This window comes from Takifugu flavidus, chromosome 21, assembly GCF_003711565.1.
Source record: "Takifugu flavidus isolate HTHZ2018 chromosome 21, ASM371156v2, whole genome shotgun sequence".
In the NCBI taxonomy this organism is placed as follows: Eukaryota; Metazoa; Chordata; class Actinopteri; order Tetraodontiformes; family Tetraodontidae; genus Takifugu; species Takifugu flavidus.
This window is the reverse complement of record NC_079540.1, coordinates 9,696,738-9,764,014: the sequence shown is the minus strand read 5'-3', so window position 1 is coordinate 9,764,014 and position 67,277 is coordinate 9,696,738. Positions and strand designations below refer to the sequence as shown.

At 44.2% G+C, this 67,277-nt stretch overlaps 7 protein-coding genes and 4 long non-coding RNA genes across 17 annotated transcripts in view; 6 read left to right on the top strand and 5 right to left on the bottom strand.

Annotated features, from left to right (window-relative positions):
• The first annotated feature begins 1,251 nt into the window (after positions 1–1,251).
• On the top strand, positions 1,252–11,105 carry prdm1b (PR domain containing 1b, with ZNF domain). Of its 3 annotated transcripts, XM_057021143.1 has the most exons (7): positions 1,252–1,416; positions 1,776–2,088; positions 5,206–5,325; positions 6,428–6,668; positions 7,966–8,870; positions 8,960–9,088; positions 9,359–11,105. In XM_057021143.1, the coding sequence occupies exons 2-7, from the start codon at positions 1,918–1,920 to the stop codon at positions 9,923–9,925; spliced, it is 2,133 nt and encodes a 710-aa protein (XP_056877123.1). In that variant the 5' UTR covers positions 1,252–1,416; positions 1,776–1,917; the 3' UTR covers positions 9,926–11,105. The 3 variants fall into 3 exon arrangements, with proteins under 3 accessions (XP_056877123.1, XP_056877122.1, XP_056877121.1); XM_057021142.1 differs by lacking the exons at positions 1,252–1,416; positions 1,776–2,088; positions 5,206–5,325 and adding an exon at positions 6,176–6,341 and having other exon boundaries at positions 9,359–9,740; positions 9,825–11,105; XM_057021141.1 differs by lacking the exons at positions 1,252–1,416; positions 1,776–2,088; positions 5,206–5,325 and adding an exon at positions 6,184–6,341.
• A 3,224-nt stretch (positions 11,106–14,329) lies between these two features.
• Positions 14,330–15,218, bottom strand: LOC130518215 (uncharacterized). The gene is made up of 2 exons (XR_008947963.1): positions 15,097–15,218; positions 14,330–14,656 (listed from the first exon to the last, which is right to left on the bottom strand). It is a non-coding gene; the product is annotated as an uncharacterized LOC130518215 (long non-coding RNA).
• Positions 15,027–42,937, top strand: crybg2 (crystallin beta-gamma domain containing 2). 2 transcript variants are annotated; one of them, XM_057020644.1, is made up of 20 exons: positions 31,920–32,183; positions 32,349–33,071; positions 35,973–36,020; positions 36,670–36,788; positions 37,529–37,730; positions 38,036–38,175; positions 38,249–38,375; positions 38,454–38,489; positions 38,569–38,708; positions 38,820–38,946; positions 39,288–39,445; positions 39,513–39,639; positions 39,715–39,741; positions 40,222–40,334; positions 40,434–40,563; positions 40,644–40,783; positions 40,863–40,986; positions 41,555–41,713; positions 41,794–41,953; positions 42,034–42,937. In XM_057020644.1, the coding sequence occupies exons 1-20, from the start codon at positions 32,175–32,177 to the stop codon at positions 42,120–42,122; spliced, it is 2,898 nt and encodes a 965-aa protein (XP_056876624.1). In that variant the 5' UTR covers positions 31,920–32,174; the 3' UTR covers positions 42,123–42,937. The 2 variants fall into 2 exon arrangements, with proteins under 2 accessions (XP_056876623.1, XP_056876624.1); XM_057020643.1 differs by lacking the exons at positions 35,973–36,020; positions 36,670–36,788; positions 37,529–37,730; ... (13 more) ...; positions 41,794–41,953; positions 42,034–42,937 and adding exons at positions 15,027–15,393; positions 21,634–21,736; positions 24,462–24,623; positions 24,788–27,045 and having other exon boundaries at positions 31,224–32,183; positions 32,349–32,631.
• A 1,816-nt stretch (positions 42,938–44,753) lies between these two features.
• On the top strand, positions 44,754–50,139 carry anxa14 (annexin A14). 2 transcript variants are annotated; one of them, XM_057020952.1, is made up of 13 exons: positions 44,754–44,912; positions 45,025–45,080; positions 46,434–46,530; positions 46,611–46,699; positions 47,648–47,761; positions 47,837–47,927; positions 47,998–48,077; positions 48,191–48,229; positions 48,737–48,827; positions 48,896–48,991; positions 49,088–49,143; positions 49,418–49,525; positions 49,669–50,139. In XM_057020952.1, the coding sequence occupies exons 2-13, from the start codon at positions 45,054–45,056 to the stop codon at positions 49,726–49,728; spliced, it is 948 nt and encodes a 315-aa protein (XP_056876932.1). In that variant the 5' UTR covers positions 44,754–44,912; positions 45,025–45,053; the 3' UTR covers positions 49,729–50,139. The 2 variants fall into 2 exon arrangements, with proteins under 2 accessions (XP_056876932.1, XP_056876934.1); XM_057020954.1 differs by lacking the exons at positions 44,754–44,912; positions 45,025–45,080 and adding exons at positions 45,914–46,000; positions 46,053–46,272.
• Positions 50,140–50,506: 367 nt separating this feature from the next.
• Positions 50,507–52,037, bottom strand: LOC130518712 (uncharacterized). The gene is made up of 4 exons (XM_057021530.1): positions 51,915–52,037; positions 51,273–51,371; positions 50,724–51,125; positions 50,507–50,674 (listed from the first exon to the last, which is right to left on the bottom strand). The coding sequence occupies exons 1-4, from the start codon at positions 51,954–51,956 to the stop codon at positions 50,507–50,509; spliced, it is 711 nt and encodes a 236-aa protein (XP_056877510.1). The 5' UTR covers positions 51,957–52,037.
• A 43-nt stretch (positions 52,038–52,080) lies between these two features.
• On the top strand, positions 52,081–53,496 carry LOC130518395 (uncharacterized). Its single transcript, XR_008948014.1, has 3 exons — positions 52,081–52,555; positions 52,813–52,920; positions 53,064–53,496. It is a non-coding gene; the product is annotated as an uncharacterized LOC130518395 (long non-coding RNA).
• LOC130518394 (uncharacterized) lies at positions 53,165–55,034 on the bottom strand. Its single transcript, XM_057020955.1, has 3 exons — positions 54,979–55,034; positions 54,662–54,797; positions 53,165–54,118 (listed from the first exon to the last, which is right to left on the bottom strand). Exons 1-3 carry the CDS (start codon positions 55,017–55,019, stop codon positions 53,810–53,812), a joined length of 486 nt encoding a protein of 161 aa, XP_056876935.1. The 5' UTR covers positions 55,020–55,034; the 3' UTR covers positions 53,165–53,809.
• A 106-nt stretch (positions 55,035–55,140) lies between these two features.
• On the top strand, positions 55,141–57,008 carry LOC130518396 (uncharacterized). Its single transcript, XR_008948015.1, has 3 exons — positions 55,141–56,765; positions 56,806–56,864; positions 56,904–57,008. It is a non-coding gene; the product is annotated as an uncharacterized LOC130518396 (long non-coding RNA).
• Positions 57,009–58,876: 1,868 nt separating this feature from the next.
• Positions 58,877–60,448, bottom strand: LOC130518242 (uncharacterized). Its single transcript, XR_008947968.1, has 2 exons — positions 60,206–60,448; positions 58,877–59,356 (listed from the first exon to the last, which is right to left on the bottom strand). It is a non-coding gene; the product is annotated as an uncharacterized LOC130518242 (long non-coding RNA).
• Positions 60,449–62,374: 1,926 nt separating this feature from the next.
• On the top strand, positions 62,375–65,797 carry zgc:114119 (Mediator of RNA polymerase II transcription subunit 30-like). Its single transcript, XM_057020472.1, has 5 exons — positions 62,375–62,536; positions 62,998–63,224; positions 63,353–63,511; positions 63,719–63,808; positions 64,965–65,797. The coding sequence occupies exons 2-5, from the start codon at positions 63,000–63,002 to the stop codon at positions 65,058–65,060; spliced, it is 570 nt and encodes a 189-aa protein (XP_056876452.1). The 5' UTR covers positions 62,375–62,536; positions 62,998–62,999; the 3' UTR covers positions 65,061–65,797.
• A 516-nt stretch (positions 65,798–66,313) lies between these two features.
• The window catches only part of ext1c (exostoses (multiple) 1c), a 53,947-nt gene continuing 52,983 nt past the window's right edge, over positions 66,314–67,277 (bottom strand). For all 3 annotated transcript variants that reach the window (XM_057020464.1, XM_057020463.1, XM_057020465.1), the window contains 2 exons: positions 67,033–67,204; positions 66,314–66,944 (listed from right to left, as the gene is read on the bottom strand). In XM_057020464.1, the coding sequence (XP_056876444.1) occupies positions 66,759–66,944; positions 67,033–67,204 (358 nt within the window). In that variant the 3' untranslated portion in view covers positions 66,314–66,758. The remainder of the gene's footprint in view (positions 66,945–67,032; positions 67,205–67,277) is intronic.

The window sequence follows — 67,277 nt, the reverse complement described above, 5'->3', positions numbered from 1 at the left end:
CCAGAAAACATCTACCCCAGATTTTGTGCTTGTGAAATACGTTACAGAAAATTCTATGTCTGTGAGAAGCGAATGCAGATCTATTTCCCATGTGAAAACAAACATCCTTTCTTTTTTCCCCTCCATATGCTATTAGAAAAGCTCTCTCCTGAGCAGGTGATCTTTTACACCGCCGGCCATGTGAGGTGACCCAGAGCCCGATATAGACACTGCGTGCGTGTCTGAAAGCACAGTAAAGGGGATGTTAAGCAGATAGGTGTCTTAGTCTTTTTCCTGCACGCCCGGATGACCTGCCCTACATCTGTACCCGTGAGTCAACATAGATCAAACTCTGACTTTGTAGCAAGATGAGCAAGAAACGGCTCCTGTGCGGGAAAATGCTTTTTCAGCTTGGCTGTCTGTAAAGCAGCCAAATATAAAGATGTTTACTTCAATCTTACATTATGATCGATGGTGGTTTTGCAGGAACTTTGGTTTCCCCCCGCAGTCCCAAAACATTTTCATTACTCTGAGTGTAAATACCCAGAGTCAGAGCGACTGAGGACAGGATGCGTGTGTCCTGTGATGGACTGGTGGCCAGTAAAGCCCCCAGCAACCCTCGCTGGAAATAGGTGTCAGTTAACTGTGCCATGAATATATAATCACATATCAACCTAATCTTATTCCTCGTCTTATTCTTATTGTTGTTGTTGTTGATAATATTCTGGCTTATGTAGGTCAACAGCTACAGCAAAATGGCAGAATGGCAATAAGGTGCCAGCACTTCATTTCATTTGGTGAAGATACGTGTTGGGATACAAAGAAAGAATCATCTGTTTTGTTTGTTTTAAGCGCGTGTGTGTGTGTGTGTGTGCACGTGTGTGTTGGGGTCTGAGGGTCTTACTTAAGGATGCGCTACAGTGGGATGTAGGTCAAGACGATACAGTGGCAGCAGATTGCTCATTAAGTGCCAAACCAAGCAAAAGTCTGCGAGTGTGTTTTTCAGTGGCATCAGGCAAACCATCTGCTCTCCTTTTATTCATTCATTAACATGTCGTCTTTGTGTGTGCACGGACGCGTGTGTGTTAATGCGAGTGTGTGTTTATGTGTGTTCCTCACAACAGCCACTTGCAGGCCAAGTGCACAACGTCATTGATGTTGTTGTCCGAGGCCAACAGTTGTGTGTCAGATGGCCATGTCACATGACCACAGGTGGCTCGCCATTGGCCAGGACGGAAAGCTAAAAAAGCCTGCCTCAATCCCCGCTCCTGAGTTTCTGTGGAATGGTGACAAGAGTGGAACCTGGAGAACTAAAGCCAAAGGATCTAACTGAGAGGAGTTCTTCAATGTCTCGAGAGAAAACTGGTAGAAAGTGAGAAGATCCAGGCGATGGCCTAACCAAAGCAATGAGAACCCTACAGCTGGATGAATGTCAGAGTGAGTCGTGCTTTCGTTCTTTTATTTAACCAGTTTTCTTGCAATGGTTCTTGTAGATTAATACATTCGATTGTTTGGAAAGACAGGCTGATCTGACCTACTGACCTGATGACTAGCTAGTTAAGCTGACCTCTAGAGATGTTGGCAAATATATCCCTTTGATTTAACACTGAGTGGATTCTTGAAAACAAAAGTAAATGCAGATTTAATGCAAACACTAGATCAGATTTTTCAGTTCTAAATGTTGAATTTAAAACTGTTCTATGTTTTCAGTTGTATTATTTATTTATCTTTCACTTCTGACTGCCAGTTAAACTAACAACTAAAACCTCTTCTTCTCATCTTATTTGCCTGTTTAGATCTTGAGCTTTAACCAGTGCACCTGAGATAAGAGCCTGACCCCTCTAAACCAAAGTCTTCCTGTACCAAAGCACCCTAAACCAAACAGAGCCCTTCAGAAGATTTGAAGATCCAACACTCCACCTTTGCTAAAGTCTCATCATGAAGCTGGAGAACACACATGGAGACATGAGCTGCTGGAAGGAGGTGGAATTTGCCCTCAACTGCACCTACATTGTGCCAGACCAGGTGTCAGACCCCAGCTTCAGCCTCCCCAAAGCTATGACCTCCATCCCGCGGAACCTCACCTTCGAATACGGCGCAGACAATGAGGTGAGGGCCAGATCAATAATCTCTTTAACACCTCAGTGGTGTGTTTCAGTGTTGCTGTGGGGTTCCAATTCTATTCACCTGTATCCATTGTACAGTTTCTAGAGACCGACCTGAAAAATATGAAGACAGTGTTACATAACAATCTGTTAGGCCATCTGCATCAGAAACAAAAGATATGCTGACTAATGTGTTCTTCACACACAGTAGAGCCCCTCAGCGTGTGTGTGTGGTGGGGGGGTGTGCAAACAAAGCCAGCGGCAGCTTGAGTCCTCTGGTCACTTTAACTTCCATTACGGTACATTATTACACAAGGTCACACTTGTTTTTCCAGCCATGGTCCAGCTTCTGGGACCTTATCTTGGCTGATCCATACAAACACACAGCTACTTCCTGTTGTGAATATCAGGCATGTGGAAAATCAGGTCCAGCATTTTCATGTTTCCCTTTTCCCAGCTGATTCTGTTCCCATTTAGCTCCTTCCCAACTCCAGGAGAGTCAGCAAGCTGATGGGCCCACTGTGCTCACAACACGTGCTCGCGTGCATTTCTTGTCTCGTTTAAAAGTTGACACTCTTAAGTTGCGTGGTTCTTCCGTCTCGTGTTTTCACACCCGCATCTCTGTACATCACTGCTGCTGGTGTCTGATATGTGCAAACTGAGGTGATACAATCTCATCGACTTGCAGACTGAAACTAGAATTGTAACTTTTCCCTAGAAATGATCGCAAGGCATAAAAACATGCACTTGTTAGGTGTCACCCTGAATGCTATAACAGCTCAGAAGGTTACTAGGAAACGAAGGCAGTTGTCTCCTCCGATGAGGACGAAACTGGCTTGTTTATTTGGAATAATGATAATTATTATTGTACTAATTCTCTATGTTGCCTCATTTTTTATTCTGGAGCGTGCCAGGAAATAAAAAGAAGGGGGGGGGGGGTCAAATGGCAGATGGGGCGTAGGCAACGGATACCAGTTAACTGAGAGTGAAGTAACGGAGGGGATGAATGGGGAGGGAGAGGTTGGAGTGTGAGTGGGGAGGGGGGGGGAATTAGGTTAAAACCAGATGATTAACTTTCGTTGGGTACAGGCAGCCGGCCAGGCATCAGGCCTCAACCTGCCAGTCACACAAGCTATTTCCAGAGGGTTAAGAAAGGGCGATGTTTGGGGGTGGGGTGTGGGGGGGTGTGGGTTGAGAAAGCCCACCCTTGTTTCTTCCGTTCGACCCCCCGCCCGCCGACTCCCTCGATCACTATAAACCTGGTCGAAGTGAGCGGTTAAGGAGCAGCAGCGGCTGAGGGATTCGTTAGTCACGCAACAGCAGCGAAGCACAATGTTGCTGTCACACTGGCTCATCACGGCCAGGAATCACCTCCCTTCTTTCCCTGGAAGCCTGACACTCACACGCCAGCCGCCCTCGACGACCTGTTATTCCTCTAATGAACTATTCCTGTCTAAAAATAAACCTAAACTCTTCACTGTGGCATTTATTTGCTTTTGGGTGTTGTTAAGGTCTGACCTTAACCAGGAAGCCTCAGTTTTGAGGGTCCGTTTGAATTAGAAATTCTCAATGGCTGGAAGAAAGTCTGTTTCTGTATAGGGGGTGGGGGTACTTAAGGATTGAACACAAAGCTCCTCAAGACATAGATGCCATTTGCCTGCTGGCGTATGTGTGTTTGTATCTGTTTTGGGAGTTGGCCCCATGTCTGCACAGTTCCTATGAACAAATGGGTCAAAAACCTGCTCTTCGAACCACAAAGGTCACCAACATGTTGGCAAAAGATCTGCCTTAAATTTATTGCTGTGAATTTCCTTAATATTGCCTCATAGATTTTTGAGGGTTGACTCATGAACATATAGAACACAATATATTTTTTGACAAGTATCCTGTGCAATTGAGGACACATGTCTGAACATGATTTTGTGGACAAACATGAGTCAGTCTCTACATACGTGCTGTTTTGAAATCAGGGAATTCAGGGAATTTACTCAAAACTAGAACCAATGGTCGATGCACCTTCTGAGAACTGTCAAATGTAAGAAATCAAAGTAGATCAGAGTTTGAGATTCGTGAAATTGCATGAGAAAACAAGGAACAGGCAACGTTCGCCTCTTCCTCATCTCGCTCTAGCGCTTTCTCTCACTCCCTGTTTATCAAAGAGGCAGGTCAAAGATCAGTGGAGTAGTAGGACAGAGAAAGTGTAATTCTCTTCATTGGCTTAACTCTTTACAGTTGAAAGTGTGTCACCTTGTAGGTTTTAACCTGGATCTCAGTTTGACTGGGTCAACCTGAAGCCATCTCAACTGCAACTCAGGTCAAGAATCTTAAAATAAACATGGAAAAACACAAGCAGTGAACGGTGTTCGACAGGCACATCTGAAAAGACAATATTCACATTGAAACTTGAATATTACAGCCTACACGGTACACATTGCCCTATTTTTGTACCTAACATCTAAACAGGGTCTTGACCCTCAAACAGCCCTTTAATGTTGAGAGGACAAGCCGAAAATATTCTTGCTCCCCAAAAAATGTCCTTACTTTGTCAGTAGAATAAGTAGTTTTTCACTCAGTGTGCAGCACGTACGAGAAGACTTACCGGTACATGTTTATGGTCACACACACTTACACACAGGAACAAGGAAAAAAGAGGAAGTCGTGAACCAAAAATTGATGTAACATCTTTGAATGTCTCTCATTCTAAAAAAAAGTGTGTGGTGTTGCATTTCTGGCCTCCTCTGGTTTAGTACTCAGCTCAGTGTTGTTGCTACTGCAAAGGGAACCCTTGTTACAGTTGACACGTATAAACACACTTGCTGTTAATCAACATTAGCCTTCACAGGCTATTGCCCCGGCCTCGTCTGGAGAACAGGGAACCCTATGTTACTGGGTTCTAACATCCTTCCAGTGGGTTCGAGTTTAATGTGTTGTCACAACCGCTGTGGTGAATACTGAATCATGTTTTCTCTGAAGTAAAGTTAGTCATCTCGACATCTCAGTGCTTCATGTTACCCCATCTCCTGAATAGCGGAAACTACCTGATGTGCACCATTTCTTTACATTGCAGGGCGCCTATCCCGATGCAAGTGAACTATAATGATTTATGTCTTTTTGTTTCCAGGTGACAGGTGTGTTCAGCAAAGAATACATCCCACTGGGGACTCGTTTTGGTCCCCTGCAAGGAGAACTATACACCAAAGATAATGTCCCGAAACAGGCCAACAGGAAATATTTCTGGAGGGTAAGAGAATACACATTAACATGGAGGATCGGGCTCAGTGCGATGGGGGAACATCTCAAATATCCATTAAGGAAAGCGAAAAAAAAAAAATCAGCCTCAGTAAATTCGAGGCAACTGACTCAGCATCTTCCTGTCTTAGTCTTGAAAAACCAATTGGTTTCCCCGATGCAGAAGTTTCTCCTCAAGTCCATGTTGTTACGTCAAAAACAAGCTTTCTCACAGACGGCTGTGCCGCACAGGAGTTTTGGTCAAAAGTTTTGAGGAAGTTTTTTTTTCAGCTGGTGCGTAAGCTGTTTTACCAGCACTGAGTCCTGGACCAAAGAATACCATTTACAAAATAAAGATAATCTCTATAGTTGTTTGTAATTCTATTATCCATAATTCTCAAATGTCTTTTTGTCTTGCTCATCCAGACACACATTAGCTTAGGTCACTCAGGAAATTTAGTTCCTGAGCTAAATTCCCATAAAGGCTTTTTTTAATTGTCATCCTGCGTGTTTTCCTTCTGGCACTGCTTCCTGTAAGTGTGTGTGTCATGAATAGGGTTCTTCCTGCTGTGGCGCAATAGTGAAAGTCTGACACAGGTGCATGACAAAGGAAAACCTGTTGCCAAATACAAGTCTGCGTGCGTCTACGCTCGCCTCCACACAGGCATCTCAGTTAGGAAGCTGACTACAAGCTCATTTCAACTTGCTTTTTACACACTGACATCAACAGTGTGCAGCCAGACACACAGCTTAAATGGCACCTGCTGATGCAGCTGTACTTAAAACTGGATCATGAGAAGCAAATGTAAACCTAAGGAAGAAAAAGCAGAAGAGAAATACATGAGAAGGAAAGAGAAAGAGGGAGAGTGACTGAGACCACGCCTCCGCAGCTGCACGATATAATGATGCACTCTCGTAAACACTCACATGAGCAAAACACAGGACGCAGAGCAGAGCTGAACACTTCAGATCTAAACAGATTGCTGATACCTGGAGAGGCTAAAGGACATTTAACTGTAGATGGCAGAGGTGATTATCCAGACTTGCTTTAGTGCTGTGGTTGTTTCAGGTCTCTTTGACACACTTTAATCACCAGTCTCTCTCCTCTCTTTCAGATTTACAGTGGTGGTGAACTTCAGAATTTCATAGATGGCTACAACGTCCACAAGAGCAACTGGATGCGTTACGTAAACCCCGCCCGCTCTGTGGCCGAACAGAACCTAGTGGCATGTCAGAACAACGGGGAAATCTACTTTTACACAATCAGGCCAGTGGAGCCGAACCAGGAGCTGCTGGTGTGGTACAGCCAGGAGTTCGCCCAGAGGCTCTGCAGCCAGCAGAGCGACGCCAAACCAAGTGAGTGAATCTTAGGAAGCATAGAAACCAACAACTGAAGCTCCTGTTAAAAGGTGCCAGATACTCTGTTTACTCTCTGATCATCTCTCCTGTAAAGGAAAATCTAAAGACTCCATGGAACAAAAAGGTGTAAACAAAAGCACTGGCAGCGTTAACTGGCTTACACGTTTCAGAGATAAAAACTGTTTTACAGAGATGAAATGCGTCACGATTACAATGGTGGTCTAAAAGAGGAGCGTACAGCTTCTATTGTAGTTCAAAGACAAATTCTTAGGGAAAAATTCTTCTTCAAAGAACAAAACTGAATTCCTTTGTGAGCGCTTATCTTATCTTCTACTGAAGATCAAAACTCTTGTAGCTTCTCTGCAATCACAGACAACAATTCACATCCCAGGGGCATCAAATGGAGTAGCCGGATATGTCGGATATTTAGCATAGCAGAGTAGGACGATGGCCGGTCAAAGTACCTTTATGACTCAGTTGGTTTCAGCTGTTGAAATGCAAGTCATTCATGCATCACACTGAATGGTGTTCTGTTGCCACAAAGTCTAGTGACTCAGGCCAACTGGATACACCAGATGTGTAGCTATCAGACCTGGTGACTAACCTCACAAAGGCGTCATGATTGCTTTTATCTACTCCGGGGTTTTGAATGCTTTTACTTTCCTTTGGGTCCAAGTCCAAGTTTGCTCCCTATGATTTTTATGCCATCAGACCATCAGATGTTCAGCAGCGATGTTTTTTGGATTTGTTGTATACAAATGACACTGAAGATCAGATTGTGATACCAATGAAACACTTTTCTGTGAGATTTATTTATTGATTTTGGTCATATAAGATGAAAGTTCTGACCTTAAGCAACGTAGACGGTGACAGAGTGACTGGGCACACTTGTTAAAACAGTTGTTACATTTGGCTTTCTAAAAAAAAAGAAAGTAAAAAAAAGGGGAAGAAGTGTCCAATATGTTCTTGTGGTCTAAAGAAAGCTATACCAAGAAATGGTTGCACAAATGAAACTCTGACTCTGTACCTCTCCTCGTCCATGACATGATTTATGGACTCCCACGCACTTTACTACCGACCTGTTCTCCTGCACTAATTTTACTACTCTTGCTGCTAAACGGAAGCAGGAGCGTGCGGTCTAAGAGTCACACTGAACCTGAAATTACTATCATTTACCATAATGAGTGAAGCATCTATACTTGAATTGAGGGAGTAGAGTTGTGATTTGAAAGAAATTAGGTTGATGAGCTCTGGGACTGAACTTACTTGACTCATTTTGTTTTCCTGCACACAGAATACACACATGCTGAAGAAGACTGTGAAACAGAGAACAGCAAGCAGCAACTACCTCAGCAAACATGGCTAAAAAACAGAACAAAGGAAGAGGTGAAAGATGAGAAGGACGACGAGGAGAAGATCGACGTGGAGATGCTGGAGCGAGACACTCCGCCAGACACCCCGGATGAGCAGGTCATGGACTTCAGCAAAAAGGTGGAGAAGGAGAGCAGTAGAGATCCAGAGGAACGCGGGAGTGTTCCACAGAACGAGCACAGGGAGCACACTCTGAGTTTGACTCACCCGTTCTTCTTGGACCATCATCCTGCACTTCCTTCTCCACACAGAAATCTCCCTCTTCACCTCCATGGTCTCTATGGCCACAAGGAAGGACTTGTTTCAACCTACCCTCTTTACCCCCAGCCTCGACCCATCCACCCAACTTACCAGCTCCTTCCTCCCTACAGCCCTCACTATCCCCGCCTCCTTCTACCCTCATACTCCCCTCCATTTCCCGGAATGGCTCCCTCAAGAGGATCCCTCCGATACAGCGGCTATCTAGGCACAGACGGACTCCCGTACCCGCCGATCGGCCAGCACAATCTACTCCCAGTGTCCCTCCCTTACCCTCCTTCTCAGGGCAGTCTGAAAGAACTCACACCGAATGTGTCTCCTCCTCGAGGAGCTCCAGCCACTCCTGAACTGTCTCCACTCCCAAAACCCAGCAACCACTCTCCTGAGCCATCTCCTTCTGCTTGTGAAGAAGCCATGAATCTGAGCCTGGCCACAGCCAAATCCCCCACAGCAGCGCGCAGTAGCCCCGGACACAAATCCTTGCCTTACCCGCTGAAGAAGCAGAATGGAAAGATTAAGTATGAATGTAACATCTGCTCAAAGACGTTTGGACAGCTGTCAAACCTCAAGGTAACAAGTTCAGCCCGAACAATCAGAATTTGATGGGAATCCTTTGCCATCCGGTGACAGAGATCACAGCTCAACTGTTGTGATTACAGGTCCATCTCCGAGTGCACAGTGGTGAGAGACCGTTCCAGTGTAACCTCTGCAAAAAAAGCTTCACGCAGCTGGCCCACCTCCAGAAACATCACCTGGTCCACACAGGAGAGAAACCTCATGAATGTCAGGTAGGCAGTTATAAATCTCCTCGCTCTTTTAATTGTGGTTTACTTGTGCCACACAGCAAAGTGACGCTGTTGTTTACGAGTGCTGATCTTTGGGTGTGAGTGGAAAGAGAATAGAAGTTGTTACATAAAAAAAGAAGTGTTTCCTGTTCTTTTGTCTCGTGGCCAACCCTCCTGCTGACATCGGTGCAATGATGTCAGAATTGTAGCACGTATGCATGATCCATATAGCTTTTCATCCGTGTCGCTCATGGAGCCCTTGTTTCATTTCAGGTGTGTCACAAACGCTTCAGCAGCACCAGCAATTTGAAGACACACCTGCGTCTACATTCTGGAGAAAAACCTTACCAGTGCAAGATATGCAACACCAAGTTCACCCAGTACATCCACCTGAAGCTTCACCGCCGCCTCCACAGCAACCAGGACCGTCCCCACCGCTGCCAGCTCTGCGCCCAGACCTTTTTCCATCACTTCTCCCTACGCATCCACCAGCACAGCTGCTGCCTGGCTGCTTTTAAGGCCCCTGTCAACGTGCACATGAAGGAGATGGTGGAGCGCTTTGACACGAGCCAGGAGGCTGACATGCTGGAGGAAACAGCGACGGCCCCCCAGATCGAGGAAGCCATAGAGCGCTGGTTGGCTCGCAGTCTGGAAGGTGAGAAAAAGGAGGACCACACGGAGGCAACCATACTACTAAAAGCTCTGACAGCAGCCGTTCACACCCCATCCCTGTCTGCAGCCCAGGCAGCATCTCACCACAGCCCTGGACCGGTCTACCAGGAGAGGGCCAGCGTTGTTCACCTTCACAAGCCACCGACAGTGAAGACAGAAGGCCAGTGACCAACAACACATCGCCAAATAAACTCCTGAGGGGGGAAACAGGGAGTTAGAGTAATTCAGTGGGCAGAGCACCAAAAGAAGAGCATCCCAAAGACTGATGTATTCAGGAATTGTGCTTCCTCCAATAAGTCAGCAAAAACAGGGAGGCGGCTGCTAAGCTGTGAAATGTTCAGAATCGTTTACTCAGGTAGAGAAGTGTTACCTTTTCTGCTTTAATTTATTACTTTTTGAAGTTTTTTTTATTTGTTTGTATTTATTTAGGTGAAAAATAGTTATTTTTGTTTGCTTTTTCTTCACGTGTGTTGACAAGGAGATTTGAAATTCTATGGACGAGTCCTCACATGAATAACTTTGTTTTCTGTGTTTGACGTATACGAGCACCGTGATCACACCTCTGGACTCCCAAACTGTTGACCAATACTTTATTTATTTAAAATCTATTAAAAAGCAAAAGGTGTCTTGCCATTGCATGTTAGTCTGTAATGGACAAAATTCCAAAATACGTGGAATGTGTCGCACTGATTTGGATCTCATGCTCGACTGAGTTCATTTTAATTCTTAAGTTTGCTTAAACATTGAACAGAGCAAAAATGTTCAGCAAAAGCGTGATTGACCACATTCCACAAATCATCAAATGAACACTATGCAAACCTCCCCAAATGTCACCAGAACAATCTACAGATTCACATTCATGATTCCCGTCTAAACATTCCTGTGAAATATTCATATATTGATCTGAGTAGTTAAATGGCAAAGTTTAAAGCTGAGATTCTAAACGGATCACTGTCTAAGTCTTAACAGAATACAATATATACATTTTAATTTACACAAGGGTTTACTTAAGAGTAGAATTTTATTCAAATGTAAATACAATAGTACCTCAACTTCAGCGTTAGACAGCAAAACCAAACACATGTGTTTCTATATGTTTCATGTAGCACTGGAATATCATTACAAATTATAAATGTGATGTTATTATAATGTAAAACCAAAGGAATGAAAATCCTAGATTTTTTTTACTTCAGCCATGTTCTTTCAGGATTTTGTAGTGTTTTTTCCTCTTTTGTACAGTGTTTGTCAATGTAGTTTATTTTTTGATGCAGCTTCCAAGATGTTTATAAGTGAGAGACTATTTTGATGATACTTTTATATGTAGTAAATTAAAGATATTGTTTCTATAGCTATGATGTACAGTGCTTTATTTCATGCTTGAATATTAATAGACAGAAAACTATTATTAGTATTTGTAGTAGTCAGTAGTGTCATTGTTGTTGTTGTTTTGTCTTAGGAACTATGTGTCAGGGGGTAACTGGGCACTGGACCCAGACCTGAGGACCTGTTGGCTGGTTGTTGAGTTTATACCAGAACATCAGGTTGGTGGAGCAGAACGCTGCTCACACAAACCTCTGTCTGTGTTTATCGTTGATTTAAATCTAATGATGGAATATATTTAAATAACTAGTTAAAATTGCCTCATATATCAGCCTGGAACCAATTGCAGTCATCCCTGGCATCTCCCCTTCTCTTACTGGTAATAAACTCCCACACAACATCCTCTTCCTCCTCCTCCTCCTCTGGATGGTTTCCTAGAAAACAGAGGAAATGAAACAACCCTTTATGTTGTCGTTTGTGTACGTCATTTTTAGTATAAGGCATGAAGAGGATCATTCCGAACACACAAAACACACCAGGCCAGAGTGACAGAACAGGATATTCTTCATGTTTGAAAGGAACCACAAGAAGGTAAACATAAAAGCCGAGTTTCTCTAGGAAATAAAGGCGTGGAGCATTTCTGACCGCAGGCTGCAGACGTGCCAAACACAAAACCTCAAAAATGGGATTTCTGCTTCCATCGCTGTTGTTCCGGGGCTGCAACAGGTACTTTCATTCAACAAAAATTAGAGCAAACTTACTGTAAGCATGGTTTGCTCTTTACCGTAATGCCATCTCTCTTTTAACCACCTTTCTTTTTGCTGAGCAATGACTTTCGTTGTCATCCTCCCCCAGACAGTTGCGGTGCGGGGGACTACCCCGCTGACAACGTCTGCACACCCCCGACCAGAATAAAAACAAGTCAGACGTTTAACGCGTGATGTCAAAAGTGCTGCGGTGACAGGAAATCCTGTCAGGTTGGTAGCTCCGCTCCCAGCAACACTTTAACCTCATCGTCGATTCAACCAAAAGCACCAAAGAAACAAGAGTAGAGTCATGACCTCCAGAGACAGAAACATTTGGCTGGTTCACCAACCTGTAGCATAACTACACCATCAAACATTATGTATCATACATAATCATAATCAGATTTATGGGCCGATGTAATTATGATTCAGCCTATTTATGGACAGAACAAGAGATGACAGAACAAATCACTTAATCCAACTTAATCTGGTCAATCTACTTTGGCAACTAACGTATGAAGTCTCATTTAATGGTGCTAATATTCTCCTGTTCCCTGAGGTATTGACTGTATTTCACTATTAGTATGCATAAAAATGCTGTGAGTGATCGTTTAAATCCCTCCTGCTCAGTCTTTGGCTGTAAGAATGACTTATTAACTTCATCTTAGTTTGATTTTATGCAAACAGAAACATCGAACTAATAGACCTGCAACAATGTATCTTTATTTTATAGCAGATAGCAGTAAAAAATAATTAGATGTTTTCTCTGTAAAAATACATGAAGGGTGGTTAGAGAATCTCTTCCTGGAATCATTGAGCATGAAGTCATTGATTCCTGCTCCCATGATGCATTTCAAATTGCTTTTTAACCCAATAGCACTCATTTGGTCTTGACCCTTGACCTCTGTCATGTTCTGATTCCTGGACACTGGTTTACTCATTTGATAAGCTAGTAAAGAGTCACTGGAGCTCAGAAAAGATTGTTATTTTCAGACTCCCGCGCCATGACAATCACTGACCACAATCTAGTGAAGAACAAAAGGATTGAGTTCATTTTATTTCCATCACAGCTTCTCCCGATTCTGAAAAAGACACGTTTCCTCCAACCAATATATATATTTAACTAACCGGCACACTACCACCTTTATACTTACTGTAACCTTATGAGGCACACCCTCACGTGCTGCTGGAGGTTGACCTCCTTTGTCAAAGAGTTCGGTTTTGAATCACCCTGTTGTATTACACGATGTCAAAACCCAACCTTTGGAGTCATTTAGCAAAATGTCAAAAGGAGAAGCTGCTATCTCTTGGACCTTGTTGTTTTAACAGGGACCTTTAGTGCAGGAGTGGACAGAAATTCCAGTGATAATAGATGAAAATCTAGATTTAAATCCACCACCCAAGAATCCTGTTTACAACAAATGACTCCAGTTTTCATCTTTTTCTGTGGAGAAGCTGAATAAAGTATCACGGCAAGTGGCTACATGGATACAAGGAGCCCTGGTTCTGCTGCACAGAACAAATAAAAAAAAACCAAAACATCAGCGTGTTAGAAAAAAAGAGCAGTTTCTTGACGTATGACGATACTTTCCTATCAAATCCTGATGCTGTTGCTGTGACTCAGCCTGCCAGAAAACCAGCACCGGTGACAACAGCCCGCCGTTTGATACGCTGTTTTTTTTTTCAACAACATGAAGTCGATTTGAAACTTGCAACGCTGCTGCGGACGTATTTGGTTCTGCGCCGTCAAAAGTCCCGCAGCAACGAAAGAGAAGCCTTTTGATATGTATTAGATGTGTGTGTGTGTGTGCCAACATTCCACTGCAGTGGTGTCGGTGGCGTTAATAGGCCACGGGATGGTTGTGATGCGTCAGTCTATATTTACCGCAGCTCATTTGTGTGATAGTTCATCACCAGCCTTCAGCACACGTGCTCATCTCCGCCCGCCACTCCAGACTGATCAACATGTTTGACTTTCGATGGCAGTAAAGTTTTAGTCAGCAGCCAGAGGTATAAACATGGGTGTGGGGATGTGACTAATGCAGTAATAATCTCAATGGGACTAAAGGTTTGACATAAAGATATCGACGGCTCCGTATCGACCTTTATGGGATATTAACTCTTTTTATTCTGTGGACAGACAATTTTAGGTGTCTCAGTAGGTGCTTGGGTTGAAGTCAGGGCTCCAGGACAGACCCAGGGGTGTAAAGGTCAAGGGTCAAAACAAAGGACCTGAATACTTGAACTTCTGTGTTCACTTGGTCACTCTGCGGTATTGAGTGCAAGTTAATGAAAGAATATTTTCTCCTTCGCCTCAGGTCTCGGTGCCCAGCCATGTCTCAGCTTGCCTCAGCTTGTTTATGTGTGTGTGTTGTGTGTGTGTAAGTGTGTTGTATGCGTGTGTGTGTATGTGTTTTTCTTGATTCTCTTGTTCTCTTTGCTGTTTTTATCCTTTGTGAGGCACTTTGTGCTACCTAGCGTATGAAAAGTGCCATATAAATAAAGATTGAATTGAATATTTTATTTTCTTCTCACTTTAACGTAACTATTCTCGCCCGTTGTAACTTGTTTCCATCCCTCCTGATGGAGCCTCGAAGGCTGGAGCTCATCCCACCCTCAGCTCGTTCATTCCAACTGGAACCTGACGTCACCTGGTCCCCGTGGCCATTTTGAAGGGGTTGAACATGCCGACTGCGCCATCTAGAGGCAGATCAGGCGACGTGCACGGAGAGGTGTGTCGGGGCTGCGCCACGGCTACGGGATCGTGCAGGATGTTCCTCAGATGACGATGACACGCAGAGCACAGCACTTCTAGCTTTAGTAGGCCAGGAACCTTTACAGTTAAAAACATGATGGCAAAGTAAATTAACTTGTGAGACAAAGAGACAGTTTAGAGAAACCTTTTGCACAAAGCTGTAGAATAAAATGGAAATTTTCAGCTTTATTAAATTACAGTAGATTGTAATATACATTTTACCACAAACAAGACAAGTTTAAAGTGGTCAAAAAACTATTTGTCTAGTGTGTTTTTTTTGTTTTGTTTTTGGGGTTTTTTTTGTTTTGTTTTTTTACCAAAAACTACAACGTGACTCTGTGAAGGCTTGAACGACATAACTGTTGACACATGTCCAATTAATAACAAGCTAAAACAACCAAAAGCAACGAGCGTGCAGACGCTCATTAAGCAGAGTCGGGCTGTCTGTGTGGAGGGGGCGTGTCCTCACACCTGAGCTCCACATCCTGCACCACGGGAGCCGCGGGAGCAGATATCACCTGTCTGCAAGAGCCGTCCGTGCGAGTTCGCTCTTCCTCTGCAACTCTTCCTCCATCAGCTGCAGATAGCCGACACGAGTCTTCCTCCCCCCATCCGACAGAGATGGCGAAGAAGAGCTCCAGAAAGTCTCTAAAAGGTTTGTTCTCCAAAAGTGAAGCCAGCCTTGACGGCGCGGCCGAGAGGGATGCGGAGACTGAGGTAGAGAAGAAGAAGTTTAAGCTGTTTAGGATCAAGAGCAAGTCGAAAGGCGGCTCTGGCCCGGAGAAGGCTGCCAGTGAGGACCAGCTGGCGCGCAGGTAGGTGCAGCACTCACGGGGCTCCCCTGCTTGCGTGATTTACGGAGGTAGATTCTCTCTGCAAATTCTGGCCTGTGGCGTGTGTGTTGCGTGCATGTGGCCTACAGCTGCTCCGTGTCCCACATCAGTCACTTTTCACTTTAAAACGCTAATTAATTGTTGTGGGTGGTTTAACGACAAGGGGCAGGTACGAGTGTAACCTTTAAGCTCAGGGTTCATCAATGAAAAGCTTTAGTGTTGCTGAGCTTTGTTACATCAAAGAAAAATAAGAAAACGTAATCTCAGTGTTTATAGTGTTGGGAAGAAAAGGCATCCAAGACGCGTCCGATGGGGTGTACCAGTTGGATCCTGCAGTTTGCTGTTTTTTAAGATTCTAAGAGTAAAGTAAGAAACTTGAAGCTGCTAAATGTTCCATGCTGCACTTTTATCTCAATGCTCGGGTGACGCTCATGTGTTCTATCTGCATGATGAGTAGGTTCTGTTGCCCCTGCTTGATTCATGCAACCATGAGATTAAATGTTATGTAGAACTGTGACTTTGTGTTGGACAGTACAACACTGAACCGTCGTTACCTGAGGAACCAACAAAAAGCCCTGATCATTTTGGTGAAAACAACTGGCGATTGTTCATTCTGACGTGGACAGGTTTGGACATAACGCCTCTGCTTTTATGACCGCTACAGGTTTCAAAATTTAAAGTGGAGCTGGCTGAGTGATAGCCATGAGAGAAGCTGCGGGGCCATAAACAGAGGTGCAGGCAGCAGCTGCTAAACTGCAGCCTGTCCGCATGTAAACTCGCAGGACCAACGGCAAAAGCAGGGAGACGGGCTGAGAGATTTAGGTGCCGCACATTCCAGTTACGGGGAAAGCGATCATATTCAGGTCCCACCCAGTTCATCTGGAGTCAAGTCAGCTCTGAAACCTGATGGTTGGTTGAAAACCGCCAGCGAAGAGTTTAAAAACACGGCAGATATTAGCGCAGCATCTGCGTGACGTGGTCCGTGTCACATCTGTCCTGACGGTAAAAGAAAGGAAAAGGAGATATACATGCAGGCAGCCTTTGTGCTGCTCAGGAAGGTCTGCAGCAGAGCCTCAGAATACCCTGCAGAGCATCTGTAAAGACTCAATGACACTTGAAGGAAGGTGAAACTAAATGTGTCATTAAGCAATGTGGAATCTTGAAACTGTCCTGTCTCCCTTTGACAGAGGGACAGAAAGATGGACAGACGCCTTCATATCAATGCACACCACATGCTGCTGCTGTGGTGTTATTCTTGACTCACTCTTGGTGTATGCTTGTACCTTCATGTGCAGTCTGTTTGTGGTGTAACAGAAGGGATGGGAAGTACTTGGCGATTCCAAAGAGTGTGTGAAACCAGACCATCACGCCGGGTGACGCGTGATGGTCTGGACTAACCCGTTGTAACCTCAGATGTGTTGCTTCCTCATTTCTCTCTCTCAGACAGCAGAAACGTGCATTATGCTACTTAAGATGTGATGTAATTGCTTGGTGCTAAAGTTAGCGATCAGCTAACCTGCGCGCCTTTTGCTCTGCTCGGTTTTCTATCTCGTGTTTGGATGAAGAAACCGTCACACGCAAACTCTGGGAAGGACTGAGCTGCTTGTGCTTTGGATTGTTGACGCCTGGATTCAGGAGTGTGTTGGAAACTTAACTTCTGATGAGACTTCTGCATCACTTGTTAACTCGTGTGTGTCCTTTACCACTTAAAGGATTTTTCTGAGCCGTGCCCACCCAGACACACACACACACACACTCACACACAGTGTCTTTATTACTCTTTAGGCTCATCAGTCTCCTGTCAATGACCTTTTACATCCTTCTAGAGGTACGCTGGTAAGTAGCGGACGCACCCTTTTGACAGAATGAATAAAATGTTTAACAGTTTCACAAATGCAAGAACGGTTGAACGGTGGAGAATGAAGTGTTGGTTTAAATGTTTACTCAGGAGGTAAAACCCAGCTGCCGTCCTACAGCCTGTGTGTGTGTTTGTGGGTGAGGTGAGGTGACATGTTGCTCACGGATCACCTGCTGTGCAGCCCTGTTATTTGGCAGGCCGTGGAGCAGAAAGAGTGATATCTCGTGTTTGCACAGCCAAATAAAAACGAAATGAAGTCGCCGATCAGGCGCAGCTTCCTGCTGCAGTGACGCTCTGCTGGTCTAAAAACAATCCAGCAGCAACTAAAGAGAAGAAGAATCTTAACATCCACACACAGACGCATGCAAGCCTCAAGGAAAGAAGCTTACGTCTGATTTTAACAGTTAATTCCATAAATTGTGTTTTGCATTCTTTGAGCGTCCTACATGCAGGCTGCATCCCAGACATGAACTAAATATGTTTTTGTTGTTGCTGAAGGATTTAACATTAATCCTGGTTCAGGGTTTTAGCTGCCAGACTTAAGATTCCCTCATCAGTGGGAAACATCTCCAAGCCTTGATCCTGCTTGTTTTGACTCCTCAGCGCTTCCGTGCAGTTCAGGGAAATGTCAAAGTCATCCCCAACATTCCTGAGTTCACCTCTGCTGTGTGGGATTAGAGACAACGTGCACGTTTCCACCTGCAACGAGTTGAACAGGCCCTCGTGTCTGAGGATTTAAGAAAAGTTAGTTTGTTGTGGAGGATGTGTGATGGCAGCAGAGAAACCTGCCCCTCCACATGCCTACAGCTGATCCCCACACACACACACACACACACACCTTTATACTTCTATCTTTGTGAGGCCTTTCGTTAAGTAATATCTTACCCGTCTCTGTAACCATGACCATCCCAACTAACCCCCCAAGATCTGAACCCTGAAACGGTTCTTTTAAATGTCCTCACTTTGCTAGTAGAATAAGGATCTTGGTAGTCCATATGTACCCCACACACACACACACACACACACACACACACACACACACAGTGACAGACACACCAGTGTGTACCAGGGTGAAAGTTAAACACACATTTTGTTTTTATTGGAGCAGCAAAAACTGTATTTGTGGCTGAGCGTTGTGTTCAGTACATCCAGGAAGGGTTGTAGGTGTGTGTGTGTGTGTGTGTGGTGTGTGTGTGTGTGTTGGACTTTATGATGATTAAGTTGAGATAAGAGGAGAAGCCAGCAGGTTTGATGGGTCAACACAAAGGTGCCGAAAGATCAGGGGCAACGTGACGTCCTGATGACTGCATCTACAACACACGAGCTGCTGTGCTGCTGGGGGTGAGCCACCTGTGTCATGACGGGGGGGGGACACACACCAGGTTTGATGAGATCCTTCAGCGACATCGGGCAGTTTGATCCTTAAATGCGGCTGCAGTTGTTGAGGCTTTATTCTACAGGTCACCTGTTGTCGCAGCTGTTTTTGGGATCCTGACGGACTGGATTCAGCCCCGTCCTACAGCAGCTTTACTGGCTCCCAGTTTCACATTGATTTTAAACTTCTAAAACGCATATTTGCAGAGCAAATTCCACTTTTTGGTGCTCAGGCGACCCTTTTTTTTTCTTGTGTGATCGTCTAGTCTTTATTGACCAACTGGCTAGTCAACCTCAGAGGTTGACTAAGGTGCTTCTTTAGTAAATTCCAGACATGAGAAGCGTCACTGGAGGCTCTTTATTACGTTGACTCTACTGTGCTGGATCTCTTCATAGTCACATGTGGAGTGAATTGATCCCACATGTCAGAGGCAGCAGATTATCTGCTGCCTGTTGAACGTTTGTGTCCCCAGGCATCATGTCGACACATTTCTCAAATTCCCCCAGATTCACCAACTCACCTGCCGCGCCTGCAGCAGCTTCACTGGCTCCCAGATCCCCTTGTTCTCAGTCTCATGAACATTTTCAAGCTGTGTTTTAGTTTTGAGCTGTTTTTCTTCTTCCTTTTCTATTAATTGCTCCTTTTTTTTTGGTTTTCTCCGTGTCCTTTTCGTCCATCTGTACTTAAAAGGTTCTTAGAATTGAAATCACCTGATTGATAATGTCAAATCTTTGATTTTTAGATAAGATCTGAGTCCGTGTTTCATATTATTTGTAAGACAAATTGCAGCATTTACAGCGAATCAGCAATTTTCCTTTATAAATCAAACTAACGCTGCACTTAATGGAGCTCAAATAATTTGATGTAAATAAACACATTTCTGTCCTCCCATAGTCACACAGTCACTCAACTTTTACATTAACACCAATAAAAGATGCTGTGGATGCTTCCATTTGCTAAACAAATTCCCACGTTTCATCCCCAGGGGACCCTTTTCTTTGTTTGATCATCGTGTCATCGTTGATCTGGTGGGTTGATCAGAAATGGAGGTAAATTTAGGAGCTTCGTCAGTAAATTCCATCCTTTAGGAGTTTCAACAGAGCATTGACTTTTCGTTGGTTGAGTCCTTTTGAGTGGATCATCATAGAGAGGCTGTGTGTGTGTGTGTGTGTGTGTGTGTGGCAGGTAGCCACTCATCGATGTGTTCTGACCTGTTTTCAGGTTTTTGACTTGTGCCTGTGGTGTAACTGAGAGTTTCTACATGCGTTTGACCATGATAATTACAGGGGACTGCATTAATAAGCCAGTTTTAAAGTCCTCCATCTCTGACATTCAGGCTGTTATCAGCTTCGTCTTCACATCTTCACATCTCGTTCCACAGAGCCGCGGCTGTTTTGCATGATTTGCATCCTACAAATGTGCTTCAGGCCATGCATGCAGCTCCAGTCTGAGGATTTATTGTGTGGGAAAACACACATGCTGGCAGAACACACCTCCAGCGTGTGACGCTGCTCAACACGACCTCATATTTAGCCGAAACCTTTAGATTGTGCTGCAGAGCTCTGAACCTGTGGCTGTTGTGATGTCTTCAGTCCCCTTTGGCTCTTCTTTCACCTCTCTGCCTCCCGCTCGGCTTGTTCTTAATCAAACACACAAGCTGGTAGAGAATTTATTTACCCGAGATATTTTCCTTCCTCTTTGTTTATCCACCTATTTAGTGGATCTTTGCACCAACTTCCTTAGTTTCCTCTCCCCGTCCACCATCAAGCCTGTACTGTTGAGCGTGAGCTAACGTGAGCTGTAGATTAAGTGGCTAATCCAGAGCTCTACCTGGATTAAGCACTCAATTCCAAAGAGGTGGCTCACTGCAGTAAAGCAGGTGCAGCAGAAACTTCTGATCCAGTGAGACGATCCACCTCTGTTGGGAAGAGAGCGGACGCGGCGACGCCATCCTCTCTGAGGTGAGCGTGGCGCATCTGCCGTTTCCCCGCTGGTGGCTTCCTGTTTCCTGCAGTCGTACAAAGGGAAACGGCGCGGGTGCACAAAGACCTCTTTGTTTCCAGCTGTTTGACATGACGTCGGCTGATGAGTGATCTCTGTTTACTTTAAACCACCACAGCGTCACGCCGACACCAGTAAGGTGTGAGGCGGGATAAACACCTCGGTCCATAACAACTTTAACTCTTCCAGATCACGCTGGACAGAGTCCCCATGAAAACCCCACTTTAAATTCAGGCGACACCACTTACTGTCTCATTCTCCACTTGTTTCCATCCCAACCAACTTAGTTATGAGCAAACACTAATTTGGGGGCGTCTCACTCGCAACGGCTGCGCAACTTTTAATATTCTTCAGTTATTATTGCTAAAACAAAGCAACAGCCAGACACTTCTGTACATTTTCAGGCCGTTTACGGTTGCTATGGTCCATTAGCTGGGGACTAGCTGGATAAACAAGGTGTGAAATATGGAGGCTGTGGGAGTCAGCTCACTTCAGATAGCTTTTTTGGTCTTTCTTCTGCTTCTTTTTAATAAATTGAGCCCTGATAGGTAGTGCTCATTCCAATTTTTGTGCTCATTGATTCTCTTGCACTCAAAAACCCAGTATGGAAGGAATGAAGGAAACGCACGCTGACTTTCTGCTTAGCCGGTTCTGTTCAACATTCCCTCAACAGTGATTCACTGGTTTATTTAACAAAGAAGCATATTTCTTTTAAAGTCACTACTGTCCTGCTGCACCTACTGTGTGTCAGAGACGTATAACGCCACCTTCTAAGAGCATTACTCTGTTCCAGGCATGGGTATTGAAAAGCTAATGTGCAGACATTAATCACTAAAACAAGCTCTTTATGCTGCCTTTCATGGCACAGCCCCTTCATTGCTGTAAACTTATATCATAGTGATAATATAGATACATTATATATGCTCTAATACTCTTTCTGCCAATCGAAAGGGACCGACTAACGTCATGTTTGCCTGTGTTTCTTCAGTGCTGTTGAGTCCAGCCAAACTGCCGATTACGCTGAGACCTGGACGCACGACATCGTCTTCAAAGACAAGCGCTCCCTGTATGCCACTGCTCCGAGGTCAAAGGTCAGTATCTCAACGGTGACTTTCTTCACAGGAGCACAGAAATGGAGGTTGGTAGTGAACCTTCGGAACGCTGACGTAGAGCAGAAATCTGATCGGAATAGGCAATTGCACACGTGTGTGCTTCCTTTTCACTTCCAGGATTAAAGATCTGCTGCTGCCGGCAGAATCACTAAATATTCATTTGACTATGTGATGTTTGTTTTTGTGCTGTTTTGAACGCGCTCACATGATATTTGTCGACTTTGATGCTGGCAGTGTTGAGAACTGACATCTTGAAACTGTCACAAATTTACTTTTGTCACTTTCTTGTAAACAAAAAATGATCAAAAATATCATCTTATTACCAAACACAAGACATTTTTCCACAATTATTTCATTATAATATTCAAGCTTGTGTTTGTCTGAAAACTTTCCCCCAACACTGTATATTGATTCTAGCCTGTGTAATCAAATATAAACCATATTTTTATTGTCTGGGAATATAAAATATAAGAGTACTGGGTTTCTCCCAGTGCTCTGGTTCTTCCCACAGTCCAAAACAGCCACTTTATGTTGACTGCAGACTCTAACTGTGCGAGTGTGAGTGGATGGTGTGTGAACGGTGTGAGGCTGCTTGGCTTTCATAAGGGTCAGAGGGGGAAGACACTCTGAAACAAAACGTCACTCCTTTGCAACAAAAAGACCCTCCAGAGAGAGTTTAGAAGCACCAACATTACTGAGGGAGCCCCGACGTCCTGCACGTTACAGCAGGTAGCCCTGGAGCTACAGGACACGCATGTTGATGTTTTATGAATGACTGGCTTTGTTCCATTTATAAATAGACTGGAGGGTTTTTGTTTTCTAGTAAAAGGAGCTCATTCATCCCGCATGAACATATGATCTATAATTGTCACCTGTCTTGTGAATTCCTCTCGCATGAGCCTAATTAATGTCTTTCAGTCAGGGGCGGCAGGGTGCTGCGGAGGTTTGCATCTTCCCCCCATGTCTCTGTGGGTTCTCTCTGGGTTCCAAATGTGGAGATTTTCTAACATTCTGCCTTGAGTCTTATTTTGAAAAGCTGTCTTCCTCCCACCCTCTCACTCAGATGTCCACGAGCCCTGCTCGAAGCGTCCCCCCCAGACATAAGTCGAAGACATGAATGTACCTGCAACCTCAGAGAGCTGAATGTTGCACCACTGACATTTCCTGGAGGTCCGGCCCACGATAGGGACCCACCCAGGTCACATTCCTGCACCCCTGCCACCCAACTGGGCCCAAACACAGCACTTTCACATTTCTGGTGTGGGTGCAGTTGCAGTTTGCTGGGAAGAGTACAGTTTCATTTCAAAACACCAGTCACAGCGTGTGATGACTCAATTCAGCCCCAACCTGACGCCATCCCGGCTCTCCCTCACCTACTACTGATATATCTGCGTTTATCCTTGTTGCATATCTGAAAGGAGAAGGGGTCTTTACAACTATCAGTGATATTGGGAATGATATTGATCAGTGAAAAGGAAATGGAAGAACCCAGAGCACTGGGAGAAACCCAGTACTCTTATATTTTATATTCCCAGACAATAAAAATATGGTTTATATTTGATTACACAGGCTAGAATCAATATACAGTGTTGGGGGAAAGTTTTCAGACAAATGTAACACAAGCTTGAATATTATAATGAAATAATTGTGGAAAAATGTCTTGTGTTTGGTAATAAGATGATATTTTTGATCATTTTTTTGTTTACAAGAAAGTGACAAAAGTAAATTTGTGACAGTTTCAAGATGTCAGTTCTGAACACTGCCAGCATCAAAGTCGACAAATATCATGTGAGTGCGTTCAAAACGGCTCAAACCAAACATCACATAATCAAATGAATATTTAGTGATTCTGCCGGCAGCAGCAGATCTTTAATCCTGACCTAAAACCCACTAAATGTGTGACTAACAGCAGTGGAAGTGTCTCCAGCAGAGGGCGCAACTGCGCTACGACAGATAGCAGCAATCGTGTTCAGAGGCGCCATAAAAAGGATCTTGGCAGATTTACTGAGTAGATTTACAGAGACTTTTGTTCTTTTAACTCCATCTCACCCTTGCCCAGGGTACTTCATCATCGATGTCATATGGCATTATTAGCTCCCAGTAATAAATAAATGGTAATAAATGATCCGGTTAATGTGTATTGACTGAAAACATCTAAAAACACTATAAAACAAATCAATGAAGAGAAAAAATGAATGTACCACGACACCCAGCTTCTAAGGACATCATTGCAGGTGGCAATGGTGCATTCTTATGTTATATTATTATAGGTTTTCTCCTCTTGACCTCGAAGTGTCTCCAGAGTGAATGTCTCCATCTGCCACCACACCCAGTGGATTCCACCTGTCTTCATCTCTCTTTGTCATCTTATCTTCACCAAGTTTCAAACAGGATTCTCACAACAGCAGAACCTGCCTGCTGCCTGCCCCATTCATCTTTCTCATAGATTAGAAAACTAAAGATATGATGACCAGAGGTGGAACTCTCTTTGAAAGAAGTCTTTGATGATGACACAAAGAGATGGAAACATCTGCCCACCTTTGACGTTTGAGCCTCAGGAATTTGTGACTGTTAAATGTTGAGTTGGTGCACAGACGAGTTGTCTGCTGTTATGTTTTTTGTCTATTAGCTATTTAAGTATCATGGGGTGTGGTGGGACCTCTGCAAGGTTGAAGAATTATTACTGTTTTTGTCTCCTTGTCAGGACAAAGACATCAGCTATTCAGAGCTGGACCTGCGCAAGCCTAAAAGGTTTGCAACCTTTTCTTTTGGTCTTAAAAAGAAGAAGAAGAAATATGAGGACAACATTTCTAAGAGCACTTTTGGCCTTCATGTCCCAGAGCCTGAAGAATCCAGCCAGTCCTCTGTGAGTAATTGTCCCCTGTTCAAGTGTCCCGTCCACCATGTGTAACTTCTAACCTATTGTGTCGTCAGATTCTAAACATTTTTAAAGCAATTTCGAGAGATGAAAATGTCTTTGTTTAAATTTAGTTGACGTTCTGAATGAAACTGCAAACGATCCTTTTCCAGACTCCTTCGCAACTCAGTCGGGCGGAGTCGGATAACCTGAAAACAAAAAGGATGCTGAGCGTTTCTCAGCCCGAGCTGGACACCGACGACGTCTTCGACATCCCGTCCCCTCCCCCTGTGGCCCCCAACCACTTTGAATCAAGCTTCTCGCAGCCACCGGTGTCTCTCAACGCCGCCGCAGAACTGCAGGAGCCTCGGAAGCCTGTCGGTCACGCCGACGTCCCTGACGAAGCGCCGAAAGCGCCGCTCGCAACCATCCCCGAGCTGCAGATGGACACCGCGGCTTCCTCAGAAGAGAACATTTCTGCTCATGAAAACGTGGCGCAAAGCAGCATGATGGCTCCTGGAGCCGCGGCTCAGACAGGAAGTCAGACCCCGCCCATCCATCCGGCTGACCGGCCTCTCCATCCCTCTGGTCAGGGAGGAACAGTTGTGGACTCGGTTGGTTCCACCATCCTTCAACACAACAGCACTCGTCAGGATTCTGCCCCCGTTTCTGAGGCCATCGGGGGTAAAACATCAGGTGATCAGCTGCAGACTCCTGAAGGGCTCGGTAATCCCTTCACGGCCACCGCTGACCATCACGCCGTGATCTCCGGACCGGAGGCGGAGCCTGCCTCCACTCCTGGTGAGACGTGGGCTCCTGAAGCCGTGATGTCGTCAGCTGTCGGCCCTAAGAAGACTCCTTGTCTTGTGAATCAAGACGAGGTTTACGGAGCGCTGTACGATTCCCTCTTCCCACAGAGTTTCACCTCCGAGGTTCTCTCGTCCCTGGCGACCCCTCCCCCTCAGTATTCTACCACGGGCCAACAGTCGCTGACCATCGTGAGGACACTTGATGAGTACCGAGCAGAAAGCACGGCTCCCTCGCACCCTGACCTGTCCACCGACTCCGCTGCAGACAGAGAGGATCCGATAGATCCTGACAGAATTTCTGTTCCTGGAAGTTCCAGATTTACTTCATATCAGAACAAAGCCGAATCCAACAGGGGCACAGATCTCCAGAGCGGAGTCCCTCCATCCTCTCTGTACTCCACCGCCGGGAGAGGGAAGCAGGCTGAGCCGGCCCACAGCCCTCCGCAGGGGAAATTACAGCACTTTAACATAAAGGAAAACACTCCTCACACCGCGCTTCTAATCTCAGCCCCTCCTGTTTTTGACTATGGAACAGCCCCAGGAAGAGATGCTCGGATTACCCACTCGGTCCCGACTCTGACTCCAGTCAGAGACGTCGTCAAAGACCAGACGAGCTCTCGGGCGGGCTCTCCCTCTGCTGTCCCTCAGAAGAAACCCGTAAGGAATCTCGAGCGGAAAACACCTGCTGCTCCTGGAGACATGGACGGCTTTTTGAGTCCCTCGTATCTCAGCGTCGGGTCAGATGACGGCAGCGTCATGGATATCTATTACAGCGCGGAAGAAGACAACACGGAGAGCGGCGATGACGAGATGTACACCATGGATGAGGGAGGAGTGCAGATGGAGGACAGGGGGAAGACTGGGGGGTTGCACATGGAGCTGGGTGACCTTTCAGGGAGAGATGAAGGAACATTTGGAGGGAGAACGGTGCAGAAATCAGGGGAGGGAGGGATGCGAGACGGCCACGGCTCTGAAACTCACCTGCCAGGTGACAGAAAGTTTCTGGACGTGATGGCGCAAATGAAAGAAGAGGGGAAGGAGACAAGAGAGGAGAAGTTACTCGCTAAACCGGTTGAGCAGGTGAATAAACGGATGGTATGTGACTTTGTTCCGCCCTCTGCTGAGATGCGTGGGCAGCTGGAGGATTCCCAGGAACCCCAGGCCAGAGAATTGGAAAGAGAAGCCCCCCCCAACAGTGAGCAGCTGTCCCCAAGACAGCCGCTGATTTACCTGACTCGTAGAAGCTGCGTGAGTTATGACACCAGACAGGAAGTGATAATAAATGATGACAGCGCAGAGGCAAAAGAGCAAGTTTTGATTAGGGCAGAAGCGGAGGAAGGCGGCAAAGAGGGCAGGAACGCCGACAGTATCTGCACGACAAGCACGGCCACTGATACCGCGGCGCTGGTCACAGCCTCGATGACACACACAGGCTCCGCGCCTCAACACAATAGGGTTCCACAGAGTGCAGAGTGGGTGGATACGATTACTCGGAACACAGGCAGGAGCAGCAACCTACAGCCAGCAGCACTCCACCTGACGGACTCGCTTCACACAGCCACAACCGTGCCGTCGGGAAGCCCCGACCGTCCAGCTGGAGCCCAGCGGGACCCAAGTCCAGGGTAAGAGGGAAGCCTTTTGTGTTTTGGTAGACGGGAGTCAGATTTCCAGAGCTGAGGTCTGTTGGGAATGTTTAGCGGCCGCGACGGCGAGTTCAACCAATCAAATCTCTTTTATGATTTACGTGTTTGAGACGGTTCCGTGGCTCATACGTTAGGGTGTGCGGCCTCTGCGAGGTGTGTTTTCCCATGATTTCTTCCGAAACGTACACACCAACGGTGCCCTCGTGCAGCCAAGCAACCCTCTAGAGTGTTGGCTTACACGCTGGTAATCTGATAAGACCCTGCAATGTGATGGTTAAACATTTGCTCTGATAACGAGGTCAGCGGCAGAGGAGCAGTTTCCCTGCAGCAGGAACTTTTCTTTGGAGCCCACGTGCACGTGCAAGGCATGTCGCTGACATAGCTTCTGTGGGCGTTCTCCACTTCTAGACTGAAGAATGTGATTGATTGATCGACATGATTACGTGTCAAGATCACTCCAGTTATTTATCTCAGACATTCCTCAATAAAGTGGGGGTGTCGACACACGGGCCGGCAAATAACACAAAGTTCACTTCTAGATTAAAGCAATAAATCAGATTTAAGCCTTGTCGTAAACAAATGCCATTTTAAGGTTGTTGTTAAACCCTGACTCCGTATCTGTGGACACAATATGAGCAGATCCGTGATCCTCTGCCACTGACCTGCCGACCTGTCCGGGCTGTAATCCCAGTGGTTCCAGCTCTGGTCACTGGCCACACTTTCATCAGCCTTCATCCTTCCAGCTGCTGCTGCGTCACCAGAACTTGTAGTTGGTTCTCTTCTTCAGCAGGAAGCTCATTTCTTCCCTATTTTCACATCCTTTTTGTTTATTGGAGGAATGTGATGAAGAAATAAAAGATCCAAATGTAGCTGGAGATGATCCACACGTTTTATTTTTGAGGAAAGGTGGCCTTTCAGGTAACATCTGTGATATCTGACATATTGGAGAGAGAGAGAGAGAGGGTGTGTGTGTGTGTGTTTCTCGTTATGCAATTCCTTTTCCTGGGTTGTGTCATCGGTGCCAACAGTTGCAGATAATCGGCACCTTTTTTGATTTGAAAGACATTTTTCAGATTACAGTACTCATCACTAATTCTTGAGTGATGGAGCTGGAACCCACCTGCAGCCTTCATTTTTTTAATCTCCAACAGCTTCACTTGTGTTGTATGAAGGGGTCTGGTTCACGTCCCCAAAGATGTCAGAACTTTGAGAACCACAAGATGGCAGCAATGCGCAACTTTTACTGAGAGGACGCTGGTTGGAGCCACCAAAGCCGCACAAACGTTTGAGTGGATCACCTGACTCATGATGATGATTTAACATAGATATTAAAGAGGTGAAGAATATGACATGTTTAACATTTATGATTAAACATGTACATTTCCAGCAGGACATATGTATAGTATACAGTATAAATATTACATACCTGTTTTAGACCTCCTGGCTAATGATCAGTTCCATTAATCAGCATAATCAGACCCGACTTTAATTTTATTTTAAAAAATGTAAATTTACCATTTCAAGTTTAAAAGATTAGACATAAACTAAAGATAAAATCTGGTTTTCTGCAGGTTTTTCCACATTGTCATCAATAGTGAATAGAAAGGCTGTCTTTCTGTAATTGCTACCTAATGAGACTAAGAACAAGTTGATCATGTTTTATTAATCCCTTCATTCTTTTAAGTTTTTTAGCCTTGTGGTGAAATGCAAATATCCGTGGAATGCTGGGTTCTGCAGCCAGATGAGGCACATGCTGTTCATGCTGTCAGCTTTAGTCGCTCTCTTAGGTGAGATTGTTTGTCTCTGTTTGACGTATTAGGAGAGAAGTGGACAAGCCTGCAGAGAAATGGCTGTTCTTCCTGCGCACAAACATGTGAAAGTTCTCCTGCGTCACAAGTTCGCCGCAGGAAAATGTCTGAGGACATGAAGACTAAATGCTTTTCGATTGAGCATTATCTTTAATGGATTTCAGCCTTAAAAATGCCTCCACCCCATTCAGGAGCCTGGGATTGTTCTGTTAGCAATGGCGCTAATTCCAGCTTTTGCTTTCATCCACATATATTTAATATTCAGCTGCCAAAACCTGAAGATTCTGTTCCTTCAAATTGTTTCGACACCTTTTTTTGTAGTTCTAGCTCTCATTCTGGATGATTTTGAGCACAGTCCAGTGATTTTTGTGGCCACAAACTTGATTTCTCAACAGTCGGAACAGTCACTTGTACCTGTAAAGTGTTAAGAAAATCTGTCATTCTGGCACGGCAGATATGTTGTAACCTAAGGCCTGAATGCAAGAACCATGATTCATTCTGATGTTTTTGTTGTACAGATTTTTTTTAAGTGAATAAGGATGTGAACATTTAAAAGACACATATGAACACATACACCCCCCCAGGCAAGGCTATCCATACAGATGCAGTTTCCACCGGCTGTGCCTTGTCAATAAGTGATTTCAGTCATTTACATTCTCCCTTAAAGCCTTTGAGCCTTTCAGCGATGCAAACAGCCCCACAAACCTCACAAATAAGCAAAGAGATATAGAGGCAGGCATGAAGGTCCGTCACTCCAGGCAAATATAGTCCCAAAAATCTACCTAGAGGCTAGATGGAAGCTGGTCCCGCTCCAGGAAGAACAGGTGTGTGTGGCTGGCTGCCTGAAGCTTCCTGATTCTGGGCATGCACTGACTGTTTACACTTGTCAATCATGTTGCTGTTCTTTGGAAGGGGAAGGTCCATGTACATTCCTTTCACTGTTCGACAGCAAATGCCTTCATCAGAGTTGTAATCTGTCGTGAAAGAAGCGTGTTAGCTGTTCGTGACGGATAATGGCGGGTTTTTCCCCAGAGTTCAGATGGAAGAAGAAATGAAGTGAAGATGACTTTGGTTTCATTGCTCCTGATGCTGATGTTAACCTTCCAAACCTGGATGGTTCTCAGCATCTCCAGCTCCCCTTGATTATTATAGTTTCAGCCATTACATCATTTCCAGGTTGCAATAAAGTGGTGTTTGTCTTATTGCATCACAGCTGGAGTGTGCCTTCAGACATATTATGGTGTGGTTCTTAGAGCTGTGATATACAGAGCCGGGGCCAGGACAGGAGCCCCTGGGTTGTGGATCATTAAGGGCACTTGAGGACAGTTTTCTGGTCAGGTTGGTGACTTAATGAAGGTTAGACACAACTATCATTAAACTCCAGTCTGGTTTGATGCTGCCACTAGTTTAGATGACTTTGTAGAGGCTGAAATGTTACAGAGGTTGTTTGTTACGTCAGGATTGTGCACCCGCCCATCGCTGCCTTGACATTCATGCACTTTTAAATACAATGAAATTTAAACTGTTGAGACTTGACTCGTCTCTTATCACCAGCGCAGGAGTCGAGTCAGTCACCTTTTTAGGTGCGAACGACGGCCGGTTGTAAGGTGTTTCACGCATCCACCCCGGCTCAAACATCCGTGTCGCTTTATGACAGAACATGGAGTTGTAAAGTCCTTCAGGACATTTTTATTTATTTTTTTGCAGTTTGTATTCTGAATTTGTGTCCTGATGCCTCCTTTACAGCTGCAGAACCTAGTTGGTTTGAGTGGGTGCTGAAAGAAACCTCTTGGTGACGCACCAATGGAGACATTTTCAGAACCTGCTTTGATGGCGGATAACTCATCCCTTCATAATGTGACTTTTACGATGTCCAAAAGGTCATAAAGCCTGTGGGTGTGTTGGGGTTTAGGAGAGAGGTGCCACTCCATCTCTGTCAACTTGAACTATCTGGTAGTGATTATTAAAATCTAAAATCCTCCCTGGTTTCGTATCAGCCGGTTTTCCTCCTTAACGTGGGGGTCCTGCTCGACCTTGAGCAACTCTGAGTGCTCCAGTCACAGCATTTTTCTTACTTCATCATCCTCTGTGGGTTTAAAGTTGTGACAGTTATGTAGCCTGAAGCAAAAAATCCTTTTTGATTATGGAAGTCAGTTCTAAGGTTACAGTTAAATGCTACAGTATTGCCTAACTGCGAGTTTTATATTACACGCCAGTTTTGCTTTGGATAATTTGCATAGTAAAGCTAAAACCACACCCCAGAGACGCTACTGCTCATGAAACACTGTGGACCTGCTTCATCTTTGGCTCTGGGCTTGTTATAGGCTTGTTATATGCTTGTCCACACAGGTCTGCGACAACGTCGGGGACGGCGGTTCTGTCTGAACCTGATTGGACCCACAAAATGAATTCAGGCTTCAGCAGCCTGAGCACCACGCTGTCCTTAAAGAACTCCTCTTCCCCTCCAGAGGATGAGTCCAAACGTATCCGTAAGGTGTCTCTGATCAGGGAGACCGAGGCTCGTTCTGGGAGCCCCCCAGCTGCAGCTGAGACGAATGGAGGCGAGTTCAAATGGAGGAACAGATTTGAGGGGGTGTCTCAGTTTAAACCCCCCAGAAGTGAGGATTCCCCTTTGAGTGACGGCAGCGAAGCAGCCACATGCAATTATCTCGACACTTCGTTCTCCCTGTCCTCCCACGCGCCGGAGCAGCATGTCACCTCTGGCAACAGGGAGGGGGACGTTTGCACGGGCGGAGAGGGTGAGCGGAGAGACGAGTGGAGGAGAAGCAGCACAGAGTGGGAGGAGCCTGCTGCACCTGCGGAGAGGGAGGGAGCGCCGCTGAGGTTAAAGTCACACTGGCAGCAATCTGCCTATGACAACACTTTGGAAGAAGAGGACGAGGACTCGGAACGCTTCACTGGAGTCTTCCAGGCCACGCTTGTGGAGCTTGACTCCGATCTGGTAGCTCTTCCATCCACTCCCCCTGCCTCCCCCGACTCAGACTCACTCTGCCAGTTTGACATGGACAACCTGGTTGACACTCTGAAGAGCATGGGGCCCTCCATGAGGCCGAGGACCACAGTCCCACGCCCACCTGCCCCGGTCCTGATGTCCTCCCTGCCGCCGATCGTTGAGGACACTCACAGCCCAGCCTCTGTGGACGTCCCGGACATCTCCGGCGCTGCAAATACCAGAGGATCTTTGGAGCACAAACCCACCGAGTCCCTGAACGGCTTTACACCCTCCCTCCAGACCTGGGACTGAGGAGCACCAGGGACACTCGTTCCATACTGGACCTGATGAAGCAGGTAGAGACGTTGTTTCACTTGTACTTGAGGGGGTGTGTTGAGATAACATCTTCAGTTTCCTGCTTCATTGGAAAATTGGGAGGCACCATTTTAGATTTCTAAGTAAATGTGGAAATTTTGTGTATGGAACACACTTACTGGAGACATATCTCCTTTTTATTGCAGGAGCAGGTTGCTACGCGAGGTCCAGGCTCCATCCTCAGAACCCCAAACAGCAGCGTAATGGGAACCTCCGACTCTGTCCTGGATGATGCTCAGTCCCAGATCCTCAATGGAAACGGGCTGCTTCCATCCTCTCGGCTGGACAACAGCGTCATCTTCGGCAGGTCGGTAACCTTGGATCAAAATCTGGAGAACAAAGCGGGCCACCGCTCACGGTTCCGAACCAGCTCGCTGCCAGACGTGCCGTTTGGCGAGCGCCTGAGCATAGGGGCCAAGGAGCTGGAGTCGGGCACGAGAGCAGACCCAGTGGGGTCCCGTTATGACCGTTTCGCCGTCCTCCTCAACAACTCCACCTCGGGCTCCTTGAATGGATCAGAAGACGCCACCATGCGCATCAGCCGCGCCCCGCATGCCAACATCACCTCGACGCCCCCCAGCAACAGTCCCACGCGTCTCCTCAGCCCCACTGGCTCCATCGACCTCCACCGACCACTCGCCTCGCCAGAGTCCACCCTGGCCATGTTCGGCCAGACACCGGCGATGGGCGTGGGGGCCGGGAGGGTGAGCACCCCCATACTGCAGAGGAGCTTCAGCTGTGAGGCCAGTCTGGGCGTCCAGCAGACGTCCTTGTTCAACAGCATCCATGCAGACGCACCGTTCAGGAGCCAAGAACCTCCACCTGAAAGTAATCTGCCCTCCAAGTACAGAGCTTTCCCCGATGCATATGTGAGTAGGATTTTTAATTGATTTCATACCTGATCTACAAAGAATATGTGTATTATTGAATGGTTTTTGGTCTCAATTTTTCCTGAATATGATAATAATTGACTCAAAATGGAGACCAGAAATGCTGGCTAGCTTGTTTACAGCTTTCCGCTACATATAACTTAATTACACAGGACAGCGCCACCTATTGGCACGCATTTGAGCAGATAAGGTGCAGTTTACGTGTCCAAATGCAACTATTCCAGACCAGGCGTATCTTTTAACTGCCTCAACAGGGAACTGAGAGATATTGCATTCTCTTTTTTTGTTTTTTAACCAAACCCAGGTGCTCTGGCTTGGCCCAGGTAGCCATGAGCTGGTGGAGAATCTGCGCAGACAGTAAAAGTTCCATATCTGAGGCTCCTTTACAGTGATTATTTACATGCTTGTCTTCTTTTGTTGCTTATGGCTGCAGATTGCTCATAAAAACGCACCATCTGTGCTAAATGACAGTGTAGTCAGCCATGTCCCAACCCTCACATTCCACTTAGATGCCATTGCCTGTCAGCATCACAGGCTGAATGGGCGTCGTGCCTCGTGTGCACTCAAGCTCCAAACGCCACCAGAACAAGCCCAGATAGATTTCTGCTTGTGACAGCTGTTTTCACAAAAACACGAAACCCCTTCCATAAAATACTGAATGTTCAACTTTTACAGCAGACAGACGTGCACAGGTGCAGGGTGGTGCGAGATCCTTACAAGGCTTTTCAGCTGTTGCTACGATTACTTATTGATCCGACTTGTACCACATGAGTACACTGGTTTCTGCAACTGCTGGGCTGCAGAGTTGAAGCTCCAGAAACGAGTTGCTCAGTAGTTTAAACAAATATTGGCACAGGATGTTCAAACACTACTTAGTTTCTTTCTGCTTTGTGGTGGCTCCTTCATGATCACAACACAGCTGACTGACTTACAAAGGTTTTAACATTCACTAAATGTTTTCACCCTAAGATGTGGTTAAGATTTCCTTTTACTTTATCAAGCGAGCGGGAGGCTGTCCTCACACCTTACCTCACACTTTTTTGCAAATAGAAAAGCATACCAGGGTTTGTTTGATCTCCCCTCACTCCACAGTTTAAATATAAAGGCTTAATTATTTCATGTCGGGGATTCAGTGCTGCACAAACAGGCTCAGCAAAAGCAGTTTCTCATAATTCTCCAGTAAGACGGGCATCAAATGGACGTGTCCTGCTTTGTTTCTGTCCATTGGTGTAAAGACTGGAGGAGGCAATAGATCCAGAATCAGATGCAAGCAGGGTGAAGGATTTCTGTGTTTATGGAGGCATTAATGGGTTTAAGGATGCAAAAGGCAACAGGCTGTCACCCTCAGACGCCTATCTATGAGCAGATCATTTTTTTGGGCTCCACACCCTTCTGTTATCTGTCTGTACTTGCAAATATTTGGCCACACCCGCCCCCCCCACACACACACACACAAACATGCACACAGATTCTTCTGGGGAATTATTTGGTTGACTGATTTCGTTGATGTAAAATATCAGGGCTAAAATTGTTGATTTCATCTTCTACCTATCCATCTGTCTATCTGGATATTATCATTTACCTAAAGATAATTTGGAGCATCAATTATTTCTCTTTGGTGTTGCCGCCAAAGCAAAAACAATAAATAATAAATAATTCCCTTTGTGTTGATTTTCTGCCATATTGCTTAAACCAAGAGACGAGACGTCGACCTGAACCAAACTGAACGTTTTATTTATAGATTAGCTTCAACGAGCTGCTGTTTTAGCAGTGAATCGAAAGCATGCGCTAAAACTACACTTCGAGCTTCTCTCCAGCCTATTTGTATCAACAACATGTCAAGCTGTCAATCTTACATGGACGGGAGTGTGTCTGTCTTGGGTGGGGGCCAACATACCTGCCCAGAAGGGCTGGGACGCCCACCCCTCAGTAGTGACCGTAGGGAACCGCTGCCCTTTTTTATTCACCCGTCATTTGGGTTTGGGCCGAAACGTTGAAAGAACAGAGTCCTCGTAATTACCAGGAAGCGACACTTTTGACAGCAACTCGCATAAAATAAGCGTGGAGAGCCAGCACAAAATATGCATCGTCACCAGTAGATCTGGTTTAACTGCATCTACTTCAGATTGTCTCATGCGAGGACAATGCAAACAAGGTACTTTAAGAAAACAACAAGGTTTTTACCTGCTAGGTTTTCCAGCAGAACAGAGCCGGTCTTGTTTACTGACATGGCTCCTGACAGGTTGCTTCCACTAGTACATAAAGTTGTGTTGTGTTGTGTTTACTCAGACCATCCCGCTTCCCAGTGTTTATTGGGACGGACACGCATGATGGACCAGAGCTGTAGTTCTGCCCACAGCTTCCAGAGAACCAGGGTCAGTTTATTCATGGAAACAGACAATTGTCTCAAACTACAGGCAGGTCAAACAGTTAGCAAGCACCTGAGAGGTAACAAGACAGTAAAATGTTGTGCAGAAGTGTTGTCAGGTGAGCTTGACCGGTTCCACCATGAAAACATGGCGTTAGCTGAGTGAATGTGAAGAATGAGGACCCACTCTGAGCCCACTCTTCTCCCCGCTGACGCCTCTAAACCAGTTCAACAACATGGCGTCAACATCAACCACAGCTGGATCGTCTGGCACGCTGTCGGAAACGGCGTCTGTCATTAACTTTAGTGGGGTTGTTGCGTAAAAATGTAATCTAGATGAAACCGCGACAGCTGATGCAGACGTTTGTAATGATCTTCCGTCATGGCTCCTTAACATCAATCATAATTTACCGTCTGAACATCTTCTTTTCTCTTTCATCATTGCCTTTTATGATATGAATTAGCTGTTCCAGAACAAACTGTCTGAAACCCACTTTCCTCTCTGTTTTCAGCTCACTAAAGAGAAGGACCATGGAAAACTCAATCCTCGTCCCGGAAAGGTGAGTCTCAACTCAAGCACGGCAGCTGCTCACTCCGGTGTAGGTGTGGTATAAGCGTGCAAATGGCGACGACCCTCTGAAACACTTTAATACACGTTGTGGTTTCACAAATTGTAGCGATAGATAAAGACATGATCAGGGACGTCGGCCTGTCGGAGCCCTTGCTTCCGCAAGAACTGAGGGTGGCTAAATGCAACAGTTTGCTCTTTTATCATCACAGCTAGCTTGATGCTAGCGTGTTGTGCGCTTCATGGTTTCCTTCTTCAAGGAGCCTTGGATTCTGTTTTTGCTCTTTACAAAATTCCCAAATAAGGGGGAGGCTCAGGTGACATTTGGAATTAATTAAAGCCACGCCACCTCCTGGTGCCCATCCCTGTAAATTATTTGTCTGTAAATGGCAAACCTGCTTCTGCACGCCACCTAAAGTTCAACCTCTTCCTCGCTGCAGGGCCTCAGACTCTGGAGATGTCACAACTGTCGATTTTACAACATTTTTCTCCTTCAATTTAACCTTTAAACACAAAGAGGTGTTCTGTGCATGTGCAGACAAATCTCTGCCACTCAGCGATGGGATCGGTCCCAATTTTAACGGTGAAATGAAGTTGAAAAGCTTTCCATTGTTCCACGTCTGACACTTCCTCTCGCTTAGATGTACATCTTTGACCGGTCGGGGATGTGCGGCCAAAGATTTGAGGTGCGCAGTGATGTCATCGATGCCACGTCGTGGGAGCTGCAGGAGACCATCTCCATCAGGGTGGTCAGAGGAGGGTGAGTAGTCCAGCAGATATAAATAACCCTCATCCTAGGATGACGAGGGTTAAAGGTCAGTGTGGGATGAACACGAATGGCAGGTCAATATGCTGCTATTGGTATGTTTTGTTCTGAAGTTCCATATCATAACTGCATAGTTGGTCTTTAAAGCCTCAGTTAATGTTGCGTAACTGCCCCTGTGTGACTTGTGCCACACCTAAGTTAAACCGTTAATGTCTTTAATTTGTGCTTCCACCTGACGACACAACTACATTTTCCTATTGGCACATTATGTAAATGACCATTTTACCTAAAACGTAATGGGTTTCAGAAGAGTAAATAACTTTCTAGCGCTACAGAGATTAACCTGTGAAGACAACTGGGCAGAGTGGTGTGTGTAGGGTGGGTGGTTTGTTCTGTGTGTGTGTGTGTGTGTGTGTTTTGGGGGGTTGTGATATTGGCAAGAGTTTATTAGTAAAAGGGTTTTAACCTTGAGCTCCATCAACTAGGACAGGGATGACATTTTCCTTCATCTTTTCCGGTCGACAAAAACCAACTTCTCTCTTCATAGAACAACTTAGTAATATTTACCTTCTGCATTATTTTGACAATTCAAAACACAATCGAGAAAACCTTGAGGTTATTATGTACAGTAAACAACTTTAGCAAACATTAACTGAGTCTGACAACAGTAAATATGCCAGAAGAAATGCAGATCATCTGTGAGCAGTAACCCTGCTCTCCGCTTCTGTCTCCAGCTGGGTGCTGTACGAGAAGCCAAACTTTAAAGGTGATAAGATCGCCCTCGATGAGGGAGACCTAGAGATCACGTGTCCCTTCAGCCCTGCGGAGCATCAGCAGAACGGACATGAGGAGGGGGCTCAGAATCAACCAGACGGGCAAACAAAACCTGAATCGGAGCGGAGGTTCATCATCGGATCCATCCGGAGAGTTGTCAGAGTAAGACGGCCTCAGTTGGATTTTCCATCCAGCCCAGTTTTCTGTCCTATCAGGTAGACAAAGGTTTTACCTGCTCCAACTTTCCTGGGTGTTCACCTGGTGGGAAAGAAAACCCGGTGGGATTCCGGCCCTCGAGGCCTGGATGGAAGGCAATGTTATTGTGCAGTAATTACACTGGATCGCAGTTACTGACACCGTTCAATTCATTTACATTGGATGAATTAATTGATGTCGTTAAGAAGTAATGTTGACATTCCCTAAAAAGGTAATAAGATTTAGGTAAACGACGCCTGTTCTTGCCTCAGGACTACAGTGTTCCAGAAATTAGTCTGTTCCCAGAGGAGGACGCCGAAGGGAAGAAGGTTGTTTTCCGAGATACGTCAGACGACGCCAGGATTTTTGGTCAGCCCATCAAAGCAAACTCCGTCATCGTCAACGCGGGACTGTGAGTTCATGGCCGGCGGGACAGATTGGGTCTTTATCACCTCAGATGTGTGATGTGTTCGCTTCCGGCTCAGGTGGCTGGTGTACGCGCACCCGTCCTTCCAGGGTACACCACGGGTGCTCGAGGTGGGGGGGTACAGCAACCCTGCTGCCTGGGGGGTGGATCAGCCCTACGTGGGATCACTCCATCCGCTCAAAATCGTAAATATCTCCGCGTACACGCACTCGCTCTGCTCTCTCTAAAGCTAAAGTTCATATACTGTTTATATTTTACCACAGGGGGAACCGAGAGTGGAAAACCCCAGTGAACCTAAAGTATGTAGCACTTTGTGTGAAAATAATGTGGAGAGCTTGAAAGATTTCCCTTTAAATAAGGCTCCTAATGTATGTCAAGATGGTGATCTACGACAAGCCCTACTTCAGTGGAAAATCAAGGACCATAACCGGCAACATGAGAGACTTCATGACCCGAACAGACTCCCAGCAGACCACCTTCATGTACAGCGTCGGCTCCCTTAAAGTGCTGGGAGGGATGTGAGTTCTGCTTTTACTGAGTGATGATGAAAGCGCTGGTTTAAATGCTACCGTGTCTGAAACATTACTGGGGCAGGTTTACACTCACCTCATGCCTCTGTGTTGTTTTAGCTGGGTAGGCTATGAGAAGGAGGGCTTCCGGGGTCACCAGTACCTCCTGGAGGAGGGCGACTACCACGACTGGAGGGTGTGGGGAGGCAACGACTCCGAGCTGCGCTCCGCCAGGGTCATCCGGGCGGTAGGTTGTCGCCAGAAAAACACCCACGGGAGCCTCAACAGGCTGAGTCAGTCACACGCAGAAGATCTCTTAATTTTCTATACAGTTACTCGCAAAGGCTGTTTTTTTTTTTTTTAAATTCAGTCCTTTTAGATCAAGTTTAAAGAATTCCTCTTAACAAATGATTGATCAGAACTACACTAAAAATCATGAGCACGAATCCCAAAATTGATCCCGTCATGAAAACGGTCTCCAAAAGTAGATTATTGGATTAAAAACAATGATTTAATAACCAAATTACCTTTAACACAGTCGGTTCACTTTGCTATTTGGGTGCAAATGACCCGATTGCTCGTCTGCAGGATCTCAGCGACCCGTTACTGGTGATGTTTGAGCTCCCAGAGGATGAGGGGGAGGGAGAGCAGGAGGAGAACACGTTCGAGGTGACGGAGGCCATCCCTGATGTCGAGCTCTTCAACTACAGAACCAACACGCGCTCCATCCACGTGGTCAGCGGGGCGTAAGTCATCAGACACTCGAGTTCATGGTGACTGTGACTGAGGGCTTAAGTTGGGCAATTTCCTCAGGTGGATCGCCTACTCTCATGTGGACTTCTCTGGGAACCAGTACATCCTAGAGAAAGGCTTCTACAATAACTGTGCAGACTGGGGTTCCCAAGACAACCGCATCTGCTCAGTACAACCCATCCTCATGGTCAGACCCAGCAGGCCTTTAAAACATCATTCCATTATTTAATATAGACACTCATATTTCCCTTTTTGATTTTAGGCTCTCGGTTCCAAAGTATTAAATGAGGTAACAACACTTTTTTTATTTTTAATGCACTTTTTAAAACTACATGATGGTTAAAAACTGCTGCTCAAACTAAAAATCACAAAGCATCTCCACTGCCCCCTGCTGGTGGATGAATTAGGCTGCACCTTCAGTTTCGACTGCACTTGACTTTTGTCTTCTTGCTTCTGATTATTATTAGTGACAAAAAGGTGTCTCTTTTATTTGTGATATCTTTGTCTGCAAAAACAGCACCTGAACTATCAGTGTCCACACAGCAGGAAGCTGAAATGAAACAAATAAAAACAGACAGAAAAGACCTCATTGAACTTGAGGTTTTATTTAAGGAAATTCAGTTGTTATAAATAGGAAATGGGGGAAAAAAATACAGGTCTGTATAGTTGAGTGTGTCTGCTGTAAGTCTGCCAGGAAGTGAGATGATGTCACACAGATGTCAGCCCAAGATAATGAGAAATGTGCTTACTTGTGTTTTCTGTCTGTCAGCTGATATTATACTCGGAGCCAGACTTTAAGGGTGAGTGTCAGGTGTTTGACCACAACCAGGAAGCCGTGTCTGAAAAGCGTGTGACCAAGTCCTGCCGAGTATCGGGAGGGAGGTGAGAGCATCTTCCCAATGTTCCTGTCATTCCCTTCTGTCCTCAACTTTGGGTAAATAAGAAAGTTTGTAAAGGTGTGTGACCGCGCCTGTGTTCCAGCTGGGTGATCTACGAGGAGAAAAACTACTCGGGGAGCTTGTATGTCCTATCTGAGGGCGATTATCCAAATCTGTCTAGCATGGGATGTCCGTCAGGTTTCACCATCTGCTCCGTCAAGACTGTGCCAGTGGTTAGAGACCACACACACACAAATAAACACCATGTTGTTGTCAAAAGAGTCCCCTGAACTCCCATCTGTCTTCTGTGCAGACGTTCACCGTTCCCTCCATCTCACTGTTCAGCCTGGAGTGCCTGGAGGGCCGAGAGATCACCATGGACAGTGAGATCGCCAGCTTGGTGGAAGAAGGCTTCAACAACCACGTCCTGTCCATCAGAGTCGACAGCGGCTGGTGAGCCAGCGTTTTTCTCCACTTCTGCACCTGTTTGCTGTGTAAAGCAACAAACTCCCCTGATTCTGTCACTCTGCAGTTGGGTGATATGTGAGCACAGTAACTACAGGGGGCGCCAGTTCTTCCTGGAACCACTGGAAATCACCAACTGGCTGAAGTTCAGCTCTTTACAAACTGTTGGTTCCCTGTTCCCAGTCAGACAGGTTGGTCTTATGTACATTGGTTTTTGGCTGTTTGTTTTTTCTTTGTTTTTGCTAACTACAGTACTATTGAAAATTATAGCATTCGTAACAAGTAATCAGCCAAATAAATGCATTTTATGTCGTATAACATTTGTGTAGCAGTAAAATGATTGTGGGGTAAAAAGTGACAGCGTTTTGGAGGAATGGCCCAACAAAAATGAGGAGGAGGTTCCAGTCAAGCAGACAACCATTTGTTTTTGCAGTGCAGTTGTACCTGGGCGGGCTGGGGTGTCCAAATAGGAGCTGTCTTCAGAGTTTCATATTAAATAAACAGTCAGTGTTCACACAAAGATTTGGACAGCCCAGTTCCATGGGCTGCCCTCCTTACTGCCCCACCCCAGGTCGTAGCACCCATAATAACAATGAAGAACAGAGGGGAAAGTAGAAAATGTTTTACTTACACAAACCTTGACTCAAATCTCCTTCAGTTTGTATTTTACCTCTATCAGAATACTCACTCAACGTGTTCCTTGCTTACAACTTTCCATAAAGCTGTCAATTAAATGCAAAAGAACTTTTCCGCCCGCAGAAGCGCCGTGTTTTCCGCATCAAGAACAGCGAGCGCGGCCAGTTTTTGTCCGTGCAGGGAGGTGTGGACGAGATGAAATCTGGACGGGTGGTGGTGAGCGCACACGTGGAGCCCATGAGTGACATCTGGTACTATCAGGATGGACTCCTGAAAAATAAGGTAACGCTGAGCTTATTGGAGTGGTGAAAAATGATTTTAGGACTGATCACCTGATCCTGGGTCACATGTGTCCGTTGTAGCTGATCTCAACCATGAGCCTTCAGGTCATGGGCACCATTGAGCCAGGAGCCAAGGCGGTTCTGTGGTCGGAAACCCGTCAGCCCATCCAGACCTGGATCACCCAGATGAAAGGCCTCATCAACAGCGTCACCTTCCCTGGCATGGTGCTGGATGTCAAAGGTGCCAAAACCTATAGGTCATTCACGAGTCTCCGCTCAATACAATCCTTCGCAATCACTTTTTTTCTTTTTCCTCTTCAGGTGGGAAAACCTATGACAAGGACCATGTGGTGATCATGCCAGAGAGCGAGGAGAGGCCGAGCCAACAGTGGGTGATAGAACTGCTGTAAAAACCAGTCGGACTACTTGAGAATTAGACTGGAAACCAGAGCTGCTGCAGCCGGCGACAGGCGTCTGTGATGGAGGGAAGCTTCCCGAACTTTTGCAAGGCTGTGAATGAAGTCACAGGGGGGCTGAAACGCACAACTCAGCACTTCACATTTCTCTTAGCTTCTGCTTTGGTAAGAAAGTCTGACGTGGAAGAGCTGGCAAAAAAAGTGGCGGCGGCGGCGCCTCGTCCGGCTCCGGTTACTGTGCTCCCAGCTTCCACTGGAAAAACGAACGACATACTGAACCCCTGCATGTAAATAGGCACATAGGACTGATTTGGATGCGGCTCTACTTTTTTCCAGGGCTTTGACTTTGACCTTTAGCCAACACAAGTGTTTAACAGAAATTTGGGTATTCAAACTCTCTCCTTCCTGTTTGGATGATTTCAGATTCAGGCAAATGTTGGGGCAGCAGAAGCATCCGCGGGTGCTCACTAAACCGAAAAAGGTTTAAATCTCGATGGACGGGGAAATTAAGCCAAATGGTTGGTAGAGGCATAAATAGTGTGCTCTAAATTTTTAAAATATATATTTTTATATTTAAAATATGTGTTTTGTGGGATGAGTTGCAGAAATGTGTCGTCCTCACACAACATTGTGCAGTTTGATGGAATGGGGGAATGTGTGACCATTTACTGCAGTTGATATTGTGAAATGGTCAATTGTTACTTTTACTTGTATCATCTGTGTGTTAATACTGGATTATATGTTGTAAAATGTTTTAGAGGGCATGGTTTTAGGATCAGAAAAAAATGAAATAAAAGCAAACCACCAGATTAGTCGTTTTTCTTCATTTATGCCGATTATTACATTAGATTAATATGACAATCAAAAATGCTGGGTTACATGTTTCAACCCTTTACAGATTCCTTTTGAGCGCATGTACACGGTGTCGTCAGCTCTATAATCACTTCTGTTTGGCTTTATGGTTTATGGTATCTACATTTCTGCACACACGTAAAAAACAAAAGACTGAGGGGTCAATATTCACATCTCTGAAAAGCCATATTACATTATGCTGTTGCCATTAACACAATAATGTGAGAAGGTTGGAATTTTTTGCTAAGTGCCCATTGATTATGGGCTGTTTTTAGGTGTAGGACTGGGTAGACCTCATGACCACAGCTGGGAAGGTGGCTCATATCACCGGCTCGGTACCATAGGCCCGTCCCAAGGGCCCGGCTCCAGATTGAGGCTCTGGGGATGTCAGCCTGGGCCTCGTTGTGTTCTTCAGCTGGGACTTCAGAAACGCTGTTGGTCAGCCCCATCCCCTTTGAGCTGTTTGCCTTCGGGTGCTCAAAATCCTCCACAATAAGGTGGCAGTTCAAGGATGTATTACTAGCATGTATACTAGCATGGAATAGCCGTTAAATGAATACAGTAAAAAGAATATTCTTTCCCCAAAAGTGAAGCCGAACATAAAAAGGTGTAAAGATACGTCCTCCCTATTCCATAGCTGCGTGACCACCTTTCGGAGCAGGTGTCTGAGAAACGTAGGTCCAAACCATGTTTCCAGTTGCCCCCTCCCTCTGCAACAGGCTGCTGCCCCGAGGCTGCAGAATTAGTGCAGATCTTTACTGCCCCTCCACCACAACTCCGCTGCCCAACCAAACAAGTCCTACTGGTTCCGTCCTTTGTTATTTTTGTGCTTTCATAAACTTTAACAATATGACACCTGAGTTTGTGTCTAAAATGAACATGGGGGGATGGTTGTGTGCTCTCCTGACTGGATTAGGCTCACTCATTCTTTCAGATCTATATTTTATCTGTTCATACAGTCATACATTTAGTTATTTATTACATATTTCAGCAATTCAAACTACTCCAACAAAGCAGAACATCATCACTAACTTGTGTAGTGTCTGCAAAGACAACGTTGTTCTATTGTATTCTGTCAGAACCGGCTGATGTTTTGACAGCTCTGAATTCTTGTATCTTGAGGGCCCACATTCTCCACTCTGTCCCTGTCCTGAGCTCCATTTCTGTAGATGTGAAGATAATATGAACAAGAAGCAGAACAAGTGCTGCTGTAGGTCAGCTTCATCCGTCTTTGTTCTGCCCACAAACGTCTCACATTTCTCTGTGGTTTGCAGCTAAACAGCAGCGTTTAAATAGCATTAATTAATTGTCTTCAGATGCTCCTTTTGTTCATGATCACAACTGTGTCCAGAGTGTTTTCCTCCACCAAATAGGAAGACGCAGCACTTGTGTTTCCAGGGTAGGTAAAACATCTACAAAGAGTTCTTAATGTGAGGAAATGGGGCCAGAAATGGAGGTAAAGGAAGAGGAAGGCTCCTATTTCCCAGCACCCCATTTATCTCTAACAGATACGTAAATGCTGCCGAACCTCATTTGATCGGTCAAAACTATTTAAAATGTTTTTAAAAAGGACTTTTCATGGGTTTAAACTTTATTAATTGTTAAATCAGCCACAGGGAGTCAGAAAACGTTGGAACGGTCAGCAATCCAGCCCGTCTGGATTCCTCGTCTGCAGCGGACGCCACTATTTTCCAAGTGGGTTTAGTAAGTGTTGACAAAGCAGCAGAGCAGCAGATTGGTGGCCTGTTGGACTGACAGAGGTGGGTGAGCAGCAGCGGGCGTGGCCAGGGAGTTAAGGTGGGACTTGGACTCAGAGCTGATTAAGTGCCGGCAGGAAAAGGAACGTCTGCAGCGGTCACAGAGTTCCGCTGCAGGTAGGAGAAATCAACATTCCTTCACTCTGGCTGTGGAATTCCTGGCTGCTTATTCATTGTAAGTTAGAATGGGGTTCATTTCCAGTTCACCGTCAAACTAGATGTGATTGTTTGATTTTGTAACCGTATGTATTTTTACTGTCTGTGTGAACTTCTTACAACTTATCCAGTTGCTTCTGCTGCCCTGAAAACAAAGGAAATGGACCCTGAGTACTTCAAATCCTGGGTAAGTTTATGGCCTTTGGCCTGAACTTTCATAACTACCACATCATGACTCCATTCACACTCTTAGAAGAAAGGATTCTAAAAGGAGCTCTTCTGGAGGAACTCGGGTTCTGTGCAGAACATTTTGACTCTGGGAAAAAAAGAAGAACATTGAAAACACTAAATGCAGGGCACTACTGAACATCTGATAGTGTGTTCTGATGAGCATCCTGTTGTTATCTCCACCACCCACCTGTGAGGCATGCATGGAATGTTGAAGTTCAATGTCTACGTTCAGGTTTCTATGATAAAAGAGGTCATTAGAGCAAGTTTCCTCTTCTTAACCCAGGGGTGGGCAAACATTTTGATTCGTGGGCCACAATGGGTTCTAACATTTGACAAAGGGGCCGGACCAGGAGCAGATGGATGGATGGAGTGCTTTGGTAACCTCACCTCATTGGAGAAAAAATACACATCTTGGGATATGGAGAAAACATATGCTTTAATTTCAAATGAAAAAGAAGAGAAGCATTACAACAAAATATCTGACTTTGGAATGATTCTTAAAACACTTAAAATCAAATGAATAAAATGTGCCTTTTAAAAGAAAATTAATAACCATTTCTATTTTAAAGCACTGAAAGTTCTGTTATCCTTCAGGATATCACCATCACTCTCCTCCTGACTGTCTTTTTTCTAGTGGGAAAACACCAGAATTGCAGTGAAAATTTAACATTAACAAGGTTTATTCATTTAATTTTTCAAGTTTGGCGGGCCGGATTAAAACGTTTAACGGGCCGCGTGTGGCCCCCGGGCCTTAGTTTGCCCATGCCTGTCTTAACCACTCTTTTCTTCTCAGGATCCCGAGGACGGTGAACATTTGGAGCAAGTTGTGAAAGCCCATTTAAGTGTGTGTGTGTGTGTGTGTGTGTGTGTGTGTGTGTGTGTGTGTGTGTGTGTGTGTGTGTGTGTTGTGTGTGTGGAGTGTTTATAGATTTTTTTTTCCATTCGCTATTTAAGTTTGAAGTCAACATTCTCAGTCAGAAATATTCTAAATTTCATCGCAACTCAAATGCCACCATCAAAATGTGCCACGAGGGGCAGCAGCGGGAACCGTGCAGGAGTCGTGTCAGTGCAGGAGTCGTGTCAGTGCAGGAGTTTTCCCTGTGAGCCGATGTCTGACGCTTCCTGTTGATGATCTCATCAGTCGCGCTGTCAGTCCTCACCCATCCAACAGCCAGACATATTTGAGATACTCTGAGTTCAATCACAACCAAAGAGACTTTCAACATCTTGGAATAACACAGAAGTGAGCGTTGATTGAGAAGCCGCTGTCTTTTGTCACTCTAACTATGAAAACTTTGGAATTCCACAGAACATGTCCTGGGGAACCCTTGGAACAGTACGGCCTTTTCCCAATTTCCACCCGGAACGGGATGCCGTGGAGCTCCAGGCAGCGCTGGAGAAGAAAGGTTCAATATTCAGATCTGCTTCCCATTCCTCCTCTTCCCAACCATTCCTCCAATTCTAACGTTAATTTCCACTGACTCAGATACGGTGACGCTGGTGAGGATCCTGACCAATCGCAGCAACGCTCAGAGACAAGTGCTTGCTAAGACCTTTGAAGACATTACACAAAAGGTGATCAATTTAGCTCACTTCAATTTAGCATATTCAGACCAGGAGTTAGGATCTGAAACAGCCTATTTTGTTGTGTCGTGCAGCGGTACGAGCAAACATTTAAGTGTGTTTGCTCGCCCATTTGCTTGCGGCTCAAACACGATTCAGCTCGGTGGTAAAGGGCCGAAACGCCGCACCTTTGTTTGGCGAGGAGCAGAAGTGACAACAATTTCACTCTGAATGTTGCTCTTTATGCTATAAGCAAACACTTTTTAAGCATTTTCTGCAGCAGGAGCATAGCTGTCGCTTTATTTATGCGTCTGGTTTGCATCCGTTTCACTGTTTTTGATACAGTAAAGTTCATTTTACAGTTGAGAGGTGTCCAGACCTCGAGGGCCATAATCCAGCCAGGTTTTCTGTTTTACCAGACAGAAAATGGGAAGTGCGATCCCGGCTGGATTGCAGCCCTCCTGAACTGAGTCGAACACCCCTCTTTCACACAGTGTACTTTTATTACAATATTTAATTATCAATAAATGAATATGAGAAAGTAAAAGAAAGCAAAACAGTATATTTTTCTGTCGTTAGCATCTAAACAAACACCCGAAATGATAGTAATATAAACTTTCGCCTCTGATGCAGTATAATTTCCAGTTCTTTTGGCTTTTAGGAGTCATAATAAACGGTGGCAGTCACAAATAAACGCCACCTAGTGGCCACTTCTGGCAGTTGTAACTATAAAATGAATTAGATTCCACATATCCTGATACCGACTGCTAATTTTCCCAAACACTGTCCTGAAGGATCCACAGTGGCTGATGACACGACAGCAACAATAACAAGTTCAAAAAAATCCTCATTTATCTAGATTTTAGGTAAATTTTAGGGTCATTATGTAAATAAGAAGCAGCACCGACACTGGGATGGGATGGGATGGGATGGGATTTGATGATTCTGAGTGTGTTACAGGACCTGGAAGGTGCTGTGAAGAAGGCTGTGACTGGAGATCTGGCCGCTCTGCTACTCAGCCTGCTGATGCCTCCTCAGGAACATGATGCTTACCGCTTTCAGCAGGCCATGGCGGTGAGCATGCAGTGTGCATACGTGGTGGGGTGATCATGTGTGCGTTCACACCTACCCTTGTGTGTGCGTGCGCAGGGTTTAGGCACTGACGAGGAGACGCTGATAGAGATCTTGTCCATGCGATCCAGAAAGCAGCTTGATGACATCAGTGCTGCATACACATTTTGTGAGTCTCGACTCTTTGTTGTGGCGCCTGCAGCTCAGAAGTGTAAGCGATCTTTTGTTGTCTTCTTCAGTGTATAAGAAGGACTTAGAGAAGGAGCTGAGAGGAGAGACCAGTGGGGACTTTGCCAAACTTGTAGTGGCACTGCTTCATGTAATTATTTCCCTGTAACTTCACCTTTAACCTGTCTGTTAATCTATGTTATGGCAAGAAGCAGTTTTCACTGTAACTTTATTTGTTTTTCTTCCTTCTGCTTCCTTCTACAGAAAGAATGTGTTACTGGTTCTGTTCAGAGGGATATGGAGGTACTGTATTCATTAAGTCGCATTTTCCTGCAATAATGCGGAGGTCGAGGTGAAACAATTGCAAGGATATTTCACGCCTGATTTCAAATGTTGTCGGTCTGCTCAGAAAACTGCTTTTAAACCCGTTGTTACTTCTGCAAATAACCGAGATGTTATTACTCCTTTTTCTGCTTCCTAAAATGCAGTAATAACTGGTCGTTCTTTAGAGGAAGCAGGTTAAAGCCATAACATTGTTTCACCTTTAACCGCATATGAATTCAGCTTCTGCTTTACATTATAGTTCTATTGCTGCGTTTCTTTCATATTATTGTTTAAAGTGTGGTTTGACCTTCTCAGCACTGTAAAATATCAGTTGTGATTGTCCTTCACTTCCTCCCATTATGGGTAAAAAAAGCCATCTGAAACATTAGATTTATAGCTCTGGTTGTGTGCTGAAATATAAATAACAAAGTTAAAGTCCTTGAGTAGCACTGGATTTGAGGTTTTGTATGTTTTGCTTCCATTCAGACTCTTTTAATAGCAGTAAACTCTAAAAAAGCTGATGGAAAACCCTGGATTGACATGCTGACATCTAGAGACCCAGAGCATCTTAAGAAAGGTGAGACCTGACGAGCTTTTGCTCGGGCCCGTCTCTGATACGCTCTGATCATATGATGTCGTCTGCAGTCCTGGCGGAGCTGGAGGTGGAGTGTGGCCAGAACGTGGATCACATTTTCGAGAAACGGTTTTCGGGCGATTTTCGATTGGGTTTGAAAGTTTTAGGTAATATTTCACAAGTGAAATATTCTGATCGGTTGCATCTTTCTATATGTTCCATCATCATTTATTTATCTTTTCTCTGGATCTGCATTGTGACAGCACAGTGCATTCAAAGCCCCTACGCCTACCTGGCCAAAAGACTAACCAACACCAAGGTAACGTGGAGGCGTCACCGGTTGGAACGGGTTCTTTTGTGCTCTAATTATTATAAGATTATTGTCTGACTGAAGAGCTGGAAAAATCCTTCAATCTGCTCTCATTGACCAATTTCCAGTCTTTATCCAGATTTATCAGACAGAGGCAGTTGTTGCAATAACCAGGAAATCATAAAATTGCAGCTGTTTCTTTCAATTTCCTCCTAAATTTGGCTTTGTGACAGAATTGCAAACGCTTCTTGCTTGTAAATCCAAACTACCGTCCATCTTTCAGAGCTCAGTGTTGCAGGGAATCATGGTGTCTCATAGCGAGGAAGACTTGCTGTGCATCCGAGTAGCCTATTTGAAGCTAACAGGTGCTTCCCTTTACACATCCCTACAGGTGGGTCACACACAAACAGGTGGAAGATTTATCAGGAAATAACCACATGTTGCATTTCTTTTCTTTTCTTATTTTTATTGAAATGAGACTTTGAAAGAGCAGCGTGGCATCATACAACTTTTATATTTGCATTCTGACAACAGAAGCAGTTCAAGGGAGACCATCTGCAGGCTCTGCTGGCCGTCTGCCGCTCAGAAGACTAAACAGAATAAATGTTGAAAGAACGTTTACGGAAGGCCAAGTATTTCTTTTTTTTATTTTTTAATTTTGCAGCAATTCACTCAATGTTTGGTGCCAAATTGTATCATTTTTTTATGAGGCGATTTTACATTTTTAGCTCAACCTTTCATCTTTTCTAGACTTGTTAGAAATTCTCAAGTTGAGTAAAATGGATCTGAAATGTGAGTAAAAGCAAAAGTCAGCCATTAAGGTACGGCTCCAGTCTCCAGGTTCAAGGTGCAAGTTAAGGTTACAGTGAAATTATGAAAACAATTAATCTATTACTTATTAAATAGCTTAAAAATGTGTGTGTGCTGCACCCTCAAAAGGTCTAACTTGTAACTGAAAACAACAAAAAAAGTTGAATGAAATACAAATAAATTCATTCATTCAAATTCTTGCATTCTTTCATTACAACATTTGTTTTTCTAACAACGACATTTAATAGAAAATGTTGACGGGAAATTGCAAAACGTGCATATATTACTATAAATTAGTGAGACATTGTAAGCAGTACTTTTACAAATATATTTCACATTTCCTAGATGAGGTTCAGTTTCTTAACTTAAACATTTTAATTACTCCGCTTTAGTTAGATTACACATACCGGTATATAGCTGAGAATCAATCTGTATCTGCAAAGTCAGTCTCATTTGAGTTAATCTGATTCTTTCTACAACATTTTTGGAAGACAATCAAAGCACCCAGAGCACCGCAGACACAAGAGGAAACAGCAGCGAAGCTGTGAGGACTGAGCCTCCGTTACCCGGGGTGGTCTGAGGAGTTGTTGTTGCATTGGTGACAGTGGAATTCACTGTGGTGACTTCGGGGCCCATTGTAGTGTTGGCTGTGCCCATTGTGGTGGTGCTGGTGTCCATTGTAGTGGTGCTGGGGCCCATTGTGGTGGTGCTGGGGCCCATTGTAGTGGTGCTGGTCCCCATCGTGGTGGTGCTGGTGCCCATTGTGGTGGTGCTGGTGCCATTGTAGTGGTGCTGGTGCCCATTGTAGTGGTGCTGGGGCCCATTGTAGTGGTGCTGGTCCCCATCGTGGTGGTGCTGGTGCCCATCGTAGTGGTGCTGGGGCCCATTGTAGGGGGGCTGGGGCCCATTGTAGGGGGGCTGGGGCCCATTGTAGTGGTGCTGGGGCACATTGTAGTGGTGCTGGTCCCCATCGTAGTGGTGCTGGGGCCCATTGTAGTGGTGCTGGTCCCCATCGTGGTGGTGCTGGTGCCCATTGTAGTGGTGCTGGGGCCCATTGTAGTGGTGCTGGTGCCCATTGTAGTGGTGCTGGGGCCCATCGAAGTGGTGCTGGTGCCCATTGTAGTGGTGCTGGGGCCCATTGTAGTGGTGCTGGTCCCCATCGTGGTGGTGCTGGTGCCCATCGTAGTGGTGCTGGTGCCCATCGTAGTGGTGCTGGGGCCCATTGTAGTGGTGCTGGTACCCATTGTAGTGGTGCTGGGGCCCATCGTAGTGGTGCTGGTGCCCATTGTAGTGGTGCTGGGGCCCATCGTAGTGGTGCTGGTGCCCATTGTAGTGGTGCTGGGGCCCATTGTGGAGTTGTTAGTGCCTATTAGAGTGGTGTTAGGCGTTGTGGTGGGGCTGGGGAGAGGGGTGGATTCGGCATTGGACTGCAGCGATAGAGCATACATAAGGTTAGATAGAAAGTCTTTACTAAGATAGATTTAACAGTGCAGCAGATGGAGGGTTAAAGAAATCAAAGCTAGTTTTTTCTGCTGCACGATCAGAACATCTTTTCAAAGTTTCCAAAGTTTCTTTTCAAAATCTAACTTGAGTGAGTGCAAATTTAAATGAGACTTTTTACATCAGCTACAAGCAACTCGGAATTAAAATAAATATAAAACTGAATCAGAAAAATGACATTTCATCATCTTTGAGTTAACAGCGAAAATGTACTGAACTGTCACATCACTCGCATTAGGGTAGTAATTGTTGAAATCCAACAATACCATTCTTAAATAGAATTCATAAATAGGGGATAAAATTCACACTTAAATGTATATCGCATTTAGAACTCATCATAAACATGAAAGTCCGTTGTAGCTCATTTGCTTTTTCTAATTTTAGTTTATTTTTTTTAAAGTATGTTGTAATAAATAATGTTGTAATGTTGATTTTTAGATAAATGCTAAACAAAATTCATATGTAGTTACCTTTGCCAGCAGCAACAGTGAACAAATTCCCAGGATCTTCATGTTGGAGAGAGAAGAGGAGCTGAAGCGGAGATGTTGAAATGTCCTGTTCTGTGTATGTTCTCTGGCTTTATCTTGGTCAACCTTCATCCACTTCTGGTGAAAGAACAAGGAAATTCTTGCTAAAATACGCAAGAAAAAAGGGGTGGAGGGAATTTATAATGTGCAATATACGCAGGTCTGGGAACAGGAAGCTGGTTCAGTTGGATTATAATAGCTGAAATTGGTCATTAATTTACCAGTAGTCAATAATAAATGCAAAATCAATGCTGCAATATATAGGTAGATAGATACCAGACACCAGAAAACAGTGGTGGTGATAGTAGCAATCCCAAGTGATAGCAGCATCAGGAATAAGGAAGTTGGGAAGCTGGAGAAATACCAAGGGCTGTAAGAGGAGATAGAGAGAACGTGGATTATGAAGGCAACAGTAGTGATTGGGACACTAGGGGCAATAGTCCCAAGTGAAATATTCTGATCGGTTGCATCTTTCTATATGTTCCATCATCATTGATTTATCTTTTCTCTGGATCTGCATTGTGACAGCACAGTGCATTCAAAGCCCCTACGCCTACCTGGCCAAAAGACTAACCAACACCAAGGTAACGTGGAGGCGTCACCTTTTGTGCTCTAATTATTATAAGATTAGTGTCTGACTGGAAAAATCCTTCAATCTGCTCTCATTGACCAATTTCCAGTCTTTATCCAGATTTATCAGACAGAGGCAGTTGTTGCAATAACTTAGAGCAGGAAATCATAAAATTGCAGCTGTTTCTTTCAATTTCCTCCTAAATTTGGCTTTGTGACAGAATTGCAAACGCTTCTTGCTTGTAAATCCAAACTACCGTCCATCTTTCAGAGCTCAGTGTTGCAGGGAATCATGGTGTCTCATAGTGAGGAAGACTTGCTGTGCATCCGAGTAGCCTATTTGAAGCTAACAGGTGCTTCCCTTTACACATCCCTACAGGTGGGTCACACACAAACAGGGGGAAGATTTATCAGGAAATAACCACATGTTGCATTTCTTTTCTTTTCTTATTTTTATTGAAATGAGACTTTGAAAGAGCAGCGTGGCATCATACAACTTTTATATTTGCATTCTGACAACAGAAGCAGTTCAAGGGAGACCATCTGCAGGCTGTGCTGGCCGTCTGCCGCTCAGAAGACTAAACAGAATAAATGTTGAAAGAACGTTTACAGAAGGCCAAGTATTTCTTTTTTTTTATTTTTTAATTTTGCAGCAATTCACTCAATGTTTGGTGACAAATTGTATCATTTTTTATGAGGCGATTTTACATTTTTAGCTCAACTTTTCATCTTTTCTAGACTTGTTAGAAATTCTCAAGTTGAGTAAAATGGATCTGAAATGTGAGTAAAAGCAAAAGTCAGCCATTAAGGTACGGCTCCAGTCTCCAGGTTCAAGGTGCAAGTTAAAGTTACAGTGAAATTATGAAAACAATTAATCTATTACTTATTAAATAGCTTAAAAATGTGTGTTGTAACTGAAAACAACAAAAAAAAGTTGAATGAAATACAAATAAATTCATTCATTCAAATTCTTGCATTCTTTCATTACAACATTTGTTTTTCTAACAACGACATTTAATAGAAAATGTTGACGGGAAATTGCAAAACGTGCATATATTACTATAAAGTAGTGAGACATTGTACGCAGTACTTTTACAAACATATTTCACATTTCCTAGATGAGGTTCAGTTTCTTAACTTAAACATTTTAATTACTCCGCTTTAGTTAGATTACACATACCGGTATATAGCTGAGAATCTATCTGTATCTGCAAAGTCAGTCTCATTTGAGTTAATCTGATTCTTTCTACAACATTTTTGGAAGACAATCAAAGCACCCAGAGCACCGCAGACACAAGAGGAAACAGCAGCGAAGCTGTGAGGACTGAGCCTCCGTTACCCGGGGTGGTCTGAGGAGTTGTTGTTGCATTGGTGACAGTGGAATTCACTGTGGTGACTTCGGGGACCATTGTAGTGTTGGCTGTGCCCATTGTGGTGGTCCTGGTGTCCATTGTAGTGGTGGTGGTGCTGGTCCCCATCATGGTGGTGCTGGTGCCCATCGTGGGGTTGTTAGTGCCTTCTAGAGTGGTGATAGGCGTTGTGGTGGTGCTGGGGCCAGGGGAGGATTGGGCATTGGACTGCAGCGATAGAGCATACATAAGGTTAGATAGAAAGTCTTTACTAAGATAGATTTAACAGTGCAGCAGATGGAGGGTTAAAGAAATCAAAGCTAGTTTTTTCTGCTGCACGATCAGAACATCTTTTCAAAGTTTCCAAAGTTTCTTTTCAAAATCTAACTTGAGTGAGTGCAAATTTAAATGAGACTTTTTACATCAGCTACAAGCAACTCGGAATTAAAATAAATATAAAACTGAATCAGAAAAATGACGTTTCATCATGTTTGAGTTAACAGCAAAAATGTACTGAACAGTCACATCACTCGCATTAGGGTAGTAAGTGTTGAAATCCAACAATACCATTCTTAAATAGAATTCATAAATAGGGGATAAAATTCACACTTAAATGTATATCGCATTTAGAACTCATCATAAACATGAAAGTCCGTTGTAGCTCATTTGCTTTTTCTAATTTTAGTTTATTTTTTTAAAAGTATGTTGTAATAAATAATGTTGTAATGTTGATTTTTAGATAAATGCTAAACAAAATTCATATGTAGTTACCTTTGCCAGCAGCAACAGTGAACAAATTCCCAGGATCTTCATGTTGGAGAGAGAAGAGGAGCTGAAGCGGAGATGTTGAAATGTCCTGTTCTGTGTATGTTCTCTGGCTTTATCTTGGTCAACAAGGAAATTCTTGCTAAAATACGCAAGAAAAAAGGGGTGGAGGAAATTTATAACGTGCAATATACGTCTGGGACATAGGTCTGGGAACAGGAAGCTGGTTAAGTTGGATTATAATAGCTGAAATTGGTCACTAATTTACCAGTAGTCAATAATAAATGCAAAATCAATGCTGCAATATATAGGTAGATAGATACCAGACACCAGAAAACAGTGGTGGTGATAGTAGCAATCCCATGTGATAGCAGCATCAGGAATAAGGAAGTTGGGAAGCTGGAGAAATACCAAGGGCTGTAAGAGGAGATAGAGAGAATGTGGATTATGAAGGCAACAGTAGTGATTGGGACACTAGGGGCAATAGTCCCCAAGCTGAGTAGATGGCTCCAGCAGATACTAGAAACCACATCAGAGGGCTTTGTCCAGAAGAACGCAGTCCTAGGATCAGCTAAGATCCTGCGCAGAACCCTCAGAGTCCCAGGCCTCTGGTAGAGGACCCAGGTCTGAAGGAGGCACCACCCAGGAGGGCGAGGAAGAGATTTTTATACATAAATCTCTCATCATCTTCTACCTTCATTTTGAGCTAAAACGTCCGTTGCCCATTTCTGAACACTAGTGAACACTAAACTACTTTTAAAAATTTTCCGATTGGATTTTATTAACTTGTGTCCAGTTTCACAACTTTAAAAACTACAAATGAAAATGATAAAGCAGCAATGAGGAAAATCATTCATTGTTTCTTCAGGTCAATATTTGACAACCTGACAAACAAAAGATTGCTCTCAAGACCAAATGTCACTCTCAGTCAGGAGAAATTATACTGTGGACTTTGGACATGTTAACTATGAAGTAAACATGTAAAAGGAATGAATTATTATTATTCTGATATTACGCTAATTAACATTTTATACACTTTTGAAGATGTCAAGAAACAGATCATAATTAATCCTGTTATGTTTAATTGGTTTTAACATATTAATGGTTATAACATTATTCCACAGAACCAATTCTTCTTCTTCTCCTTCTTCTTCTTCTTATTATTGCATTTCAAACACAGAAAAAGTACAATATTCTTTATTGATGATGTTGCCTGTAACAGTCAGAACAAATCAAATATTTGACTTTATTGGAATGCCGTTCCATCAAATCACACAATATTACAGTTGTCTGCATGCCTGCAAAAGACAAATGTCCATTCTGGTGCGTCTGTAACATAATTAATCACAATCTTTTTCTGATTTTAGTCAAAGTCTGATCTAAGATCCCAGAGGTGAGACCAGGTCATCAGAATTGAGAAGCCCTGATCTTTGGAGCTATTCATTTAAAATAAAACACAGATTTCAAATCAGTGTGGTAACAAAATCTGTAAAATCACTGTGATTCCAGGACCTTAAATCCACTGACCCTAATCCAACCCTCATTCATCCACAATTATGGTTTTTCGGCACTTGGTCTGTGTTGTTTGGACTTTGGCCTTTCTGCTGATGGCCAGACAAGCTAAAGCTCTGAAGGGCTTTCAGTAAATAGTATGACTTTATGACTCAAGAGTCTAAAATAGAAGCACAGCCACACATAAAACTCAGTCACCTGTTCAGTGTCACGAGTTCAGGCAGTTTTATAGCTCAGATATTTTTCATGCTCCAATCACAATTCTAGACTGTCCAACCATAAATACAATGACAGTAAGTTCTGCTTCTTCCTTTACATACAGAGTCACTTCCTGATCGAAAATAAGGTCACACAGCCGATTGCTGAGCTGCGTAGCCTATATTCCTGCTCTGAGCCTCCAGGGGTTAGGGTAGTGAGGGTTAAGGTTATGGGTTATGGTTATGGGTTAGGGGTTAGGGGTTAAGGTTAGGGGTTAGGGAAATTAGGATTAGGGTTAGGGTAGTGAGGTTTAAGGTTATGGGTTAAGGTTATGGGTTAAGGTTAGGGGTTAGGGTTAGGGTTAGGGTTAGGGTAGTGAGGGTTAAGGTTATGGGTTACGGTTATGGGTTAGGGTAGTGAGGGTTAAGGTTATGGGTTAGGTTATGTGTTAGGGTTAGGGGTTAGGGTTAGGGTAGTGAGGTTAAGGTTATGGGTTACGGTTATGGTTAGGGTAGTGAGGTTTAAGGTTATGGTTAAGGTTATGTGTTAGGGTTAGGGGTTAGGGTTAGGGTAGTGAGGTTTAAGGTTATGGGTTACGGTTATGTGTTAGGGTTAGGGTAGTGAGGGTTAAGGTTATGGGTTAAGGTTATGCGTTAGGGTTAGGGGTTAGGGTTAGGGTTAGGGTAGTGGGGTTAAGGTTATGGGTTACGGTTATGGGTTAGGGGTTAAGGTTAGGGGTTATGGAAATTAGGGTTAGGGTTCGGGTAGTGAGGGTTAAGGTTATGGGTTAAGGTTATGGGTTAGGGGTTAGGGTAGTTAGAGTAATTAGGGTTAGGGTTAGGGTTACTTCCTAATCTACAAAAAGATCATGTAGCCGATGGCTGAGCGGCATAGCTTTAATTCCTGCTATGAGCCTCCAGGGGGCGCTCATTCTTAAACTGCAGAGAGAACCAGTGATCCGATCAACAGAGTGACAGCCCCATAACCACAGTTTGGTGTGTCCTTTGTGTTCGTGACGGTGTCGATCCCTGGTGTCGTCGCTGACGCTTTGGTCGTGGTCACTATGGGTGTGGTGGTCGGTACCAGGGTCTCTGCAACCGTAGTTACAGGGGTGTGAGTGTTGCTGACGCTGTAGGTTACCATAGAGCTGTTCATGGAACTGGCAGTGGTGTTGGTGTCATTCCTGGATGGCCAAGGCACATTTAAAGTCGTATTTTTTACCATCTCTGTGCTGTTAAATGATGAGGAATTCTGTGTAAAAGAACAAGGAGATGAAAACATAAAGACACACAACAATTTGTAAGCAATAATTAGATTCTTATAACATCCATATCAGTTAATCCAGTCTATGTGTTTTTCATCGTGACAACAAACATATGAGAGCTTTCTGCATCTGTAGTTTGGTTCTTTACATTTTTATCTGCCGTCCGATCCATTCCACATTAAAGAAAATTACCTGTGATCTGATAAATCCCAGCAGAGAGACAGTCAGCAACTTCATGAAATTGTACTTCATCTTGGATGTTTCTCCTTTCGGGACAGGATTGGATTAAATTCTCAAAATTTTAGCTCTTCTTTGGTTAGGATGTTGCTCAGAGCGTGATTTTTGTAATATGGTTCTCCCAGTGGTTGGTCTTTTATAACCTATTCAGAGTTTTCACCTGATACCTGTTTCCATCCAGGAAGCCTGGTCTCAGTCTCCACCCAGCCACTGACCACACATGCAAAACTTCACTTTGGGCCTCTTGAAATCACTTCAAATATAAAAGATAACTTGTTTCTGCTGCGTTTGTTGAGCCACACTTACCTGCTGCTCTTTCAATAGCGGTTCTTTTGCTGACTGACAGCTTTGTTGAATCAGAATTTCTACACGGCACTAACCAATCACTTTGTGTGGAAGTATAGTAAAACTGCCTAAAGGAGAACTCCTACACCTCCAAAACAATTTATTCTGTCACTATTTTTGTTTTATTTGCATTACTTAGGGAGCACATTTTGCAGCTGAATGGAAAACGCATATTTTCTCATTTAGAACTCTTCTGTTGGCATGGTGACGTCTGGCCGCCACCAGTCTAATATGAGATGGACGTGATTTATTTTGCTGAGGTCAGAATGCAAATGTAGCTTCAGGCAGGTCAGGTGATTAGTAATGGAGGAACGACAAGGTTTTCCTAATCAAACATATGTTATAACGACTGAATAGATGATAATAGCCTAGGCTACCACTGTCTGTGTTGAAGTGACGTTTCTAACTCTGTCCTGTCTGATCATTTCAGTTAGGGGTTTTACCTTCAGCCTCTTTTCAGATAAAGTTTTTCTTTTCACTGTGAGAAATAGTTACATATTAGATAAAAATAAAAAAATAACCAAATTGTGTTCCTGTGTGACTTTGGACAGGCACTCTTTCTGTGTGTGTGTGTGTGTGTGTGTGTGTGGGTCAGACAGACAGACAGACAGACAGACAGACAGACAGACAGACAGACAGACAGACAGACAGACAGACAGACAGACTTCTTTGCTTATTATTTTACTGATACATTTATGGTTTAAGTATGGTTGCACATTATCACTCCGGCTTTGGCTGCAGGGCGACGAACCCCTTTAAAGTTGAGGTAAAAAAATCACTTGTGTTGAGACGATGTTGGTGCTGGACATTCAGTGACGTGCATTGTAGGTAAGGACCATCACTGGCAGCAGCAGAAGACTAAAAGACCCAACTACGGGAGCTGAACCTGCTTTTAACGTGGTGGCTGATGCTTGGGGCCTGTTTGTCGCTGTGCCACCATCAGTAGGGCCCAGGCTAGTGGATGATGATGCTCCTGAACTTTGAGTTGCTCCAGAAGACTCTGTGGGCTGCAGGGTGGTGGAGACAGAGGAATGAGCCCTGCTGGAAGTTGTTTGGATTGAGGCGTAGCCGGATTCCGGTGCTGTAGTGTGGACGCTTGTCTCAGTGGTGACGCTGGTTACTGCTGCTTGTGTCACTTCCTGTCCCTGTAAACAATCCCTGCGTCTCAGTGTCATTGATATTAGGATGTTCTTTTGTTTTAGGCCAGTCATGAGATATTGGATAGCATAGCTCAGCAGAGTCCAGTCTATATAAATCACAATGTCAGTTTTATTTTGTTTCTACAGTGTATCAGCTTACTAATGTAATATTCAACCTTCTTAAAAGTATCTTTTTAATGTTTAAAGACAGGTCAGAACTTGGGTATTGCAAATATACTTTGCATTCCATCATATCAGTAAAACACACAGTGAGATAATGGTGTGTGTGTGTGTGTGTGTGTGAGAGAGAGAGAGAGAGAGAGAGAGAGAGAGAGAGAGAGATATGCTTTTTTGGTGGCACAATTACTGTTTTCAACTCCCGGGAACAACCAAAACTCCAGCTTTTACCTAGACCTTCAAAGGGGCAGCACATCTCTGTCAACGTAGTAATTAATAACTAAAACATGCAAATGGGTGAGCATGCTTCTCTGCACAGTTGACATTTGTCAGCTTTGCGTATTGCTGCGGTTGGAAGTGGTTCACTCTGCTGTCTGCTCATCCCGTATGTGCATCTATTTGTTTCTCTATCAGCCACTGTGATGATGGCATCAGGCGGTTCCCTCTTCAAAATGCTCATAAAAGATCAGAAATAGAATAGAGCTCTGAATGTATTATGTCAATATTCCCTTCATCATATTTCCTTAAATGTCCAGTAAAAATAAACAAAAACCTGAATTTGCCTAGACCTCCTGATGTATTTAAATGTACGATCTGTCTAATTTGACTTCGATTGGAAAAAACAAAAGGCCCGTCCGTCTCTAGTTGATACGGGAAGATGAAGTTCATGTCTCTTACCTCAGTGCAGCGCAGGGACACAAAGGTCAGACACACACACAGAAGAAGCGTCTTTGCTGTCTCCATCCTTGTGTTAGCTGTGTTCCTCATGGTTGCTCTCAGCTGCCTGTCTGCTCTTTTAAACCAGCCAGGTAATAATCAGCATGACAAACTAAATAAAAGACATTCACAGGAGCACGGTAAAAACGTCCTGTTCCACTTCTCAAAGCAGCATGATATAATACAATCACTGTAAATATTGCAGATTAGATGAGATAAAATATGTGGACACATTTGTCCGCTTAAAGAAAGTACACCTAATGAATGGTGCCTAAGAAAAGGACTTTTAGAACTTTACATACATAGATTAGATTTGAATTTCTGTTGAAGCAGAAAAAGAGGGTAAAATAGTGAATCATCAGCTCTTTTGCATTGTCTTACAATATTATCCACATACAGGATTGTCAATTCACCCAACAGGTTTGCAACCCTGTGACTGGGACAGAGAAGGGCCAAGGTTGAGGGAGAGATGATTGGAGTAAAATGATTCATGAAAACCTGATCCAGGAGCATCATACGGACACATCTAATATCCTGGACTGAACCTGTCTGACCACCAAGGGACGTCGTCCAATCTTATATATCTTATAAAACTTGTTGGTCATTTTAGTTAGCTTGATCAGAGAATCTTGGCCCAGTCATAAAATAACAAGAAGCAGTCAAGTTGGCCAAACTGACATTTCTAATCCGTGTAATTGCTTTAAATGAAAAGAAATCATCTCAAATTCAAAATTATACGATTTGTAACTATAAAAGCAACAATAATCTGCTTCCACTTTTAATCCTTCATATTGAAAACGCAGCACTGTACCTCTGACAGAGGAATCATCGGAATTCTGCACATATTTCACTTTTCAGTATCAACCAGTCATCAAATGGAGGGAACAAAACCCATGAGATTAAATAAAATATGATAAGTCACATAAAAAGACCAAAACAAACACCGGTCAGGACTTTCTGAGCTGCTTTGATAGCACAAGATTCCAGTATTTATATTTCATGAAGAATGTGGCCTTCTGATGTTTAATTTTTGATACTAAGTTCATACAAATACTTCAGAGGTGACATGACAGATGTAGATGAAATGGCACACCCATCATATTCTCCAGCATGATAGCAGAAGAATTAACCATTATTGATTTTGGGTGTTTCCACAGTAAAGGTGAGATAAGATCGTTCTTTATTAGTTCCACGTATGAATGTAATATTTTGAACTATTACATAGAGTATATGTCTCTATATCTATAAATATAGATATATAGGCCATTTGAAAGCCTCTCATGGATAAAAATCCAGGCGTATGCCATCATTTAATTTTATTTCATGTTGGTTGTTCACATGATGCATCTTTCGTTCATTCCCAGAGGTCAAAGATTAAACATTAAATGTCGTTCAGCTTGTTTTAGTCGGGGGTTTGACAATGTTATCGCTCTCTTCTGTGACGCCTTTATAGTATCTTATGAGTTACTGAAAGTCAGATTTGAATGTTTTATTGTTTCTCCATGAACATGCACTTACAGGAGGGCGAAACTTGTAAATGTGTTCAGATATGGATAAATGTGATAAATTGCGGTGCTATAAAAACTACAGTACATCTATTTGTATTGGAATGCGTTTCAATTGGATTTTTGAGGGTATATTTGCCATCTTTACACCAAACCATTCATTTAGATGTTGAATATATGTCAGGCAGCTCTTCTAAAAAGCTCTTCCAGTGTAAAATTTCACCTAATCAAGAAACAAGATGTGGTCTTGAGTTTCAAATTATATGAAAGTTATATACTTATGTCTGGTCAATTATCAACCAAAACAACAAAGTACATTGCTTATTTCCTTCTTTCGTGTTCTGTATCTTTTTATTGGTAAGGTGTATTCCTTTAATAAGAACAATTAAAAAAAATAAACGCTTGTGCAACAATTTGACTGTTCACAATCTGATCAATTGTTCACAAACAAGATAGACAGACAAACAGATCGATCGATACATACATATTTTTCAAATTATTAGGCGCGATCGAAACAGGCTTGTTTTATTTTTGCAATATTTTTGTTGTGTTGTAAAATTCCTGTTTATTCGGACAGTTCTGTCACCATCTCGCAGCAGGAAATGGTTCTCAGTTGCACCGGAAGTGACGTTTTCAATGCGGAAACGTGCGGGGCTTTGTGGAAAAACTCGTTTGAATGAGGCCATTACTTAGCTTTAAAAGAGTAAATATCGAAGGATTTGTCTTTAAAAAAACACACAGCTCGGGATATATTTGAAGAGGATTTAGCTAGAAGAAGCTCATTTCGGTAACGACGATTTTACAGTACTAATGGCTGTGTAGCTATCAAGTTTTTATATCTGTAAGGTTGCTAAGTTTAGCATGTTTAAGCAATTGATGAACAGTATATTCATTGTGGTTCTTTAAAGTTTCTATAGAATATGAAGACCACAGCGATATTGCGCCATCCCTAATAATAATGGTATCTCCAATAAAATTAAAATAGCATTTGTTAGACATTCAAACCATAAATGCAATAATATTTTTGGGACTGCTTGACATTCGTACAAATATGTGACGTAAATATAATAAATAATGAATGATTAAAAAAAATCTCATTTACTCATATTGGATACACAATAGAATAATTAATAGGATAGTAATTATTATATAGATTGGTGGGCAGATTTATATATGTTTAACTCAAAAATAGTAACACGTCTCACTGGTGATTAAATTATTAATTATCTTTTTCTACCATTTGTGCAGTGATGGCAGCCTCTTTGCCCCAGAAGCCAGGGATGGGAGGAATGCCCCCACAGCAGCAGCCCCACTTACCCCCTGGTGCTGCCCCAGGCCCGGGTCAGCAGCCCATGCCACCCCAGGGAGCCCTGAGGGAGATCTCTCCGGAATTTCTATGTCGGATTGGACAGGAGACGGTCCAGGACATTGTGACCCGCACCATGGAGATCTTCCAGATTGCACGAGCAACACAGGTACCGACATAAAGACAAACGCTCCTACGTTAACACGCTGTTTAAAAATGAAAGAGACACACCGACCCAGAAATATTGATGACTCTGATTGGTCATTTATTGGGATATACTTTGTGTCTTTGATTCAGCTTCCTAATGGTGTGACCCAAAGCCAGGCGATGTACCAAGATCGCTTTGGAAAGCTCCAGGAACACCTGCGGCAGCTTTCTCTGTTCTTCAGAAAGCTGCGGCTCCTGTATGAACGCTGTGTGGAGATGACGGCTGATCTGCAGGAGGGCCCGGCAGAGGTCAGGAAGTTGACTGCTTCTAGTTATTATTAGTTATTGTAGAGGTTTGCTCCTGCCTTCCAGGGAGTAGCTGCCTCTCTGTAAAGCCTTTTGTTTCTGTTACACCCCTGAATTAAAACTGAAAACACAGTAGGCCGTCTTCACGTCTTGACAACCCCTTCAGTCCTCCGTCCTGTCTGACTCCCTGTGTGTCCTTTGTCTCTTTAGCTTGTGCCATTTGTTGGAGAGGAGTTGGTTTCTGTCAGAATGGAGTCCTGCAGCCCTGCTATCAGCCAGGAGAAATCAGAGGTTCTCGAGGTATGTTCCTGTTGATCTTCCTTTGAAACTCATTAACAGCTCCAAATGACCCTGTTGAGGGAAAAGCTAACCCTAACCCTAACCCTAACCCTAACCCTAGAAGATACATATCTAAATGAATGGCTGGATGTTTGTCAGTCACTATTTCTAGATTAAGTATAAATATAAAACAATTTACTTCTGGCTTTTTAAAAATCATTTAGACCAGTCTTTTTTAACCACTGTGCCTTGAGATTTTGTCTGGTGTGCTGTGGGACATTATATAATCTCACGTAACTGGTCTAAAATATTTTTTGAAAATGAATTAGTTATTATCTCCTAATAATGTGCCGTTGTTGAGAGTCTCTGCGGACTACTCAGGAATCAGCAGAGTAGCCATGTAGTACTCCTCCATATCAGTAGGTGGCAGCAGGTAGCTAATTATTTTGTAATTTTGGACAAGAGAATTAGTGATGATTGTTTCTCTTCTGCCTCCACTGAATGCCTTGACTGGATTCAGGACCTATTAGTTCAGCATCAGGTGGTGGAAAGGACATGACTACAGGAGCAGGAGGAACTAACTGAACTGAAGCTAAACCGTGGTTTAAAGCTGAGCTTTGCAGATTTACCTTTGGACAGTTTTTGGTTGGCTACTGCTAAGGAGTTTCCCAATCTGGCATAGCAAGCTATTTTATATATACATATATATTATATATACATACATTTATATATATATGTGTGTGTGTGTGGTGTGTGTGTGTGTGTGTGTGAGAGGTGAGCTTTTCAAGCCTGATGACTATCCTGTGTGTCTTTCTTTGGTTCCTGCAAAGATATCAGCTCTGTGTCCAGAGGTCTTAGTGTAGCCTCTCCACAAATGCCTCTAGGTGGCAGTGTTGTCACACACTGAGTACAGAGTGGACGCCACGCTTCAGGTGTGGGTAATGCTTTCAAAATGTGCATATTTTTGTCTATGAATATGGATTTTTTTTATTCTAATGAGATGATTTAAAGGGGGGTTAACAGTTGCCTCAAGGCAGACAGAGGCAAAATAATCAGAAATGATCCCAGAAGGTTGTTTATTTACTACCATATCAGTGGAGGTTTAATTTCTACACCATTCGTATTATTCAGCCTAAATGGTTGTAAATGTTTTGATGTCTTTCTTGCTCACTTCCAGAAGGTGCGCCAGAAGAACCAGGAGATGAAGGTGCTGATGGATCAGATGAGGAACCTGCTGTGGGACGTCAACGCCATGTTGACGCTGAGGAAATGACAGTAATCTTTTTTATTTTTCTCCTTTTTTTTGAAAAAGAGTTCTTCAAAGAGGATGATAACGTTCAAGTGAAGAGGACAATTTTGGATTTAAAGCCTGAGGCGACTCACAACGCTGCTGGTTCTTCACGACAGGGACCGAGCCAGCTGTAGAGCTGGTGGTGCTTCTTTTGGGTCATATTCATGGAGGGGGCCGGCCTGCTGCTGCCTAACAATAAGATCCTCCCAGACTCCAGCCTCAAGGATCACCCTCTTTGAATGAGGCAGCGGTTTTTGTCTGCCAGTCTTTCAACACCTCTGTGTTAAGATTTACACTTGATATAGAGTTGAAGCAATGAGCTGATGCCTGCAAAGCCTCCGGTCCAACAGTTTTCTGAAAACACTGAGGGGTCCAGGTCCTGACTTGAATGGGGCAGAGTAGTTTTCAGCACAGGTGGAACACAGAAGATCTTATGTGTGATTTACTAAAGCAACAATTGTTCCTGAACAAACTCAGCCGGTGGTGAAAATGGTGAAAACGAGCTTCTTGGCAGCTAAGTATCTCAGGTGTTTCCTACAGAAGGGTGGGGAAGCGTGCATTTGTTTCTGGAGATCAAACTGCAGCATGTTCAATAGCACACCTGTTTGCCCTCAGGGTGGTGAGACCCACTTGTCTGACTTTATTTTGTTAACTCCGGGACAAAAGGTAGAGCCCACAGGTCGGCTCTGTTTGTACAAATAAACGTTTTTCTAATAAAATTCCGAGTGTGTGGTTGTCGGCGCCGCTTGTTGACGGGGGTTTGCTGGTTCCACCTCCGCTGGTGTTCATGTCCAAACCCCTCAGGTGGGAGGGCAGGGTCACCTTCAAAGTAGAGCGGATGCGTAAAAACACCGACGCACACGTTTGGACACACACCAGCGAGCTGCTGGTGCTTCTGTGTGTCAACATGGCTAATTCTGACAAATTGAATCATAGCAGTCTTGAAAATGCAAACTTAATCAAATGTGACTAATTTTCAAGTATGATTAAGTCAATATTAAGTTATTGCTTTAATCCACATATTCTTTTTTTAAATGTAAGACTGAGGAACATCTAAAGGATGTTACATGGACATGAGAGCTGGTACTAGTCCTCCATTTCTGACGCTTGCCCAGATTATTCCTGCCCTCTTCAAATTTGTCCTGTTCAGTATATTTTTAGTAGCGTCGCAAATGAAAATATATTCCCTGGACTTTGAACAGATGTGAGAATGAGAGAGCTGGAGGACCACGAGGTTGCGTTCTTAAATCAGTTTACTGGTTTACATGTAACAATTTGATGTGAAATGATGTGTTGCCATGACAACAGCCCCTGCACGGTGATGCAGACACACATTGACAGCCGGAGAGGCTGGCACCAACGCCAGCCCTCCTCACAGCAGCAGAACTGATATCCAAACGCTCACATTTCAAACTGTCCAGTCAAGTTCATCTGACCCCAGTTAGGGGCCATTTTCCAGAGACGCTCTGTCCACCGTCCTCACGTAGTCCTGACTGACTTGTGGAGGTAGGAGAAACACTTAGACATAATGCATGTAAGCACGTATTCCACCAGGGTCCGTCTCCCACTGGTCCTTTGTGTCCAGGTCACAGATGGAGCTACGTCTTGCTACGCTGGTCCATTTGGTTTCCTTAAGGCCACCACACCAGAGCTCGAGGTTTCTTCCAAGCATGCGTGTCCTCAGGCCCTTTCCATGTCTTTGTACTTCTTGCGCAGGACGGACACCTGATCTTTGAAGAGCACAGGGTCCAGGCGAAACTGAGAGTGAACCAGGGGCATGTAGCCAAACCAGCTGGCAAAGGTATTGATGCACTCCTGCCGCTGGTTAAAATGCTCCGGGTTCGCCCAGGGGACACTCTTTGCCACCTGGGAAGTACAATCAATCCTCATTAATCGGCTTCCAAATGTCAGCGTGACAGCATTAAAGGCGAGTGGGAGGGAAATGGCTGCCTACCTGCACGCTGGGCAACTCTTTGTACTGCTTCCTTTGGGCCACTTTGATTGGGGGCAGGTGTGTTACAGCGGAGACAAGGAAATTCATCAGGATGTCCTCACAGTTGGAAGTGCGGTCCACCAGAGTACGCAGAGACTGGGGCAGGTAGTGGGAGAACAGGTAGTGGTAGTACCTGTGGACGAGGGCAGAGGTCAACGGATGTGATGGCTGCAACAATAAAGGACTAAAAACCTCCTATTCTAACA

Bases quoted from the DNA above. Each gene is read 5' to 3' on its own strand.
- prdm1b (XM_057021143.1), top strand. From the start codon at position 1,918: ATGAAGCTGGAGAACACACATGGAGACATGAGCTGCTGGAAGGAGGTG. The intron at 5,326-6,427 runs GTAAGAGAATAC...CCTCTCTTTCAG, and splicing joins ACAGGAAATATTTCTGGAGG to ATTTACAGTGGTGGTGAACT. The intron at 8,871-8,959 runs GTAACAAGTTCA...TTGTGATTACAG, and splicing joins GACAGCTGTCAAACCTCAAG to GTCCATCTCCGAGTGCACAG.
- anxa14 (XM_057020952.1), top strand. From the start codon at position 45,054: ATGGACCCTGAGTACTTCAAATCCTGG. The intron at 45,081-46,433 runs GTAAGTTTATGG...GGAATTCCACAG, and splicing joins CTGAGTACTTCAAATCCTGG to AACATGTCCTGGGGAACCCT. The intron at 48,828-48,895 runs GTGAGACCTGAC...TGTCGTCTGCAG, and splicing joins CCCAGAGCATCTTAAGAAAG to TCCTGGCGGAGCTGGAGGTG.
- crybg2 (XM_057020643.1), top strand. From the start codon at position 15,200: ATGGCGAAGAAGAGCTCCAGAAAGTCTCTAAAAGGTTTGTTCTCCAAA. The intron at 21,737-24,461 runs GTCAGTATCTCA...TCTCCTTGTCAG, and splicing joins CCACTGCTCCGAGGTCAAAG to GACAAAGACATCAGCTATTC. The intron at 24,624-24,787 runs GTGAGTAATTGT...ATCCTTTTCCAG, and splicing joins AAGAATCCAGCCAGTCCTCT to ACTCCTTCGCAACTCAGTCG.
- zgc:114119 (XM_057020472.1), top strand. From the start codon at position 63,000: ATGGCAGCCTCTTTGCCCCAGAAGCCAGGGATGGGAGGAATGCCCCCA. The intron at 63,225-63,352 runs GTACCGACATAA...TCTTTGATTCAG, and splicing joins AGATTGCACGAGCAACACAG to CTTCCTAATGGTGTGACCCA. The intron at 63,512-63,718 runs GTCAGGAAGTTG...TTGTCTCTTTAG, and splicing joins TGCAGGAGGGCCCGGCAGAG to CTTGTGCCATTTGTTGGAGA.
- LOC130518394 (XM_057020955.1), bottom strand. From the start codon at position 55,019: ATGGGATTGCTACTATCACCACCACTGTTTTCTGGTGTCTG. The intron at 54,798-54,978 runs GTATCTATCTAC...TGCGTATTTTAG, and splicing joins CCACTGTTTTCTGGTGTCTG to CAAGAATTTCCTTGTTGACC. The intron at 54,119-54,661 runs GTAACTACATAT...CTATCGCTGCAG, and splicing joins CACTGTTGCTGCTGGCAAAG to TCCAATGCCCAATCCTCCCC.
- LOC130518712 (XM_057021530.1), bottom strand. From the start codon at position 51,956: ATGAAGATCCTGGGAATTTGTTCACTGTTGCTGCTGGCAAAG. The intron at 51,126-51,272 runs ATGGGCACCAGC...AGCACCACTACG, and splicing joins TGGGCCCCAGCACCACTACA to ATGGGCACCAGCACCACCAC. The intron at 50,675-50,723 runs GCACCAGCACCA...GATGGGGACCAG, and splicing joins GCACCAGCACCACTACAATG to CACCACTACAATGGGCCCCA.